At 42.5% G+C, this 72,089-nt stretch overlaps 1 protein-coding gene across 3 annotated transcripts; it reads right to left on the bottom strand.

Moving 5' to 3' along the window:
- Positions 1–51,186: 51,186 nt before the first annotated feature.
- Positions 51,187–63,583, bottom strand: TLR4 (toll like receptor 4). Of its 3 annotated transcripts, none has more exons than XM_032865718.1 (3): positions 63,241–63,583; positions 56,821–56,987; positions 51,187–53,557 (listed from the first exon to the last, which is right to left on the bottom strand). In XM_032865718.1, the coding sequence occupies exons 1-3, from the start codon at positions 63,331–63,333 to the stop codon at positions 51,316–51,318; spliced, it is 2,502 nt and encodes an 833-aa protein (XP_032721609.1). In that variant the 5' UTR covers positions 63,334–63,583; the 3' UTR covers positions 51,187–51,315. The 3 variants fall into 3 exon arrangements, with proteins under 3 accessions (XP_032721609.1, XP_032721610.1, XP_032721611.1); XM_032865719.1 differs by lacking the exon at positions 63,241–63,583 and adding an exon at positions 56,690–56,715 and having other exon boundaries at positions 56,821–56,932; XM_032865720.1 differs by lacking the exon at positions 63,241–63,583 and having other exon boundaries at positions 51,187–53,486; positions 56,821–56,931.
- Positions 63,584–72,089: the final 8,506 nt, after the last annotated feature.

Below are 72,089 nucleotides of genomic sequence, written 5' to 3'. Positions count from 1 at the left end.
TGACTCATTTCCAGCCCCCTAAAATGGCTTCAATCTTCTTTTCTTTGAAGTCTCACAGATTATATCCTCCATCCCCCGCTTTTCTGACAACTTCACTCCAGCAGTGCATTATGTTAAAAACCACACTTATTATGCCAGAGTGGAGCTGGCACAATTAGAGTTCCGTTTTCATCACGGACGTTGATGTGCTATAATGACCTGCTTGGACCCGTGCTCCTGTGGGCCTATGACTCCTGCAGAGGGAACCAGGGGACCCATTGTCCTCTCCACCAAGTAGTCATGCCCCAAGGGGTTGGAAAGAGACTGTTCCTCCTACTGCATTCTTTTCGTTCTGTTTGATTACTGTGTGCCCACCATGAACTAAGTCACCCCAGTCAGAAATCAGGGTACTAATCAGGTTCCTCCCCTAACTTTATCCCTCTTAAACAATCACTCGCCAGGCTTCCTTCTTTGCTTTGCTTTGGCATCCCTCCAATGCCCACTGCCATGCCCCTGGATCACACCACCACCACCTTTTTTAGAGTAAAGACAGTCCCCAACTGACAGTGTTCTCACTTACAATTTTTAGATCTTACGATAGTGCAAAAGCAATCCATAGTCTGTAGAAACCATATTCTGAATTTTGAATCTTGATCTTTTCTCAGGCTAGTGAGAGAGTTACACTCTCTCATGACGCTGGGCAGTGGGATCGAGCTACAGCTCCTAGTCAGTCACGCAATGATAAGGACAAACGGCTGCTATACTCACACCCATTCTGTACCCAGAGAGATGTTCTGTTTTTCATTTTCAGTACAATATTCAATAAATACATGAGATGTTCAATGCTTTTTATGAAATAGGCTCTGTGTTAGATGATTTTGCCCAACTGCAAGCTAATGTAAGTGTTCTGAGCACATGTAAGGTAGGCTAGACTGAGCTAGGACATTTGGAAGGTTAGGTATATTAAAATGCATTGTTGACTTACGGGATTTTCAACTTATGGTGGGTTTATCAGGACATGACCCCATCCTCAATGTCAGCCTCTCTATTTCCAGTCTTGCACCTTCCAAAATGGTCCCCAAAGTAGCTGTTCTAAAATGCAAACTGATTCATCTGTGTTCATTGTCTTGAATCAACCCCTTGCCTGCTTCCCACTGACCTTGGCATAAAGTCTTCAGTTTGGAATTCAAAGATCTCTCCGTCTTTCATACGTCTCTACCCCAGGCCACCTTCACCTGGATCCTAGGTTACCAAGCTCCCCGAGGGTCCCCCATACATCATCCTCTTGGATTCCTTCAAATCTTTGCTCAAGCTTATTCTTACCTGAAATGCCTACTTCTCCTCTCTCTTAGCCTCACTGATTCCTTCTCATCATAGAGGGCTAATTTCACCTCTAAGATATTTTCATGACATGCCATCCCAAAGAGATTAAGGGCCCCTTTCTGAGGTTCTAATGCTCTTTGGCCCCCTCTATCCTGACATTAATCTCATTAACATATTGGTTCTTTTACTTGTCTTTGGTCCTCTTGAAATACGACCTCCATGAGGAGGTGCCCTACGCAACCCTCTATACCCAGACACATATGTAAGAGGTGGTTGACTACAGGCTCATCCTTTAGGCCTGTAGCTCAGCTTTGATAGTGGTCAGTTATCAAAGTTTAGTGTGTGTATCCCGTTCTTCTGTGTATGACACATTTAATCTCTCTCACAACATTTAATCTTTACAACAAACCTATAAGAAAGTCCTTGTAACCAATTTCACACATGAAAAAAAAGGAGCCTCAGGGAAGTTGAGTATCTTGTTTGTTTTCATGCTGTTAATGCAAGGTAGTTTAGTGGCTATGTACCTGCTGTGGGAAATCTACATGGATTTGGGTGCAAAACAGTTACAATTACAGAGCTAGACCATGAAGGATCAGAAGGTATTTGTCAGTTGAAATGAAGTGTCATTATTCCAAGCAAAACCAGGAATGCCTTCTTATACATTAACATCAGTGTGAAGGAGGGAGGTGTTTAAGAAAAAGTCCTAGACTGAATGCATCTCCACCAAACAGTAGCTGTGTGATCTAGGGCAGTTTCCTGACCTCAACTTCTTCATATGCATAATGGGAATAATAAAATCTCAAAACTCATCTGATCATGGTGAAGATACCAAGAAATAATGTACACAAATTCCTAGGAACATTCTCTGACCAGACAGCCACGGCTCAATATATGGCAGCTACTCCTAGCACTGATCCTCTGATTATCTATTGTTGCTTTAGAAACTACTCCCAAACACAGTATTGTCAGCCGGTATATTTTGTGTGTCAGAGTTCCATGAAGAGCTCAGCTGGGTGAGTCTCTGACCCACGTGGCACTGACTGGAACACTCACCTCTAGAATGGCTTCTTCACTTACTCGTCTGGCATCTGGGCTGAGATGCCATCTGCACAGGGAAAGGAGGCTAGCTGTCAGATGGACATTAAGCTTGGGCTACTGACCAGAACGCCTACAAAGACCAGATAGACCAGAGTGGTCTGTCCAGTGGTTTGGGCTTTTCGTAGACTTGCCACTTGTTTCCCAGAGAAGAAAGAGATCTGAGCAGAGATCCTAAGGCTCTTAGGAAACAGACTCAGAGGTTGCAGGAAATCACTTCTGACATATTCTCTTGGTCAGGTAAGTCACTAAGGCCAGCCCAGATTCATAGAGAGGCAGTTAAAATCCACCTTTCAATGGGAGGATGACAAAGAATTTGCAGCCATCTTTAATCTACCAGGCACCTAAAGCTCCTGGTGCTATTTTAACATTAGGCAGCAAGAGCAGGTACTCCACTGTTATGAGAGTATGGAAAGGGATGACAGGGGCATGGAGGGTGGGGGGAGACAGGAGCTGCTGAGAAACTACTGCACCAGTGTGGTCAAGTGGAAGGCAAAGCACTCCTCCAACCACTCCACTACACCCCGCAAAGCCAGTGAGAACTAAGCAAGTGGAATTCCCAGCCCCAGGGGGTGCATGCATAAACCAAGGACTCTCGGGCAGCATGCTCTGAAAGTCAGTGAGAATGCCAGGAGCATCCCTGGGATTTCTTTTCTGAATCACCTGAAATGGAGCAGTGGACTCTCTCCAGCCGCTTTCTATCTCTTACATGAGGGAGGTCACACTGAGCTATTTTTCCAAACTGTCGAGGTAAGAGGATAAAAGGTCTCTGCTATCTTGGCCATCACAAGCTGGAGTTACTCATGGGGAACAAGGCAGGAGGCAAAAAGAGGACGCAGCAAAGCAGATGTTGTACATGAAAGACACTTTCTAGCACAATACAGTTCACATGTCTTGTCCTTACTGACTGTGCTCATTTTTTTTTAACCGTGTGCATTTTTGTCACCACTATGTATGTATGGCCTCTCTTCTCAGTTCATTGATCTGGCTTGAAAAAAAACAAAAAAACAAAAACATATCTCTTTGGGGCTTGCCTCTTCTTACCTGTTAATTCTATCCATGCCTCTGTTATAAGCCTACAACCTCAGAAAGACCTAATAATTTAATAATTTCTACTGTCTTCTTATAAATTCTGGACATCCATATCACACACACAATTAAATACAAACATTCGTTCAGAGACATCATTTCTCACACACAAGAATGTCAGTATATCCTGGATTGCCTGGGCCACTCATGGATTTCCCTTGGTGTCCAGGCATAATTATCAAATACAGACAGACACGCGCACACACACACAATCACATTTAATTCTCAAACATGCCCCATATGGATGATAAATTATATAGTCACCTTAACTTTAAACATACACTCAAAAAACATACCATGGACAGACACACATACAAACGTACATACACCAACATATGGAATTCCCCTTCACCCCACACATATAAAGATCTCCAACTGTTCTAAAATGTACACATTCACCAGAATGTATTGATGCACTAAAATTCTGAATGTGCACTTTCAAATCCTTACCTAACCATCCTTCCCGCACTATGAAAACATCCATTCGCACGGACAGTAACAGACTCTCAGACCCACCATCAGGGAAGACAGAAATCCAGGAAAATGACATGCAAGGAAATATAAAAATGAAATACACATAGACACGCATACTAACACACCCCCTTAGAAATCTCTACACAAATGGCACCTTCCAGGAATCCATACACACCTCACAGACACACATACATGTTTGTGCTTAAATCACCCCCTAACACATGCACATACTCAGACAGAATCATACATATTTGTTTGTTTTTTTTATTATGACAGAATCAAGCATCTACTTTTAAACACAAAACTTCATATAGGATATAACAAAATATACCTGTGCATAGTCACACACACACACACACACACACACACACACACACTTCTGACCCCAGTGCTTTCCTCCTGCGATACTTTCCCACACTTCATCTTGGAGCCTGACTCTACTCAGGTGAACATCACCTCAGAAATCTCCCAACACAAGCAAGTTCTCTCTTGTGTTTAACACAGACCTCCCACTGCAAAAACCCAATAAGCTGAAGCACCCAAGTCCGGATGGATAAAAGTAATGAAATTAGATATCAGTGCCACACAGTGCCACACAACTTCAAGAACCAGTCACGGACTGCTCAGCCCTTCCTGCTATATAGGAAATAGAGACGGGGACAGCTCCCACCTGCCTCATGGCCCAGTTTCACCACCCTGCCCCACCAGCATAGACTGAGGAGCTCTTCTGCAAACCTTTAGCTGGTCCATTCTAGACAGACCGAGAGCTCTGGGAATCTCAGGACAGAGAAATTTGATGTAGGAAGCATGACCATGAATAATGAAAGCGAAGGAGCAGGTGTTGAGGGAAGTCCCCTGAACTCAGAGTCGGGACCTCAGTTCTAGGCCTGCCTCTGCTGCAGATTTGCTGGATGTGGGGCAGGTTCCTGGCACTCTCCAGCCTGGGTCTCTCCCTCTGTGACTTAGAGGCTTAGGACTTGACAGATGATTTTGTACCATCCCGGAAAGCTATGATTCAAAGTATTTGGACGTATCTGAACCAGAAACTGCCAGCAGGTAATCACTTTTATTTTGATTAAATCAGGGCAGTGAATACTTCGGCCTGAGTGGTCTCAGGAAAGGCATGAAGTGATTTGAATGGAAAAGGCTCCCTTCAAAGCCTTGTTCCACCCAGAATCAATGAAACGCATCTGGGATTACTTATCTAGCAGCAACCACATGCTCTGCTGGTTATGGGACAAGAGACGTGGTGAAACAACCTCTGTCCCCACAGCCTAGATGGACAGAATGATATGTCAACAAAGAACCTGGGAATAAATTATTCAAATGTTATGAAAGAGGTATTTATTATCACATATGATTATCTAACCATGGCGTTCCATGCTATCATACCATATTACCGTGTTATCACGTCAACAAGAATCCATACCCATCTTTTGCATATCCTCCTGCTGCTTGTTTTCACACATTTCTACCTCTGAAAATCTCAAGGCGAGCTCCGGATCACTTTCCACCCCATCCATGCTTTGGCACCGGGTCTCTGTTTCTCGTATGGCAGGAAGGGCTGAGCAGCCCGTAACTGCTTCTTGAAGTCGTACGACATTGCATGGCACTGATATCTAATTTCATTACTTTTCTCCATCCAGCCTTGGGTACTTCAGCTCGTTGGGTTCCAGCCGCGATTAATTGGTAGATCTCCCACTGACTCCTGATTAGCTGCTTTTGATTAGGGCCTAATGACTTCATTTGGTCCCAAATTCAGGGGGATGAGTTGCAAAACTGCCAGCAAACTGCTCCTACAGAATTACATTTTCCCAAGCCCTGAAGACATCACTTAAACTCTGTGTACACAATATTCTCCCTCCCTCGTTCTTCTTCCTCATTGCCTCCGGACTGCATCACACAGAAGAGCAGAGGAAGGAAGCTTGTGACCCAGCTCCTGGCTGCTAGAGCAGATGTCACATGAAAAAGGCCTGAAAGCTGACAGCCTGGCACTCAGGAGGAAGTCACCCCCCACAGCGCTAACTCCCACACTGTGCCTGAAGGGAAGGCTCTGTATAGAAGAACTTCCCTGAAGTCTTCGCCCTGCACCCTTAAGGCATGCCTTCTTTGGGGACAAGGTGCTACCGCTTCCCCCAGTTTTTCATGATTTTTGGCTACAGACATCTAAAAGCCCTGATCCATAGCCAATGTCAGAAGACCTAGAAGAAAGTCTCTACCCAGGATCTTAATTGGCCATTACTGCTGCTGGTTCCCAATGCTGGTTCTGACCACCCAGCCTGTGCTCCCCTGACACTGTACACTAAGGAGCAGGATGGTCAGAGATACATAATTATATATAATGTGTATATATGTATATATGTATATACACATTATATACATAATTTTGCCTAAGGATGTCAAACCCCTTGTGATACATGTGTAATATACAGATTCCTAAGCTGTGGAGGCCTACCTCAAAAGATTCTTGTCTAGCCTAACATTTTATTCTGCAGATGGACATACTTGTAAAAGTAATTCGATAAATATCTATTTAACACTTATATGCCAGATCCTGTGTAGGTCTCCAAAGAAATGTCGATGAGCAAGACTCCATCTTTTCTCTCAAGAGCCACTGTTGACTTTGACAAGTCAACATACTATACTAAGTATTTGGAACATAATACATGGGGATTATGATTTGATAAAATCGTATACATATACACACACTATGTACATATAGAGTATGTTATATATACATATATACATACACATGCAAATACATACACAAATACACACATACATACACACACAGGGCGTTAATACACAAATATGAGAAAATGCTAAAATGCAATAACCAGGGAAGGGATTCTCTATTCCCCCAGGTCCTCAAGGTATTTTCCCCAGAGTCAACTGCTGTTAGCAGTCACTTGTGTTCCCTTCAAACATTATATATTCGTATGTACACATTTTAAAATGAGAAAACTGAAATTCAGGGATGAAACAATAGAGTAACTTCCCCAAAGTCACACAGGATGACGGTGATGGAGGCAGTTGTGGTCCCCATACAGTCATGCTTGATTCCACGATAACTTGAATGACCTTGCCCAGCTCAAGAGACCAGTCCAGCCATCTCAATATTGGTAGATACCGGTTCAAGAGCACAGCACTTTGCAAAGGAACAAAGAACTGAAAGACAGGTGTGGGAGGGGAGAAGTTAGGAGACAGATCACAGAACATCAAAGAGCTTCTATGACTATAGGACATTATCCACATAGATTCTTCCAGAACTGCTAAGCACTCTCTCTTATTTGTGTCCATTTCCTCCTTAATAAGGTTTAGCCAGGCATTGGGAAGGTCCACAGAGTCTGGTACCTAGCCCTAGCTGTCTGGCCTGACTTCTGCATTTGACACAGAATCTGACTCCAGGCCATCCATTCCTCATGCTAGGTCTCCTCCCACCACCAGAGGATCATGTTCCATTCATGCCCCCAACATATCCCAAAACTGCAAGGCCCTGTTTGTGAACTCTTTGTGTCAGGGCTCTGAGAGCTCACAAAGATCCTCTAAGTCAAATGATTGCCACAGTAGTAGATTATATATATATATATGTATATATATATACATATATATATATTATATATATCTCATATATTATATATATATATATATATATATATATATATATATATATATATATATAGAGGATAGCTCTGCAGTGAGTAAGGTAACATAGCAAGAAAAGCATGAATCTTAAAAACATATAGACCTGGTCTCTAATTCCAGTTTTGCCATCATCACTGATAAGTGTTGGGCAGATTGCAGAGCTTCTATAAAATTCAGTTTCTTTGTATTAAAAAAAAGAATGTTCATACTTATTTTTTAAATTTTTGTATGTCCAGCATCACATACTTTGCCTGGCACAGAGTGTTTAATAAACATCCACTGAAAGAATCGATGGAAGAATGAAAACAAAAATGCTTGTACCTCATTGTTAGCTTAATTGGAACTAAAATGATAACTTGATGTTGTTCTTGCAGGAGGATGGGAGTCATTTCAAGCTAGGGGGAGGTTACAAACAAGGGCAAGTTAGTGTGGGGAGTCCGGGCATTTTAAGATACTGTAGGAAAATCAGTGCATTCGGATAGAAGATGGATGTACATCGCTTATGAGTGAGCCGTTGTCTGTGATGGCATCACGTACAGATCAGGTCCTCAGTTCATGTTCGATGAATGATACTGAGAATAAACACACAGCAAACTCACAGGGAAGTCTGAGGTGACCACATGAACTTTGTAAGAGTTGACCCAACATCCTTGGTTGGGAAAGCCACAGCATGGGTTGACTTTGTATCATCTCCTGGGACCCCCTAAGAGGCTGACATAACTGCTCCAGGTGGATAAGTGGGAGCCGCATGGGCCAGTCCGCGTGAGGGAGAATAGATGTGCACATGTTGCCACAGAAATCAGCCAACTTGAGTAAGCCTGTGTCTGGCTCCTGCAGAATCTTAAACATTCTATAGCTTGCTTTCCATGCCTTTACCTCTCCTGCTCTGCACAAATTGAGCAAATTGAGGTGGCAATAAATTGATGAAATGCACCAAATTGCATTTTCTTCCGTGCGCTGAATTAAAGTTTCTCTCCCAGCAAGTGAAAGTAGGGGGATTTAAAGCAGGAACTATCCCTGGGGGAATTAGTGATGCACTCTTAGCAAATCAGAGACTAAACACTGGTATTTTTTGCCATGTGCAGAGACAGGTTGGCAGGGGTAGCATCAGATGGGGGAAGATAGAAGAGGCTGCAGCAAATAGGCTGGCCTTTGCCAAACCTCTGCTATGATTTTGCCACAACTCGGGTCTTTCTCAATAGCAGTATTTGTAATTATACTTGTCATTTGTGGAGCACTCACCAAGTGCTAGGAACTGGACTAAGCACTTTACACACATTATTTAATTTAATCTCCAGAAGTACTCTGAGGAATACATTATTGCATCCAGGGAACAGATAAATCAGAGAGGCCAACGAATTTGCCTAGTGTCGTGTGGCAAACTGGTGACAAACTGGGACTCTAACATGGATATCTATGATTCCCAAGCCCAAGTCCCAATCCTTTCACTCTACTCCCTCCCATTGCTAGGCCCAGTGTGAGGTCTTGCTTTAGGGTAGAGCAAAGGTGTTTGCTCAATGATCAAGTAACCAAACTACAATTAGGAATTATGTCTCTCTCTATTTGTAACCCAGCAAATTTGAAGCACCTTCCAAAAATAAGTGCAATGAAATTGAAAATGACACACAGAAGCAAAATAAAAGGACCAGACCAGTGTAAAACAATACTGAAACCTAGATATGCAGTGTCTGGCATATAAAGGTTATTAAATTTAAGCAACAAAATCAGCCTGAGCCTCTTGTCTGTTGAAACAAAAAGAAAACACAATTGTTCACTTGATGTCTAATATTATAAAGGAAAAGCATACCAATTCTTCAGAGGAAATATGCTGATAAAAGTTTATCATCCAGTAAAAGATGATAGTTTATTCAACAGGCATGTTATAAGAGTTTACTATGTGCCAGTCACAGAGCTAGAGTCCAGAGATATGATGGGGGAACTAAACAACCAGGATCCCTACCTCCAAGAACCCTCAGGATAGTGGGAAGATAGCCTTAAAAACAAGTTAGGCAGATACAGGATAAGGACTTGGGGGCACTGGACCAAGAGAATGTGACTTGTAGAGGAACAACATTCACAAATGTCTAGCAGTATGGGAGAGCATATCATGTTTAAGAATCTGAGAAGTTCAGTGGCTTTAACAGAAGTAGGGACAGAACAAAAGATGGCAACAGGACACACATCACAAGAGTGTGCTGGGGCCAGTTCACACTGGCTGGCAAGGATCCATTATGCACATTGGTTCCAATGAGGGTAGTGGTTTGAAATTATCTATCCATAGTGGGAATATTTATACTATGGGTATTGACTCTGCATTTAGGACTCTTCATTTCCTCTGCAAGTATTGACCACTTCACCACCACCTTTAACTGTATTTCAAGAAGGTAGTCCTGCCAAGGAGGTACCTTGGAGAAAGAAGCATCTGAAACTGAAGAGGTCACAGAAGGCTTCTTGGAAGAGACAGCATTTGAGCTAATTGATAAGTGAGCAAAATGCCAATCCAGCAGGTTGCATTCTGAATCCAGAGAGTTAGTAGCCAGCAAGTGATGGGAAAGCATGAATGATGAACCTTAAAGAGAAGTAGTGTGCAGAGTTAGAGTGTCCTGCTTAGCTATGAGAGGGTTCAAAGAGCAGTCAACATTGGAAGACCTAGCAGGCAGTTGTTGCCAACCATTCAGCAGCCTGGTGTTTCAGAAAAAGAGTCTAGTCCCATGAAAAGAGGAGGCAGAACATAAGACACCAAGCAAAAATCAGTCCTGCAGTATTGTCAAGCTGTGCAGGTAATTTAGACAGGGATCCAGAGATGATATCTGGAGCCCAAGGTTGGCCTCTCCCTCCACTTAGGAAAATGTAGGAGCCCCGTACCTAAGCAATAAGGGAACAAGTATATAACCTAGTAAGATGCCTATTGACTTAGTCTCCGTTTTACATCTTTGTACACTGTGATCCATCAAATGGGTTGAGATTGAGGCTATGTGTGGGCCACCAGTAGTCTCAGGTGTTTGGATGCAGGAGGCAAAAGCAGAGCAGACTAGGATTTGGTAATCTGGAGAAAGGAATGACTGGGTGAATAAAGGGATGAAGGAAGAAAAGGGCAGGGGAAATACACGAAGCAGCTTCTCATGAAGAATGGCAATTCTAGGAGATAAAGTTGGAAAGGTTGATTAGGGTCAAGATGTTAAGTGCTTGAAATACTTGGCTAGGATGCTTTGACTTTATCCAGTAGGCATGGGGGCAGGGGGGCAATGAGAGTGTCCAAGCAGGACATTAATGCTTGCCCAGAGCATACTTTGAGACTAATCTGGTGCTGATGCATAGAGGTGGGACAGGGCAGGAGAAAGGCTAAGGGCCTTGTACTCTTCCAGAACTCAAGCTCCATCACGCTAACAGAATACACTCCTAAAAAGTGTTAAGGACAATGGCAGCCTAGCTTGATGAGCACCATTCCTAACTATCTTACACCCTTGTCCTCTTCTCATGTATCCTGCCTCCATTCCCATCCCACCCATTAATACACCAAAATCCTTCCCTTAATCAGAAGATTGTTAAATAAGAAACTAGTGCCCCAGAGAATTTTGCGCTCTTCTAGCGTCCCTGAGAATTTTAAGTTTTGCTCTGTGTAAATGTGGCCATGGTCTTTTCCAAAACATGTATCATTTTTCTGTGTTTTTCTTTATTAAACTGACACCAAACACTGGAAATAGGTTGTTAATTTGAAAAGGAACACTGTTCTATTCTTTCCAAAAAGCTTCAGGAGTGTCAGGTTACAATTTCACTGAAATAACACGTAAGCAACTTAACCTCAAAACTCCATCTCTGGCACACTCAGTAGCATCAATGTGGAGATAAATACTCTTAAAAACTAAGCCTTGATGAGTATAGTAATATTCCTGCGTTCAAGCCAGAAGAATTGGAGGCAAATGTTGGCTCCACCATTTTGCTTTTAGGCAAGTCTTGTGGCCATTTTGAGCCTCAGTTTGCCCCTCTGTAAAATGGAGTGATTATCTCCTGTCCTGCCTGAGAGGATCATGGTGAGGATGAAATGAGATAATGCCCAAGGAAGATTTTCTTTCTTCCTCTTTTTAGACAGCAAAGAGCTGCTCAAATGACAAGGGGCAATTCCGTCATCAGTGGCTCCTTCTCTTTGGGGTGTCCATGTACTTCCAAACCCAAATATGAAGCCCCATTCCACACTGTGTATGTTTACACACACAGGGAGGGACCAACTGACCTTGTTGACCGTGGGGAAATCATAATTGTCCTCGAATCTTAGTACAGCCTCTTTTCGCACTTGAAAGGCAAGTTTCAAAGTAGAGAGAAGGAAATTGGCCTCAGATCTTGAGTCTCCCTCCGTCCCCCACTCACCTGACTCTGAGTCCGGCTGAGGTGGCCAGGAAGGTGCTGTTCCTGACTCTGGAAGCTCTTCCCTCAGCCACTATTGGCTTTGCCTACTTTAGCCTGACACTTGAAGGCTGAGGGAGGGGGAGGGTGAAGCCTCTGGATCCTCCCTTTACTGGCATCTAGGAGGGATATTGTAAGCTTTTCTCCCAAGAGAAGACATCTCTGTCAGGAGATCTGAGGGGACATTTATCTTCCTGAAACACACACAGATCTGTCAGCCACTGAAGAAGATAAAGGGATAATGAACAGAAAGGGAAAGGAAAGTGGCCATTTGGATGGGCATGAAGTACATTCTTGGGGGCATGCATCCTTCCCCACACTTGATGCAAAAGGGGCAGCTGATACCACACTCGAGGTGGGGGAAGAGGTGTGGGAAGCCCTGCAGTACATATGGGAAAGGGAATCAGGAGACCTGAATTCAAATCTCAGCCTGGCCACTTCTCAGCAAGTGACTTCTCTGAGCTTCAGCTTCCTAGTACACAAAATGGGTGCATTGCTGGTGGTGAGGTTACTTAGTTAACATCCCAGGCTGGTCTGATAACACCATGATATAAGAACTGTGAACACATCCTGCGCCATGCCTTCCCTCTGCCACCACCATCCCATATCCCTGCACTGTATCCCACTCTTTTTATCCAGACTGACCTGTTTGTGTGATTGATAAATGTACCAATCCTGGGTTTGGAGCATGGTGGTGCATCCTTCTGATGAAACAGGGTAGCACATTGTTGCAGCCACGTCTGAGGTCTTGATTCTTCAGTTCCTAAACTAAAGGGGTCCTCCAGAATCCCTGCAAGTCTACCTAGAATGGGAGGACAGGATCAGGGGACACTGAATGGGCAGGGTCCATAAACCTGACCCTGAGTTCAACTGCAAAAGACCCTCTATTCGTTTTACATAGGGGATCTCCTAGCAAGATGTCTTCTGAATAGAGCAAAGCTGCTGCAAGTAAAGAGAAAAAAAAGAAAAAAAAGATAATAGTATGAAAACTACCTTAGAAGTGCAGTGGCAATAAGGGGGCTTCTTAGGGCTGGGGTCTTCAGAAATCTCTCCAGAACTTAGCATATCAAACAAAAATATGTTGCAAATAGAAGAATGAATGGGTGTTTTCACCAAGGGATGCTTTTCTAGATGGAGGCGGGAAAGTTCAGACATTACTGAGCTGACCATGTGTTGCTACCATTGTGGACACTCTTCACCTCTTCCCCTAGCGCTTCCAGATGTCCCTACCGCTGTCCCGCACACATGGCCTTCCAGTCCCCACACAGGAAGTGAAGAAAGGAAAGTCTAAAACATCAGCAGTCTCATTTGATGCTGGCAGCTTCCTCAAGGAAGGCCCATTTTTTCAGCTTATCTTATGAGACCATCAGAATGTCTGTGAGTCCCCAGTGGACACATCAGGAATGCTCTCTGGCTGGTCCAAACCCACCTTTATAAGTGAGCAGTAATACCACGGAACACAACCGTGGTGTGTCAGGATCTGGTAAGTATGTACATGCATTTTCTCTTTTCCCAGGTAGACATCAGTACCCCTCTTTTAAAAATGAAGACAGGGAGGCTCAGAGCAGTTTTAGCATCTAGCCCAGAGTCCTATCACTGCTAAGTGGCAATGCTGATATTTGAACTGGGGAACTGGGGTCTTTCTTTCAGTACCAAAACAAACTACTTTCATATTATGCTAAGCCGACTTGCTCACTAAAGGCTCAGTAGAGCCTTAGACCTTCAAACAACCCTGGAGGAACACTTCTCTGGGAAATGCAGTGTTACCCAGATTTTAAGCCACTGCATGAGCTCCCTCCAGCCATTTTCATGAACTCAAACAGGTATGTGTATGTAGGAGTCCTTATACTCCTACAGTGACTCTAGTCATCTTATAATGCATGTAGCCTTCTTTGGTTCAATCAGCAAAAGATTGGAAATGGGACCAAAATGTAAGTGAATGCCTGAAGAAGTTCACGGATGAGTAAGTGAAGAAGAAATTAAGTGAGTGAATGAATGAATGAATGAATGCACACGGTATCCTACAAAACCCCGAAATCCAGCTGTGAAATCAGTGAGTCACATCATTGAGACTGACAGGACAGATGGGAGAAATTATTCTGGGTTCGGGGAGCTCCAGAAGGGAAGTGCAGAAATGTTCACAGAAATACTTGAAAGCTGAGAACACAGGCCTGTGTTGTGGAGCAGGGAGATGGCCACAGAGAGGCTGCTGCTGATGTAAGTAACTCACACTTACAAACAGGCAGAGCCTTCGTGGTGGTGGAAAGAAGGGAGAGGGAGCCACTGTGACATCCTGCTTGGTGCCTTTGGCTCCAGCCTCACTGCAGGCTTCGCTCCAACCTATGTCATCAGAACAGGACTCAGATAATGGGAGAACCACAGGTCCTGGGAAGATCAAAGACACGCGCTTTTATGCCTCAATTAACGTTCCCCTTGTAAGGCTTTCAAACACAATTTAGCTTTTCTCTGCTGGGCTGGGAGCGACACAAAGACATGCGCTGGGTCTTTTTGGAACACACAGTCTGTGAGCCAGCCTCTATAATTAACAGTTTCCTCCTACTAAAGGGAATAAGGTTTGGGTACACAACATAGGCTGTGTGTGAGAATGTAAAGGACTATTCACAGGGTACTGAGTGGGCTGTCTGCCCAGGACTGCTTGTCACAGCCCGATAAGGCTTCAGGGCACAAAAAGTTTGAGGTAGGTAATTAAGACATGCCATGTTCATCAAGAAGAAAGAGGAAGAGGGCTGAGGACAAGGAGGGTGGCAAGTCACCATGTGTGGACAGAACATCTGCTTAGGGTCAGGAAACCTATCTTTGTTCTTTTCTGGGTTCACTACTCTCTGTGTTGCCTTGGGAATCCACAGGCATCTTTAAATCTTACCTCTTGCCCTCAAGGACTGTTGCCTTGAATCTATATTCCTTTTCTGGGAAAGTCTGTTTCAATATGCCCTTCCGGGCTCATACCGACTCAATGACAAACTCTCCATCAAACGCTGAATAAACAAGTGTCCTTCCAAATAGAGGAGTGACTGTCCTGGAGAAGAGCACTTACATTTTCTATCCCATTATGGTCTGTTTGATGGCTTTGGGCATCCTAGAGGTGGAGCAATGCTCCTAAAACCAAGAACTGCATGCCATATGGACTGGGGCTACTTGCAGTGAGTTGGGGTTCTAAAAGTCTTACAAGGATTTTTAAGGCATTTATACCAAAGGCACCACAATAAGAACTGGTGCAAAGGAAAGCACTGGTGACCTGGGCACCGTTAAAAACTCAGCCTCTGAGCAAGGAACAACTGACATAATTATCCAGGAGTGAGTGGAAGCACAAGTGTAGAGGCAAAGGGCCACCTTCTGGAGTTGGGGGGAAAGGCTGGGCGGCTGCTGTGGGTCAGGCACTTTCTCAGCCTTAAGTGATGCAGAAAATTCAAATCCAATCTGTCCTTCTCATCTCTGCATTTCCTACCCCCTCCACCATCGCCATCTCATGGAAAGAAGGCTCCTTCATCCAGGGACCTAAAGGCCTGGGGTAAAGCAGGAGAAAGGGGGTTGAATGGCAGCAGCCCTTCCTTCTGTCATAGAAATTGGGTTTCCAAACCTCAAACAGGGTTTGAACTCTACATGTATCTGTATGTTCTTTCCTTCTCCGATCGGGTCCCTAGGTAAAACGGTATCACTGAGTTTTGAGAGAGAGAGAGTTATATATATATCCCAAAGAAAAACTTCCAATGCTCTCACTTCAAACAGCCCATTCATCCCCCAATGGCCAGTGAGAACTCCAGGAGCCGGCCGTTTCCTCCGTAAATAAAGGGATGTTAGCGTGCAGAAGAACACCCACCAGACAGTCTTCTTCCTTTTATGCTCGCTCTAAAAGCGCGCGAAGGCCGCAGAGGCAGGCACGTGCGCGCCAGCCCGGCCTCCCTGAAAAGCCAGGCTCCGTTCTCCAGCGCGGAGCCGGGGGAGCCCAGCCTTTCAAAGGCCCGTTTTGAAAGCAGCCGGCGGCTTGAAAGGCGGCTCAGATGTAATTTGCGCGTGGCGCCGTCTGCACAGTGGGCTCGGCGCCAGCGGGTCCCGCGGGCGGCCCCGACCCCGCCGCGCGCAGTCCCCCGGTCCCCGCGCGGCCCCGTGCAGCTCCGCGCAGCCGGCGGAGGCGCACTCCCCAGCGTGGCCCGCCCGCGCGGCGCCGGGGCCCGCAGCCCGGCTCTAATGAGCTCCGCCAAGAGTGGTTACTGCGTCAAGGCGGCCCACGGGACTCCGGGGCATCGCGCTGAGTTTTCAGTTCTTCTTTTAAGTTCACTTACTTCAAAGTTTTCCATTGGAAGCTGTTGAGAAAGCCTGATAGACGCAAGAGAAGAAAGAACAGCGAGAGTTTTAAAAATAATGTTAAAACCCCCAAACACCCTGAAAAATACTTCAAGAAAAGAAATAAAAGGGGGGAGGGTGTGGCAATTAAAAGAAAACAGCTCAAGCAATTGAAAAGAAAACGCTGAAGGCAGTAAGGGCTGACCCGAGCCATCACGCATCCCCTTACCTGACCCACTGCACTCCGCCTGCAGGGGGGGAGACTTAGGAAAGGTGGAAGCTTCTGGCTTACCAGGAACTGAGGTAAACCCCATCAAGGGGAATTAAGAGGGAAAACCACGGAGAGACGGTAGGGCCTTGTGAGAGTAAACCGCACATTTCCTCTTTGGTAGTTTTGCAGATGGGCAAGTCAACGTGAAAATTCTCCATCCCCAAACAGGACTCCCTTGTTAAGCACTTCCCCAATATCACTGATGAATCTTCAAACATGGGTTTTACTTTGCTTCCATCACAGACTGGAAAACAAAGCTTGGAGAGTGGAGGAGGTACTTTACCCAGCTTGATACAGCCTGTGGTGCAAAGGCCTGGATTCAAACACACCGCTGCAGTTTTCAACAGGCTGTTCTATCTGCAAGGAAATAATTAAGGAATAAATGTACTAATGAAATAAAGAAAAAGGAAGGCGCTGACTGAGGTTGGATTCCAATTCAACACGTTAAAGAGACTGGCACCTTGATGCAGACACCCAGTGTATGAATGCATTGCTGTTTCGCAGATGGGGAAACTGAGACACTGAGCGTTTCTGACCCCTGGCCAAGTTCACCTACCAAGTCAACAAAGAACTAAGCTTTAGACCCAGGTCAATGTAAGCCAGATTCATTCTTTTCATAACTGTGTAAGGTTGCCTCCAGGGACTCATACCAGAAGTGCAAGTTTAAATCTGACTCAGTCAAAAGGTTTTCAAACGTGTCTTAAACAGTTTCCCCGTGCTGGCATCTGCTAGGTGTTGGGGATGCAGAGAAAAACATAGTTCTTGGCATAAGCTTTCAAAGAGAACATCATATCCACCATCTTCGTGTGGCAATTGAAGATTAAAAAAAAAAAAAATTCCAACATTAGCCCCCACAGTCCTCTACTGCAAACCAGACTGTGATCTTGGGCTCAGTTCCCCCACCCCCGCCCCCCACCACCATCCCCCCGCCCCCGGCCCCCACACACACACACACACTCATTCCTTCCATATTGTCCGTGATGCTGAAAGCTTGGTTGTAAAACAAAAATATTACATAGTAAGATCCAAAGGAGGTATGGTTACCTATTTAAGATGATTACATAAATTCTCCTATCCAATACAAAGATGGTGTTACAACATCCTTAATGGTTTTTAAAAACGAACAGTACAGGGGCTCCTGGCTGGCTCAGTGGGTTAAATAAAGCCTCTGCCTTCTGCTCAGGTCATGATTTCAGGATCCTGGGATTGAGCCCCACATGGTGGGGGCGGGGGGGGGGTCTCTGCTCAGCAGGGAGCCTGCTTCCTCCTCTCTGCCTGCCTCTCTGCCTACTTGTGAACTCTGTCTGTCAAATAAATAAATAAATAAATATTTTTAAAAAAAGAGAGAGAAAAAGAGACCTACAGTACAGAGACAAGAGCCTGAGTACATTTGGGGACCAGCTCTTTCCAGAAGCACACAGTTCCAAGTCCCAAGGATTTCTTCTTACATGAAACTGTAAATGTCGCCCACAATTCTAGTCTATATACTAGTCTGTATAATAGAATACTAGAATATACAAATTCAGTTTGATCTCTTTTCTTGGCTATTTTTTTAAGTTACACCCCTCCCTTACCCCTATCTTAATTTTTTTCTTCTCTGAACTCAATATCTCTGACACACTAGATCCTTCCTCAGAGAATATGATTTTCAAGCATGGCAGTATCCCCAATCACTCTCTTCAATAAGATCTAGAGCTTGTCTATCCATCTTCAAGTAAAGATGCCAGAGAGACGCAAAACTTTGGTCCCACCAGAGCCTTATAGCTAAACTTCTATTGGGACATTCCACTTTTATGAATGCTGTCTGAGTTTGCATTAGCTTTCCTCCACCTTGGGAAGGGAGGGTTTGGTGCCAGCAGCAATATTGTTAGTTCATCTGCATCTCTGTTGGGGACAGGAGGAGCAGGTAATTAATTGTTTCTCTTCTGCACTAGGCAGCCCGCTTTCTCTGGAAAAGTTGAGCATACCTCATCCAGCAGTGGTTTCTGCAATTAAAGCTATCCACAGCCAGGAGTTTGATTAATAGCTGGGAGGTTTCTCCTTTGCTGACAAATGAGAAAAAAAGAAATCAGATAGGGAGAAGCTGAATGCATTTGCTTAGCACAGGGCCTGGCTAATGTTCTTTTCAAAGAAAGAGCTGCAGTAATTTCCTAGGGACTGACAGGGAAGGAAGAATATCCCTTACAAGTTTGCAAAGTAATGGATCCAAAAAACAGATGTGCCTGTTCCTTGGGAGCAGGGCAGAAAGGGCTATAATCGGTGGTCTGTTGCTGGACAGGATTGCTACTCACATGTCCCAGACGGGAAGATAAGGAACGCCCAGAGAATGCGACCTGGTTTTCCCAAGGTCACACAACCTGCCAAAAGAATCTGGGCCAGTTGTTGTTGAACTTTACATTCCCCACTGGCAGAAAGCCCCTTTGTTCCAGCTGGGAGAGGGGGATCAGACTATCACAACTAAAGAGTTTAAACCCTGAATCCAGAACCCTAAACCTCTCCAGCTCAGCTCTCTTTCTCTCTACCATATCACAGCTGCCTATGTATTTAGGTGTATTTAGCAGCCTAGAATAACATCTGTAAGAGAGAAATTGGCCACTTTATAAATTCCACTCGCTGTTCCTAGTTTTTCCCTCCAGGATTGTCTTGAATAATTAAAGTCGCCCAGCTCCTGGGAGATTAGAAGCCAGTGACTCTCTCCTAGGAGCACTGAAGTATTCTCCTCTCCCTCCTGAGCATCTCATGTTCCCGGAACCCCTGCTCAGAGGACCAGAAGGGGATGAAGTTGGGGAGTTGAGAATAGCTGGCCAATGAAGGAAGTCTGTGGGCTATGGAGCTAATCTGTCAGCACCAACATGGGCCAGCAAAGGAAGCAGAGGCTATAAAGGTAGATGGAGTCTGCTCAGAATGCTGGGGGATCTTCCTGTGGTTCAGCCAGGGCCTGGAGACAGTAAATGTGTATACCTCATTTTATGTCTAGGCAGAAGGCAAACCAGAGATTAGGACCATCAGGAGACATCAGGAGGCTAGGGAGCTGGGGTGTGTAAGACCAATCCCAATGAATTTTGGTGAATTTTGGATCACTGCAATGAGATGGCTCCCATTGCAACAAAAGGTCCCAGCCCATGTTCTTTCAGGTGTGTTTCTGTTTGATTTGTATTTTTAAAGGGGGGGGGGGGATCAAATGAATAATAGTATTTCATGACCTGTGAAAAGTATTTGAAATTCAGATTTCAGTGTCCACAAATAAATTTATGTGTTTATTCATATTTTGTCAGTAGCTACTTTGGTCTGTCAAGGCAGAGTTCAATAGTTGTAACCAAGGCAGTATGACCCACAGAGCCTGAAATGCTTATTGTCTGGCCCTTTATAGAGAAAGTTTGCTGGCCCCTGGGTTAAATCTTTCTTGGATTTTGCTAGCCATCTCTTCCAAGCTCCGTGCTGGGCCCCTGGCTCTACAGGCCACGCACAAGGGAGTTTCGTGTGGTCTGGATGTGCACTGTAACCCATAGGTTTGGTGCCTGCGTCCTCTGACACAGGCATGGTGATGATTCTTCATGTAAATGCAGACTGATAGACAACAGTGTCCAACTCCCTACAGAGAGTCGAAAGAACTATTTTCCCTAGAGTGCGTCGCCCCCCTCCTCTTGTGCAAACGCACGTGCTCTTGGCAAGACCCTAACAATTCAAGTTATAATGGAAGGGAATCTCACCCATTTTATTGCCATAGTTACCAAGATTGCAAGTTTCGATGCTGTATTAGCAGTAAGTGCACGGTAATAATAGAAGTCAGGGAGGAGGGGACGAGAAGGATTCTGGCTCCTGTTTCTCCCTGCAGCATCCTTCAGGGCAAATATACCAGACACAGTTTGCATTAAATTGCAAAGTTGGCGGTTTTCTTTAAAAAAAAAAAAAATTCAAATAATTGCTTTAAAATCTCCTCTCTTCCCCTGACTGGTTAACCCTCACGCAGCTCGCCTCATCCTGAAACAAAGAAAAGGAGGTTAAAAGAAATATAAGTGGCCAGGGTTACCATGGAAACCAAAGTGGAAGGCAAGTGAAAGTCAATTTAAGGTTTAAATGCATATGAAGCAGATGTATATGTGCGGGCATATTTGCATATAGATATCCATCTCCCCTCCTCTCAGCTATCCATAATGTGCTGTTCCTTCTGGGCCCACCTCAGGACCCTTCACCTCCAGGGAGATTGTCCTGACAATTTCAAGCCCCAGTAATCTCTCTTTTCTGGAACTCCATTTGAACTGCAGTCTGAACAGGGGAATCAACTTCTTAATATACACTACCCTGTTAAGGAATCGCAAGACCCTTCAAGGTCACTGAATACTCCATGCCCTCTTATCTCTGTGCCTTTGCCTTTGCTGTTCACACCACCTGGAAATGTCCTTGCTCACTCCTTCCATTTGACTGTACGACCTATTACCTCCCTTGTCTCAGTAGGGACAACAATTTCTCTGTAGTGCTTTTCTCAGTCCCTTTGCCTCCCTCAGTATCCCCATACTGGGTTAAGGGTCCCTCTTCAATGCTAGCATAACCCACACCATAGGTATAGTTACCCTGAATGTAAGTGCTGCTTACACAGTTCTCAGCCTCTTCCCTTACCCTAGTCTAGTCCATGAAATGCTGCGAGACAGGGACTGTGTTTTCCTTTGTGGGCCTTCATTACTCAATAGAAATAAATAGAGAGAGAATGAATGAATGAATGAATGAATACTAGAATAAATAATTGAAATTGCACAACTTAAGTCAATATATCCATTCCCATATGCCAAGGACAGTTGCTAATTATTATTATTGCTACTAATTGTTACTATTATCTTTAAATACACCACGTACAACTTCCCTCTTTTTGATTCTAAGAGCAATCCTGGATGTATAAGGAAGGTGCAGAAAGGTGACAATGAAGGGAGTTGGGATGGTTCGAACCTTAGTTTGTGAAAAATGGGCAAAGGACTGTGGCACTGTGGCACAGATAGGAAGCTCAAAAGATAAGTTTCACTGAGTATCACTTCTCAGAAAGGAGTTCTGAGGCAGAACATATTCTCTGGGACTCCAGAAAGTAGGCACAGGGACAACAACTGAAAGTTGTAGAGCACAGTTTGTGATTCATAGGAAAAGGCTTACAGAGTTTTAAAGCTGTTCAGTATTAGAAATGGCTATTGTGATGTAGTGAGTCTCCTAGCACAGGGAGCATTCAAGGGCACATGGAATAATCATATACTTCGGGACATTAAGGAATGGAAAGTGTGGTGTATATTCAATAAATTACAATGAGGAAACTACATTTTGGGGCGTTGGAGGCTGTGGTGGCAGGAAGTGAGAAGAAATAGGCAGGACTGAGGAGAAGAAGCTAAAAATGTTGCTCGTAGACCAAGTGTGGAGAACTGTTTGTGTTCACAGTTTTCTTTCTGCAGGAATGGGGAGCCTGGGAAAGGTTTGATGTGGAAAGTTACATGATCACTGATGTGCTTTTTGAAGATCATTCAAAATTGGCTGTGAACCAGAGATGGAGGGGATATGTTCTGAGTAATTAATATTACGCAACTGTTCAAACAGCCCAGGTGATACGGGCTGAGATTAAGGCAGGAGCAAACAAGGATGATGAAGAGCAGGTATATCGGGGACATAAATCACAGCAGAAGGGACAGGCTGTAACAACCAGTCCTTCTAGGTTGGTTCCACTCCCTGTCAGCCACCCCTGTGTTTGTCCTCCTGGAAAACAAACCAGGCTCACTTGTTTGTCAGAGCAGGCTTGGACTGTAGGCCGGGCTGCGAAGGTTGCAATCACCTTGAACGGATTCCCCACGCAGCTCAGTGAGAAGCAGAGCCTTCCCTCTGCTGCTCTGTCAGCTCCACTTTGCATCAAAACTGCTTTGTATGTCACCAAGTTATTAAAGTTGTGGATTGCAGTGCTGTGTCAGGCGGTGTTGTTCTGAAACTGGGTCAGCGAGGGCTGTCTCTCCGGCACGACGTCGGCTCCTGACGGCCCCACGTGACGGCCCTGGTGGCAGTGACTTCTTGGCTGTCTCTCCCCAGCCAGCTTTGAGAGGAGGCCATAATAACCCCATGGCTTGGCCCTTCTATTCAGCACCTCCAGTGGTGAATAATTCCTGACCCAAGATTGAAAGGGGTTTCTCTATTCTCTTGGTCATTGTTTGTGCGCACAGGGACGGCAAGGTCTTATTTTTTTCAAGGTCTCTTTTGAATCATTCCTTTTTGTGGGTAGACCAGCTATAAGAAGTGAAGAATTAGCTGTTTCAAAACCCTGAGCAGGCAAGTTTCCCCTCTGCTGCTGCTTTGGGAGTCCCAGAGACTAAAGGGGAACCGATGGGCACAAAGGCATGGAGACATGGCTGGGGAGCGTGGGAGCGCTTCAGGAAGAGGCGGAGAACTCCCCTGGAGAAGGAGTCCTCACACAGCAGGGGAGACACAGAGATGTGGATCTGGTGTCCAAAGAAGGAAGGGGGATTCCTAGTAGCTCTCTTCGAAGATGGAGAGGTCTACTTCATTTTTTTTTTCAATGCAATCCAATGTGAATTTAGTAAAGACCTACTGTGTAGCACTTGTAGCATAAACAAAATAGACAAAACAAAGATTTCTGTTCCTGTAGATTTTATATTCCAGTACAGAGAAAAAGACAATAAATGATAAATGTAGTTAAAAAATAACATAAATTCTATGCAGTTGATTCTTGAACAACATGGGTTTGGGCTTTTTTTTTTTTTTCAATAAATACAGTACAGTACTACAAATGTATTTTCTCTTTTTTATCATTTTTTTAAAATTATTTTTAAAGATTTTTATTTATTTACTTGACAGACCAAGATCGCAAGTAGGCAGAGAGGCAGGCAGAGAGAGAGAGGAGGAAGCAGGCTCCCCACTGAGCAGAGAGCCTGATACGGGGCTCAATCCCAGGACCCTGGGATCATCACCCAAGCCGAAGGCAGAGGCTTTAACCCACTGAGCCACCCAGTCGCCCCTTTTTTATCATTTTCTTAATAATACTTTCTATTCTTTTGTGAGAATTTACTTTATTGCAAGAATACAGTCTATAATACATATAACATGCAAAATATGTGCTAATTGACCATTTATAGTATTGATAAAACTTCTGGTCAGCAGTAGACAATTAGTAGTTAAGTTTTGAGGGAGTAAAAAATTATACACGGATTTTCAACGGTGCAGGGGCTTCCTGCCCCTGATGTCTGTGTTGTTCCAGACTGAATTGCAGTATGTTAGAAGGTGATAAGCTATGGGGGGGGGGGATGTGCATATATAGAGGCAGAGAGAGAGATAGAGAAAAGGGGAAGAGAAATGACAAGGAATAGGGTTGGAATTTATAAATGGTGGCTCGGATAGGCCTCATTGAGAAGGTAATATTTAAACAAAGAAGTGAAGAAGTTAATATAGAGTTTACTAAGTGGATAATCTGGGAGAAGCATGTTCCACACAGAGGGTAGAACCATTTCAAAGGTCCTAGGGTGGTGTGTCTGGCAGATCCAGGACACAGCAATGAGGACAGTGAGGCAGGAATCACGTGGAAGAAAAGAATAGCAGTAGGAATGTCAGAAAGGTATGGGGGGCAAGATCGGAGAGAGTCTTACAGATCCCTGTAAGGACTCTCTCTTTCACCAAGAGTGATATGGGAAACCATTTCCCAAGACGATCATGAGCTATCGGCAGAAGGTAGAACATCATCTAGAGAGAATGTTCTACAATAGTGCTTCTCAGCTAGGGATGATTTTACCTCTAAGGGACACCTGGCAATGTCAGGGGACATTTTTGGTTGTTACAGCTGTGGCAGGTGTGCTGTTAGCATCTAATGGGTAGAGGCCAGGTTACTCTTAAACATCCTACAGGGATGCCTGGTGGCTCAGTCAGTTAAGTGTCTTCTGCTCAGGTCATGATTCCAGGATCCCCGTATCTGGCTTCCTGCTCAAAGAGCCTGCTTCTCCCTCTACAGCTCCCCATGCTTGTGCTCTCTCCCTCTCTCCCTCCCTCCCTCTTTCCCCCCCTCTCTCAAATATTAAAAAAAAAAAAAAATCCTACAATGTACAGGTGCCTACATCAGACTTTGCATTCAATAAATGCTTGTTAAGCAAATAGTTGAACTGTCCTCTTCCATAGATTAAACCATGCTTGCAGAAACATAATTCTCTGCAGAGAAGAATTATCCAGTACAAATGTCAAAAGTGCCAAAGTTGAAAATCCCTACTCTAGAAGGAAATCAATCTTTATGTGGCTGGCAGTCTACATGTTCTTTGAGTAAAATGTACCACCATTTTTAAGAGAACCTAACAAGGCCCACATAGCCATTAAACACAGTGGGAATAGTGCCTAGGATCCATGACAATTCTTTGGGACTATTAAAACTTTTACTCTTTTTGTACCAAAAGAAAGCATATATAATTGATCCTGAGATATATTCATCTTTATACTAATACAGTCATAAAATATACTACTTATTTATTTATTTTTAATTTTTTAATTTATAATTCAGGAAGGGACCCATGAAGGCATATGTGTCTGTGGCCCCAGAAGTCATGCTGGCCTCCTCTGACATTAGACTTGGGACAACTCTGCCTTCTTGAATCTTCCACCCACCTCTGTGTTCCTAGACCTAAAGAATTCAGCCGTGTTCGCTCATCTTTCCTGTCCAGGTGAGTACAATTATAAACACAACTTACCACCAAGTTCAAGCAGATGGCAGCAGTTTTCATGGAAACAAGAAAACTGTCAGGGTTAGAAGGGTCCTTAGAGCTCATCTGGTCTGGCCCCCTCATTTTACAAGCTATGGTCATCAAGGCCCAGCCAAGGGTGGTGAACAGACCATATCACACAGCTAATTTGCACCAGAGTCAGAACTTGGGGCATTGTCTTAGGGTTCATTTTACCAGCTTTCATTTTACAGTCTCACATTTGGTTTATACCAAGTTCCTCAGAATGAAGCTGATGTTACTTGATGGGGAGGAAAACAGAACAAAACAAAACACTGCTGAATGTCATTCTTTGTTATTTCTTATGACTTCTCAGTTTTCAAAGCTCTTTAATATACTAGTTCGCTTGATCTTTACTCTGTGAGAAGGGGTTGGAGAGAAGGCAGCCCATATCTTGCCTACTTCTGAGATGCAGAAACTGAGATTTGGGGAGTCCTTCTGATTTACCTTGCATTACAGAGCTAATGAGGGGTGGAGTCACCGACTTGAATTCCAAGCTCTTGACTTTTCTTTCAGGACTGTCTTCCAAGCCATCACTTTTTATTATTCTTGGTTTGTCACATGGTGCCTACATCAGACTTTGTGTTCAATAAATGCTTGTTAAGCGAATAGTTGAACCGTCCTCTTCCATAGATTAAACCGTGCTTGCAGAAACGTAATGAATCCGTGGTCAATGCCTGACACATTATAGTCAAAAGATGTTGATCTTATTCACAGAAGTGTCAGCAAAGAATAGGGGATTAGGAGGCATGGTAATTTTAGTTCACTTTTGTTTTTAAAAAAATCCCATTATACTTTAGTGTTTTTTTTCTCCTGTGCCATTTTCATAAGTATACGAAAATAACTACAAGTTTAAAGAAATGAAGATCATAAGGCATCAAAACTCCAAGTCGTTTGAGAATTACTATTTGAGAGATCCAAGTAAATCAGATTATTCTAGTGACTTGCTTGTCTTCTTGCCCTATCTTACTCTTATCTTCTGGGTTGGAGCCATTTAACCCTATACCCATGCTCCAACCTACTCCACACTTAGGAACAAGTCTATGTCTGGCCTGTAGACATGGGAAAGGTTCAAGATCAGTAGCCCAGGGCCTCAGCAGCAAATCAGTCAGCCTGTTGGGCAAAGTCTAATTTGGTTCTACACATCAGGGCCAGGATGCCTGCATGGTTCATGTATATGCCCCAGCCTTATGGCATTATTCTAGAAACTGGGAAACTGGGTCCTTGTCTTAATTTTTTCATTCATCACAAACTTACAATGAATGTCTACCATTTGTCTGTGTCTCTTCTTCCAATTATTAACACATATGTATTGAGTACCTATTATTTGTTAGACATTGTATCTGGTGCTGGGAAACAATAAAGATAAGACACAGTCTAGTTCTCTAGAAGCTCATCATCTGGGATAATTTGTAGGAAGTAAACCTGTGAGTAAGCTGTAAGCTACAAAGTAACATGATTGGAGCTACAAACAGAGCATGGACAAACTGCTCTGAGAGCAGACCGTTCGGAGAGCAGAACGTTCGGAATGACTGGTTCTGTTTAGAGCAGTGGGGTAACTGGAGAACGCTTTGCAAAAGATGTTAAAAAAAAAAAAAAAAAACGAACAGGGGCACCTGGGTGGCTCAGTGGGTTAAAGCCTCTGCCTTCAGCTCAGGTCGTGATCTCAGGGTCCTGGGATTGAGCCCCACATCTAAATAAAATCTTAAAAACAAAACAAACAAACAAAAAAAAAACAGAGTGTCATAGAGGACACTTCAGGGATGAAGTTAAAGGACATTCCATGTTGCTGGAAGAGCAAGAGTAAAGCCAAACACGCATGAGGATCCAGGTCACTTTTAAGAGATGTAGAAGTATCCCAGTAGTAATAAATCCCAGTGATGAGTGCTTCCGTGGCCTAGACAATGGGTTAAGTATTTTGCTCATAGAATGATATTAAATCCTCCATTCATTTCTGAGATTCACCTGTTTCACAGATATATACCTTTCACTTTCAAAGAATTGCTTGCTGTCATGAAGAAGTGGATAATCTAGGGAGGGCATAGCTAGTGAGATGGACCAGTAATTGGGCAATGATCTGTCAATCTACAAAGCCTTATTCTCAGACCCTATACTGTGTTGCTTCCCTATGTTACCGATGGGGAGAGGGGAGACTAAGGAGATGAAGTCTTTGCTCGGGATTACACAGTTGTGACAAGTTGAATCTGAAAGTAGGCCTGGGTCCGTGTTTCTTTCCACTACATAAACTGTCATTCTGTGCAGGGATTTGTTTAAGAGATTTCAGTGTTGAGACAGGAACCATACCCCCCCTCTCAAGTTAGTGACAAGAATCCAGCTACTCAACCCACAAAAGGAGTGTTACCTTTATGATGCAAAACAGATATATCAATGCAAATTGGCCCTGTATCCTTTGCATCATGAAAGGGAAGACTACCCAGCTAGAGGAGTTTCAGGGGAAAACGAAAAGGAAAGACAAATAATGGGCTGATGGAAGAGGGATTTGGAGGTCCTTTGGGAAGGAAAAGGAAAAATAAAGAAAATGGATTTCAGGTTGAGGCAGTGGAAGCCCTTGGGAGTTGGTGAGGAGAGGTAGGAGCAGGGAACATACAAGATGCAAGAAATAAAGAAGACAGCGAAAGCCGCTCTTGTCTAGAGAAGCAAACAGAACACACATCACTAAAGACAGCTTTGTCTGAAATCCACAGAGGCGAAATGGGGAAGGGTATCGTGAGAAATTAATGGAGGAAGAAGCAAAGAGTTGAGACTAAGAGTCCCACTGGTGATGAAGCACACATCCCAGTAGAAGGAGAAAGGCATGGCCAAGGAAGTTACAGCCTAAGGAAAAAAGGGGTAACACAAAAAGGAAGAAAAAAAGCTAAGAGGTTTCGAAAGGAAGTCTTGGAGGATGAAAACAAAATCACACAAATACAGAGAATGCACAACTCAGAGTGGGAGACTTATGCTACAAACAGAAAACAGAGCATGCGGGCTCTGAGTGAACAAGTGGAGATCATCTGAGCAAGAAGGCAATGAGAAAGAAGGTGATGTGGATTCAGAAAATATAAATGATTCATGAAAGGAGCGACGGTCGGTAGCTAACATTTATTGATCATCTGTAATGTACCTGGTGTTTTACATTTGGTCTATCATTTAGTTCTCTTACATTGTCAGCACATTTAGCCATGTATGCCAGATCCCGTAGAGATTACGTGTCTTGTCTAAGGCCAAACCTTAAGCCATGCTAGACCCAGGACAGAATCGAGAATTTGCCTATGTCCCCAGACACTGCTTTCCCCATATTTCAACCTGTGCCCCTGAGGACTGGTGGATTATACAGTGGTCACTAGAGAAGAGTAACTTAAGTTTGGAAATTCTATTTAACATACTCTTTGATGTCAAAATACAACCAATGGTAATTATCTTAACTGATTTGCATAGTCCTTGGAATAGAGAGATCACTCTGTAAATGTTGGTTTCCATGATTTTAGTTAGCCAGAAATCACACCTGGACAATTGATGCGATTTATGTGTGAGCAAGAATAGATACTTTAAAGGCTAGAGGGCGAAATGCTACAATTTCTGATAACTTGGTTATTGAGAGTGATTGTAAGCATCTCTTCCTTTCATGGAAGAGCACCTCCACCTCTTGCATGTTTAGTGACATCATGTTGGTGTCTTGAAATTAGCCATGGCAGAAATATTTACACCCCAGAAATCAGCAAACAGTATCAAGGCTTTCGATTCCCCTCTCCTGCCCCTGGAGAGCTGGTTGTTAAAGATTCACCAGCACACCAATAAATATTCACTATGTGGGTGGGAAGATATATGATCTCAGTTATATAATAGGAAAGGACAAACATAATGTTTTTTAATGAGTTTGCCTTTCCCTAAAACACACACACACACACACAAATATATTTGGATAACCAAAATGATTTTTGAAACAGTAAAGCAGATTTATTTGGAAGAAGATTTTAACTGTCTTAGAGAAGAACAAGGCATTGGGAAATGGAAAAATGTGACCTACGAAGAAGCTACATGTTTAAAATTAGAATCGAATAACAGATATTCAGACACATATGTTAAAATTCTGAAGTATAGTAGTGATATTTATGAGAGTAACTTCTGGAATAAAAGCCTCCAGAATTTAAATTTTGGCTCTACCACTTACTAGTCATGGGATCTTATAGGCCATAATTAACTTCTCCGTTGAAGTTTCATTTGTAAAGTGAAGGTAGTAACAGTGCATCTGAGAGGGAGTGAGAGGGAGTCAGCAGAGCTCCACAAAGAAATGCAAGTCAAGCTATTCACATAGTGCCTGAGACACAATGATCCTCTCACTAAATGCTGGCTCTAGGACTATACTGAACCAGAAACTGGGCCTGGAAAGTGGGTACAATGTATATGCAAACAATAATAGACGTGATAAAAGGTACAACTGGGTGGCTTAGTAGGTTAAGTGTCTGACTATGGATTTCAGTTTAGGTCATGATCTTGGGGTCATGAGATCAAGCCCTGCACTGAGCATGAGGTCTGCTTAAGATTTTCTCTCTCTCTCTGCCAGCACTACCTTGATCCCAAAACCAAAATAGACTCTGCCAAAAGAGAGAATTACAGACCAATATGCCTGATGAACATGGGCACAAAAATTCTCACCAACGTGAGATCCAATAGTACATTAAAAGGATTATTCACCATGACCAAGTGGTATTTATTCCTGGGCTGCAAGGTTGTTTCAACATCCACAAACCAATTAATGTGATGCACTACGTTAATAAAAGAAAGGACAAGAACCATATGATCCTCTCAATAGATGCAGAAAAAGCATTTGACAAAATACAGCATTCTTTCTTGATAAAAACTCTTTGCAGTATAGAGATAGAAGGGATCCACCTCAATATCATAAAAGCAATTTACAGAAAACCCACAGTGAATATCATTCTCCTCAATGGAAAAACAGAGCTTTTTCCCCTAAGGTCAGGACCACAACAGGGATGTCCACTCTCTCCACTGTTACTCAGTATAGTACTAGGAGTCTTAGCCTCAGCAATCAGACAACAAAAAGACATAAAATGTATCCAAATTAGCTGAGGAGAAGTCAGACTCTCACTCTTCACAGATGACATGATTCTCTATATAGAAAACCCAAAAGACTCCATCAAAAATTGCTAGAACTGATACAGGAATCAACAAAGTCACAGGATATAAAATCAATACACAGAAGTCAGTTGCATGTCTATATACTAACGATGAGGCAGAAGAAAGAGAAATCAAAGATTGGATCCCCACATTTGTACCAAAAACCATAAGATACCTAAGAATAACTGTAACCGAAGAAGTAAAGGATCTGAACTCTGAAAACTAGAACATTCATGAAAGAAATTGGAAAAGACGCAAAGAAATACAGAAACATTCCATGTTCATGGATTGGAGGAACAAATATTGTTAAAATGTCTATGCTAACCAAAGCAATCTACATTAATTGTAATCCCTATCAAAATAACATCAACATTTTTCACAGAGCTTGAACAAATAATCCTAAAAATGTTCTTAAGGATTTTATTTATTCATCAGAGAGAGCAAGAGCACATGAGCAGGGGGACTGCAGGCAAAGGCAGAAGCAGACTCCCTGCTGAATGAAGATCCAGATGCGGGGCTCAGTCTCAGTTACCTGGGATCATGACCTGAGTCGGAGGCAGACACTTAATCAACTAAGCCATCTGGTCATCCCAAATAATCCTAAAATTTATATGGAACCAGAAAAGACCCTGAATAGCCAAAGAAATGTTGAAAAATAACACCAGAACTGGAGGCATCACAGTTTTGGACTTCAAGCTCTATTACAAAGCTCTAATCATGAAGATGGTATGGTCCTGGCACAAAAACAGGCACATGGATGGAACAGAATAGAGAACCCAGAAATGGACCTTCAACTCTATAGTCAACTAATCTTGAACAAAGCAAGAAGGAACGTCCAATGGAAAAAAAAGATAGTCTCTTCAACAAATGGTGTTGGGAAAAATTGGACAGCTATATACAGAAGAATGAAACTGGACCGTTTTCTTAAACCACACACTAAAATAAACTCAAAATGAATAAAAGACCTAAATGTGAGATAAGAATCCATCAAAATCCTAGAGAACAGAGGGAGAAACCACTTTGACCTCAGCTGCAGCAACTTCTTGCTAGACATATCTTCAAAGACAAGGGAAACCAAAGTAAAAGTGAACTATTGGAACTTCATGAAGATAAAAAGCTTTTGCACAGCAAACCGTCAATAAAACTAAAAAGCAACCTACAGAATTGGAAAAGATATTTACAGATGCCTTATCAGATAAAAGGATGGTATCCAAAATCTATAAAAAACTGATTAAATTTAACACCTAAAAAAATAAATAAATAAATAATCCAGTCAAGAAATGGGCAGAAGACATGAACAGACCTTTCTCCAAAAAAGACATATAAATGGCCGTGAAAAATGCTCAACATCACTAGACATCAGTGAAATACAAATCAAAACCACAAAGAGATATGACCTCACACTGGTCAGAACGGCTTAAATTAACAAGTCAGGAAACAACAGATGTTGGTGAGTGTGTGGAGAAAGGGAAACCCTCTTACACTGTTGGTGGGAATGCTAACTATGGAAAACAGTATGGAGGCTTCTCAAAAAGTTAAAAATAGTGCTACCCCACTACTCAGCAATTACTTTATTAGGTTTTTATCCAAAGGATACAAACATAGTGATTTGAAGGGGCACATGCACCCCAATGTTTATAGCAGCAATGTCCACAATAGCCAAACTATAAAGAGCCCAGATGTCTACCAACAGAAGAATGGATGAAGAAGATGTGGTATATATACACAATGGAATGTTACTCAGCCATCCAAAAGAATGAAATCTTGTCATTTGCAACATCATGGGTGGAACTAGAGGGTATTATGCTAAGCAAAATAAGTCAGTCAGAGAAAGACAAATACCATATGATTTCACTCATATGTGGAATTTAAGAAACAAAACAGATGAAATTGTGTAAGGGAAGGGAAAATAAAATAATATGAAAAAGAGAGGGAGGAAACTATAAGAGACTCTTAACTCTAGGAAACAAACTGAGGGTTGCTAGAGGGGAGGTAGGTGGAGGGATTGGGGTCACTGGGTGACGGGCATTAAGAAGGGCACTTGATGGAATGAGCTCTGCGTGTGATATGCAGATAAATGACTAGTTCTACCTCTGAAGCTAATAATATACTATATGTTAATTAAATTGTTAAATTAAATTAAATTAAATTGAATTTAAAATAAGGGAAGGAAGGGAGGAAGGAAGCAAGCAAGGAAGGAAGGAAGAAAGGAAGGAAGGAGATTCTCTCTCCTCCCTCCTCTCACTGCCCTTTATTTGTGCACGTGCATGCACTCTCTCTCTCTCTCTCTCTCTCTCAAAAAGAGAAAGAAGAGACATGATAAGAGTTAGAGGAAACAGTGCTCCTTCTTCTTCCGATCATTCTAGGGCAATAGCTGAAATTAATCTTTCAAATGCTGGACTATTTGACCACAGCATATGGGAAATGCTTAAACTCCTCTTAGAGCTGGAGAGGAATAGACATGCATTAGGAAGTTCTTAACTTCCTTCCTGTGGGGTCAAGTGGATGGCTTCTATCAGTTCTTCTCAAGCCTGCCAATTATCAGAGTCACCTCGGTAGCTTAAAAAATACATACTTCCTATTCCTAACTCAGAAAAGTCTTGTTAAGTCCTTAGGAGTTGGGGTCCATGAATCCCTCTGTTTTCTGAAGTACCCTCTCCCCAGGAGATGTTGGTGATCAGCCAGGTTTGGTGACCACTGAACTACATGTCAGCTCTATATCTATAAATACAAAGCTAAGGGTTCATATCCAGCTGCCACCCCAGCTCCACCCTGGATGTCTCTCTTGCACCAGCCCCTGCAGCAGCATATGGGGCCACTGGCAATCATGGGGAGCACTGTCAGGGAAATCACTGCTTACAGCAAAGCTCATTCCAATTCTGGTTAGGTCTGTTTCCCCCGAGAGCTCTGGCTTGTGTTGAATCCACATCCTCTGTCCCACCCGCTTTGATGTCCTTTTGTCACCTCAACTTTATCTCTCAGGGTCAGGTATAGTCTGTGTAGAGTGTGTCAGCACACAGGCTGGCATCTTGGAAGAGCCTAGGGAGCACCCATGGGAGCCTGTAGGCCCAAAATCCCAATAGAGTTCAGTGGGATGACAAACACTGGGAACTATTCTGCTCAGAGATGGCTTGCCAAGAGATATGGGGTTTTATGGACCATGAAGGATAGAAGGTTTTAAAGAGTTGGAAATTGGATATTGGGAAGTGACGAGCCTCCATATTGTAGGAAGGGACATGAAAAGAAATAAGCTTTAGACCTGTCACTCATGGAATAGTGTGGTGGTAGATCAAAGGGCAGAATGCTGGAGACAAGTAGCCTCCCACATGTGGGCTCTGCACAGACGGGGAAGCTCCTGGCACAGCATGGGAAGATTTTAAGACCACAAGAGCAAGGGGTCCATGTAGTCATTGAGCAGGGCTCCAGTATTTATATATTCACTATGATATGCCCCATTCTACCTCTACTATCTAACTCCATTCCCACTGTAAAATGAGAATGTAAGCATCTTTATCCTCATCTTACATGGGAACAAACTGAGAGTAAGGGAGGCCATTGTGACTGTCTCAAGGACACCCATACAGGGAGTGCTAAAAATCAGGATTCAGACCCAGCTGGCCTATTTCCAAATCCTAGGAGCCTGGAGGCATTGGATGAAACCACAGATCAATAAAAGAACAGGTGACAGCAGTCACATGCAGAGGATAAAAGAATATGTAGATAGAAGAAAGGGGGGGACCCTTTCAGATCCACACACCCACATACACACGTACACACATACACACACACAAATGTGCACCAGGACTGATTTCAGTCTGAGCTGACCTCTCCACTGTCCTGTAGCTAATATATTCTGGGCCAGATTTAAAGGATCTAGGAGAGAATGACTTGTCAGCTCATAGGGAGTGAATGCTAGTGTGGGAATTACCAATAATCCTACTCTCCTCTTTCCAACCCTCCAAGGGAATAAGAGGCCTATTTTATTTTGTTTTTGTTTTGTTTTGTTTTTTTTCTTTTTTCAGAAAGGTTTCTTTCTTTGTGTAATCACAGGCCTAGATTGTGTCTGTCTTCCCTGTGGTGTTTGGCCAAATGCGACTGCAGACATAACAAGATTGAGCCTTTGCTAGGGTATACAAAAATAATAAAAACAAAGCTATGCATGCTAGGCATTTACATTCAGAAGGGTCTCCTCTCTCTTCCACTTGGGGCTTTTGTTCAAATTAAATTACCTTCTACCCGTTGTCACCATGGTTCTATATATATCCAGTGCTTGAGCTATTGAGATGAATGAGCAGAGCCCACGTTGTTGGGTCAGACCACGGGAGACACTGCTGCTACTTTCTCCCAAAAAGAACAGATTGTTTTGTGGCCCTGGAAGTTTCACTCCATGCTTTACAGGATGGAGATAAAAGGGACCAGGGTTTCCAGGTCTCATGATCCTTTAGTTTCTTATATCACAAGATCAGGTATCTCTTTGACATTCAGCAAAGCAGTCGACAGTATGGCCTCCATGCTCTACTCATGGGACTTTGGCTCTGGTCTCCCTCCCTTCGATCCATCTACCACATCATTCCCTGAGTGACAGAGCTAAAGATCTGATCTTATCCCTTCCTGGAGTAAAGAGCTTTGCCATTTCCTAATACCTTAAGAAGTTTCAAGGTCCTTCCAGCTCTGGTGCCCTGCTGCCTTTCCAGCCCTTTCTCTTCTATCCTTTTATTATTGAACAGAAGTACAATAGTAGGTCTCACTTATTGAGGGCATATTATGTGATGGTGTGCCAATCACTTTCTATACATTGTATCTTTTTATTGTATCCCACTGTAATTTTCTGAGGCAAGTACCCTCATGTTAGCAGGCAGGATGATTCAACTTAGGAACAGAGGAATTAAATAACCTGCCCTGGTCACACAGCTTATGTGTAGTCCATCTGGCATTTAGGCTCCATACTCTTAATCACTAGTCTTTGCCTCCCTCATATCATGCTAAAATGGAACCATAAGTTCGTAGGTCTGCCTCTCTCTCAACTCAATCAGTAACCCCAAGATGAAGAATAATACTTTTTCTCACCCCTAGCTGGAACAAAGCCATGGCAGACGTTCCAGAAAATGTTTTCCAAATTCTAATCTAATCTGTTTCCTAGTGGTAAGATAGAGGCATGGCATGGAGTCTGATCTAGCTCCAGACTAGTTCAAATCACACTTCTATGACCTCTGGATTTGTAACTATCTAGGACTCCGTTCCTCACTGCTCTGCACCTGAGGTTCCTATCTGTAGAATGGGAAGTCAGTAAATGAGTTCCTTCATATCAGGCACTTTGAAGAATGCTGGGTATGGAGAAGGTGCCCCACATCAGTAAGCCCTAATGACCAGTTAGCTTCCTGGTCACCCACGGCACTTGGCGTACACTTTTAGGAATGTGCCAATCCCACTGCTCCTCCCCACATCCACTGCTTGATTTTGACCCTCCTGGGCATGGACAGCATGCTTTGTTTTGTTTTGCTTTGAATGTCACTCCGCTTCCGAGCCTGGCAGATAGCAGCAGCTCCGTCAAGACTTTTAAATGAGTGGGCACAGGATTCTGGAATTGTCTATTTAGCCTTCCAGGCTGTGGGGGACAGGATAACTACCAGATAGGGATTCTCGATTGCCTCCTCCAGTTTCCATGCCTATAGGAACTAGTCTGTTGCTTCCTGATGCCCCATTCAACATTTGCTCAGCAGCTAGTCATGGAAGGCGACCCCCTGTGAACTGCACAGGAAACATGAGCCAGGCGCTATGCTGCCTGTCTCACATGCATCCCCCCATTTCATGTAGTACATAACGCTCAGTACCCCAATACACTGGAGAGAAACTCGTGGGCAATCTAGACAAACTGTATTCCTCATGGAGGTCACAGAGGAAGGAATGTCTGTGTGGATTCACTGAGCATGTACTACATCCCAAACAGCTCAGTGAGTGACTCAAAGAGGGTCAAACAGCCAAGTTGGGGGCAGGAAAAAAAGAGAATGGTGTCCCTACCCCAGGACAAAAGGTTTTTTTCCAGCTGACTAGGAGATTCCTGATGAGCAAAGGACAGAGGCAGGCTCCAACTCCACTTCTGATAAGCCTTTATTTCTCCTCCCAATACCTATAAAGCAACAAGTATCAGCCCTTCTGCCACATCACAGATGAAAATATTAGTCCAGCACTGATGCAGAGGGAGGCTGATTTGGGCTCCGTTTAAATCTTTCTATCCACATATCTGTCAACAGAACTGTCAAACAATGAAATGAGACACTCGGAGGAATAATCAGTCCATCACTGGAGTTTCAGACATCATCCAAACAGTCATGTAGGAGAGATGTTTGAGGGCAGGATTTGGAATCAGGCATACGTGGATTCTGGTCTTCCATCTCACCAGCTAGGATATCCTGCCTAAGTGATTTAGAAGAAGCAGTTCACCCTCCCTGATGGTCAGTCTCCTCCTCTGCTAAATGGCGGTGATGAGGACACCCACTCCGGGACTTCTGGGGACATTAAATGGGATGATGCATGTAAAAACGCTCAGCAATGCTGGCTGGCAGATGGAAAGTGCCCAAAGCCTGCCTCATTTAGTATAAACGACATTCATAGTTATTGATGTTTTTCATTAGTATGATTTAAATGCTTATTGTTTTGTGGTAGCAGAAGGAATTCCTGCATCAGACAGAATGTTGAATAAAAGCTTCTAAGTGACCACACACACACACACACACATGCGCGTGCACACGCACGTGCACACACCACAACAGTAAGCAGAACTACTGCAGGTCGTCCCTCATGGTTCCCTACCCCCTCCCCTCCACCTCTGTCCAGGTCTCTTACTGTCAGGAGGAAGAGCATTCATATCACTTCACCCCTGCGACTACCACCACCACTGCAGCAGGTGTCTGCTTCATCCCCAGTCAGCATCCTTCAGAGAACAGGCCGATCAGGTTCAAATCCAGGCTGGGCCTCTCTCTGTCCCTGTGACATTACACAGAACAGGAGATGACCAGAGAAAGACCGGGAATCCCAGGCCCGAGCCTGACAAAAACATTCCCCATCGCACAGGGATCTTTGGAAGATTTCTTTCTGTGGCCGTTCCACATTCTATCTCTGTGGCTCAGCTGGCATCTCCTAGAGGGCGGGAGGCAGCTATCTCTTCTCTCTGTACCTTTTCACCATCTGGTAAAAAACTGTCCACTCAATGAATAGTCTCTGGTTGCTGGCTGTGTCACTGCTAGTATCTAAGTGATTGATTTCGTTCAACTGCAGGGTCTCCTCCAGGAAGGTAGAACTGCCATGTCACGAATCTGTGACTCTAGGGCAGAAAAAAAGGGAAGAAGAAATTCTGTGACCCTGTTATGCAACAGACAATTACAGCCAATGACATATTCCCCTTAGGACAGTGATTCTCCACCCCTGATGTTGCAACATTCCAGAATGTCCTCTCTTTCCTTGAAATGAAGGGTGCGGTGACCCCCAAGGTTCAGCTTTTTTTAAAGCAAAACAAGTCACAAGTCACATTATGTCAAGTGGAGTTACAACTTCCCCATTATCACACAGCAGGGTCGCAGCAGCACCAGGATGAAAACCTGAGTCTTTTAAGCCCCAGGCACTGCAATCTGGGGGCCTGATGCTAGGGAATTACCTGGTCTTTTGTTGTGATAGGATCTTCTCCATCTCTTAACTAAAGTACACAAAAAGAATTCATATTTTTGAGTAATTGCTATGTAGCCTGCCCTTTGCTTGTACTAATTTGTTTAGTACAATATCCTTAATTGAAAGGTGAACAAACTGAGAAAGAGTTCTGACAGATAACTTTTCCAAGGTCAACTGATGTCAATTAACTCTTGGCACTACACAGTGAACTATTTCTACTATATTCTTTTCACCCCTCTGTGCTAGCACCATGCTCTTCTACTAATATTTCACAGATTTAATCCTTTACCATTCCTTTTAAGAATTCCCTTTCCTTGGCCTCCTCCACGGTCCACCTGGAGAGCTAGTCTTTTAAAATTTCTAGCTCAAATAACACCTCCTCTGTAAAGCCTTCCTTGATTGCTTCTAAGCAGAACAATCCACCGCATGTTGGCTTAACAATCTGTGTATGTGTGTGTGTGAACTGTTTCTTGAGACATGTCCCTTACCAATTTGAATCTGAACCCCATGACTTTGGGAAAATGTCTTTGTTCTTCATCTCTGCCACCTTACATGCCCTGCAATGTGCTAACAATGGAGTAACTTCTCCATACATGTAGATAGAAGAATGAGTAAAATGAAGAAAACGTTCAAGGAGATAAAGGGAAGTGAGAGCTTTACTCTCGCTAATTAAACTGCCAACAAATCTGAGAGGTTGGTGTAGGTATCCTCACTTTATAGCTGAGGCGAGCAAGACAGATATGTAAGACATGGCATCAGAATACAGATCTGTCTGATTCCTGAGATTGTGTTCTTCCCAATACATCAGAAGAAGAAAAGGCACATTCTTTGGGGAATGCAGTAGGCATTGTCACATGCAGAAGGGGTAATGGAGTTCACAGATAAGAAGGGAAGGAAAAGAGTGAAGGAAGAAAAAAATTCAGAAAATGAGAAAAGTGGGATCCTGACAGTTCAAGGTGGAGTGGGAGAGAGGACTTCTTCTGTAAGGACCAACTTCGTGCCCAGTAAAAAGTGCAAAAGAAGGAAGATCAAAGTGACATTTAGACAGATGAGAATGGCATCAGAATTGAACCCCAGATAATTGGACAAGGTTCTTTCAAAATTGTTGTGGGAGCCAGGAACGGGCAAAGATAGGGCCTGTGGCAGGCAAAGGAGGAAGAATGACTTACAGAAAGGTGCCACAGCTCAGGAAGTAGAAGGCTTGACCTCGAGGCTTGAGAACGGAGGCGCTTGGGAGGTCTGGCAGTGTGTCCACTGAGTATATCTTTGGTGGCTGTTTGCGGTGCCATATGGCTGAGGGATGATAGCAGCCCCACAGTGATAGAAGGGATAATCGTGGCTGGCATTTTAAGATGAACAGGAAGGAACAAGTAACCAGAGGTCTGTGCTGTTACCAATCGCCAATTGTGAAATATACGTAGAGTATTTACTCTTAACTGGCAAGAATACACAGATGGTGGAAGACACCGGGGTCAGACTGTGCCTTCCTCACTAACTGTTTAGGAGCCTGTGAGATATCACTTTAAATGTCAAGTGTGGGAAAGGGAAAGGATAATTGCAAGCACTAGAGTGTAAGAAAGTGCTTGGATTTAGACAAACTAGTTTAAAGAGAACTTTAATTTGAACTAGACAAGTAACACATTGACAAACTATAGAAGAATCTTAAAAAAGTGACACCTGGGTGAATTTTACTGCTTTTTAAATGAATGGGCAAGAAGGGAAGTCTTCCTGGGATTATACAATTGGATCATACCACTAAGAAGAGGAACCCTTCCTTCAAGGAGTTTTCAATCCCGTGTGATACTAACTTTTCCTATCTATATAGCCCTTTCTCAATTTTCTTGAATCCTCTCTTCCATTTGATTCTTGTAGCTGTCAGAGAAGTGACTCCATAAACCATTCACCCCATGGACAAAGAGAGAGTCACCAAGGGACAAAGAGATCAAGGGTCTGTTTGGTCAACACATAGTGGTGGGGTCAATGCTCTATTGAACGGTCCTAATTCTTTCTTCCCTAGTCTTTCACTTGCCACTCAATTCATTTGATAGCTAAACCTTTTCCAGAAATGAGGGAGAATGGGAAAAAAATAAAATGCATGAATAAACTACTACTTTCTTTTTTTTTTTCCTTAAAGACTTTATTTATTTATTTGGCAGATAGAGATCACAGGTAGACAGAGAGGCAGGCAGAGAGAGAGGAAGGGAAGCAGGCTCCCTGCTGAGCAGAGACCCCCCCCTCCCCCATGTGGGGCTCCATCCCAGGACCCTGAGATCATGAGCTGAGCTGAAGGCAGAGGCTTTAACCCACTGAGCCACCCAGGAGCCCCTAAACTACTACTTTCTTATTGAGTGTCCCATTTTCATACTGTATCACAAGTTTTAAAATGCTAGAACCACATGTTAAGGATGCTGGAACATCTGCATGTTGGAGTCACGCCTCTAATCATAGAACAGAATTGCTGGAAATGACATTTACTCCAGCCCTTGCATTTTATAGATAAGGAAATTCTTCTGTGGAGATGAACATACTAGAATGTCAGAGAGCTGGCTTGACCTTCAGGAGCCACTTGGTCCATTGTTTTCCCATAAGCAAAATTTCTCATGGCAATATCAAATTTATTTCCCACATACCTATTGTATTATTCATTTTGTTCTCTGTTTTTGTTTTTTTAGTTTTTTCTTTAAAAAATGTCCACATTGTAAACTTAAATATGCATTGTTAAGGGATCATATTCCTTACTCTTCACAAAACCTATCACAAACAGAAAATATCCATGAGAATATATACATAATCATTAACAGTAATATACTCTCATCTGTTAACCACATAAAATCACAGGCCACTTTGGAAAATCCTGACCCAACCCCAGTGTCCCATTTTATAGGCAAGAGGCTTGAGTCCAGGGCAAGGCTCTGAACCACACTGCCACTGCCTCTGCTCACTCACCTGATCTCAGCAGCCAATGTTCTAGTAACTGACAAAGGTGTTCCCTGCTCTTTGTGGTTCTCAGCTCTCAGACCTGGACAAGACATTGCAACTACAGACAATCCAACCAAAGATGATGTATGGAAAGGATTCACAGTTCTAGCCAGAGACTCATGCTCTGCCATGAATTTTTTTTTCTTTCTTTTTTTAAAAGATTTTATTTATCTGACAGGGAGAGATCAGGTATTTTATTTGACAGTGAGAGATCAGATTATTTAACAGCAGAGAGGCAGGCCTGAGAGAGAGAGGGGGAAGCAGGCTCCCTACTGAGCAGAGAGCCCAATGCGGGGCTCAATCCCAGGACCCTGGGATCATGACCTGAGCCAAAGGCAGAGGCTTTAACCCACTGAGCCACCCAGGCACCCCTCTGCCATGAATGTCAAAAGTGCTCTTTGAATGTAGAAAGTTTCTACAGTAGCTGTTTTCCCACTGGGGAGCAGTACACTCCTTCTGAGGATTCAGGACCTCAAACTTATGGCCAAAGCTTCTAACTATCAGCCTTCACCTGTCCCCCGACAATACTGAAAAAGAGGTTCCTGGGAAGACTCACAATGGTTCAGGCGGTCTTTGCACAGGAGATCTCAGCATTTCCCAGAGAAAACCATTTTTGGAATCTTGATAGTCAATGGCAAGTTGAGTAGTCAGTTTGCAAAAGTAGAACTGACAGGTTTTATTTTTATTTATTTTGGAATGAAAAATCAGAAAACTAAAATTGGCAGCAGATGCCTCAGCAAGTTCAGAGCAGACCATGACATTTTTTTGGTGTAAGTTTATGCGAGATGAAGAAGAGAAATTGGCACCACACTAGGAGAAGCAAATAAGAACCTAGGTCACAATGTCTAAATGGATATTGTAAGCTCAGAAACAAAGAGGCCAGCACTAGCATCACAGTGGGTCTGACCTGGGAGGATAAAGGGGGAATAACCACACAGAGTGAAAGAGAAAAATGATCTGACCAAGAGGGGGTGCCTCATTTCCCTTTGTAAGAAGGATCACATATTCCATCCTGTTGACCTTGCCTTGGCTGTAATGAATTGTAGCAATATTCTCAAGGACAAAACCAGTAACCATATTAAATGTGGTGTATTGTCCTCCATTTTCTGTTATAACTCTCATTCTCAGATCTGTCTGTGCATTAAAATCACCTGGGCAACATTTCAAAATACAGATTCCTTAGGCCCAATCTCTGATACTAAATCAGAATTTCTAGCAATAAGGATCATAAACATATCTAGAAAATGGATGGAAATAGATAATTAAAGTCCTCAAGTGATTCTTAAGCCAAGCATTTTTTAAAAACCCAGAGGTGGTAAACTTTATCATCTTGATACACTGGTTCCATTTTTAATAGTTCTATTAAAACTGTCTCCACTGTAAGCTACCTAAAGTCCTTAGTACAAATAAAGGGTGGGAGAAGATGCTAGAAGAACATAGAACAAATGAGAAAGACAGAATGACCTAGAGACCCAAGAAAACATGGTAGATTTACTAGCTTAATCTAACTTCAGAATCCTGGAACAGAGAAAACTTTCTAACCTTCAGAGAGAGACTTCTGTTACCCTTAGAAGAAGTTAAGTCAGAGACAGCTTCTCTGGGGATTTTGTGAGAAGTTCAGAGCTCTAAAACTTCATCACATCTTTTTTTTTTTTTTTAACTCCTTATTTCCATATAGGGCCTCCTAGAAAATCCCTTCAACAATAAGTGTTCATTCTTTATTGTGGAGGTGGGAAGACCTCCAAGAATCTTAAGGGAAAGATAAGACAGGGTCCCCGGAAGGAAGATGGACCTTGGAACCACACTTCACAGACAGACCATGGGAAGATGGACGGCCAAGGTTCTGGGGTGGGGGTGTGGGGACAGGCAGGGGATAAGAACCAGGCTGGGTCATTTTAGGTCAGTCCTGCCACTTGGCTCATAGGAAATGGAGCATCATTCCTGTGAGAAAAGAACTCAAATTGGCAACTGACTGGTTTTGACTTAATTACATAGCAAGATCGTTTCTTAAGAGCATACAACACAATCCTTTCTCCTAAACGTGGGTTTAATTTTCAACAGAACACTTCTCGCATAAACAGCATGTTGTTTCTAAGCCCTTACTGCCGTTCCCAGAACTGCTTGCAGCCTTTCAGAAACCCATTATTTTATAATTATAATCAAGACTATTAGGACAGGACAATTTGTGCCAAAAAGCATATTTACACTCAGAATTGTCACTTAGCACTGTCACAGAGAGGTATCATCTCTATTTCTGTAGAGATCAAGGCGAAGAGCAGACGCTGCCTTTTAAACTTTCAATTTCTAGATGGCATGGGAGTTACTGACCTTGTCTACATTATTCTCCAGTCACTCCTCTGGCTACCCCCGGTAGAGTAGCCAGGACACCAGGGCGTTTGTCACATGGTGGGAGGAATGTAGCCCTGGAAAATCAGGCCAGCTTGGGTTCATACCCTGTTCCTTCACCTTCCGGCTGAACATTTCACATTTGCCCCTCGGTTTCTTTATCTGAGAAATGGCAAATCTTGGTAGCTTTAGCACCAAGTACTTGTCCAATAGGATCATTTTAACAATTAAATGAATTACTTTACAGATTAGAACAGCCCCCAGCATGTACTGGGGGAAAAAAAAAAAAGCAAATGTTAGTTATTATTAATGCATATAAACTCTGTGACCTTGGATGTGTGAGTCATCCATTTCCTCATTGCTAAACTGAGGAAAGTCATGCCTCACTCACAGGGAAAGTTGCAGCAAGTGGATGAGCACACGTGGTGCTCCGTGTACTTAGGTCCTTTTTTTTTTTTTTAAGATTTATTTATTTATTTGACAGCGAGAGATCACAAGTAGGCAGAGAGGCAGGTAGAGCGTGGCTGGGGTGGGGGGAGCAGCCAGGTAGAGTAGCCAGGACACCAGGGCGTTTGTCACATGGTGGGAGCACCCCTATTTAGTTCCTTTTATTCAACTACTTCTTCCACAGGTTTCACTTTGAGCTGAACATCTTGGTGATCTCCATAACACAACCCAGAGTGTGTGATCTTATTCCAACCATCTGGAAAGTCCTTAGCTTTTGGAACTTCCCCCATAACCTCTGTTAAATCACCAGTCAGTGATTCCCATGAGGAGGTCAGACTGACTGAAAAATGATACAGCTACTTCAGCAGGCTGTTTACAGGAAGACCATCATCTCGTGCTCCTGATTTGTCCATTGTTAAAAATCTTTAATCATGGGTATCTTTGATTAACTTTTTCCCAGCCCCTCATATGGCTGTGATATTAATGTCAATAAGTAACAACAGGGGCTCCTGGGTGATTCAGTGGGTTAAGACTCTGCCTTCGGCTCAAGTCATGATCTCAGGGTCCTGGGATCAAGCCCTGCATCGGGCTCTCTATTCCGCAGGGAATCTGCTTCCCTGCCTGCCTCTCTGCCTACTTGTGATCTCTCTCTGTCAAATAAATAAATAAAAATTTTAAAAAGTAATTAAAAAAAAGTAACAACAGTAAAAATTCCCTTTGGTTAATATCAGTCAAAAGTACTACGGTGAGATAAGAGGTTTTATGCATTTTTTTTGAGAGGGCAGTGCTCTGGTTAAAGAACAGTGTTAAATAGTCCTTCCAATGAAGTGAAAGTTGTCTTACATCCTAACCTCAGAGCTCCCATTTATTAGCAGGTGACCTTGGCCACATTGTAAAATGTCTCCAAGTGTCAGTCTCCTCAACTGTAACTTGGAAATAATTAGTATCTTCCTAATTCATTGATGTGATAAGGCAAATGAGTTAGTACATACAAAGCCTTTGCACAAAATGATTGGTCAGTTAAAGGCAATGGTTGTTATTATTGTCAGCATTATCATGATAGCCAAGTGAGGTCTGCCAAGAAGGTACTATTACTCCTATTTTACATATTGAAATCTGAGCCACAAGGCACTTGAATGACTTTCACACAATTATACAACATGTAAATGGAGAACCTAGACCAGATCTCACTTTCTACCCTCCCAGCAAGGCAGTTTATTGTCCACTCCACCAGGATTCTGCTCCATTAAAAATAGAGTATGGTGGTGCATGGATGGCTCAGGCAGTTAAGCTTCCAACTTCATTTCAACACAGGTCATGATCTCAGGATCATGAGTTGGAGCCCCACATAGGGCTGCGTACTGGGCATGGAGACTGCTTGGGATGCTGTCTCCTTCTCTCTCTGTAGCCCTCTCCCACTCCCTCTTTCTCTCTAAACAAGGGAGGAAGGAAGGAAGGAAGGAAGGAAGGAAGGAAGGAAGGAAGGAAAGAAGGAAGGGAGGGAGGGAGGAAGGAAGGACAACAGCAGACTATGGCTTTTGCCCCTTTGTAAATTCTAGCAGCAATGTCTGGTAATCTGGTGTGTTTCAGAGCTGGGGCCCTGCCTCCTCTTTTCAATCTCCCACCCCACGTGTCGAATGCTTTAATTTTACTATGGGTATAAGACCTCCTGCCTTAGAGACCTTTAGAATTCCAGTTTTCTATTTCAACTTCATATCAGGCTTGGGATATTTCCTATTGTTAAGATAGATTCTTCAAGCAGGTAAATTTAGAGTTATTCTGTGTCTCCTTTTCACTCTTTATTGTACTTTCATAGTAGCCCTGTGGCATAGGAAATAGTTACCCTTGCTACTCAAGAAAAACTAGAATTAGCTTAAGAAACTTGTTCAAAATTATATTGTGAAGGTGTGGCAGAACCAGGACCCAAACCCAAATCCATCATACACATCTGCTGGACTGGCACTTCCATATATAAGTCCACATAAATTTTTTTTTTTAATCTGCACCCCATTTATTTATTTATTTGAGGGCAGCGGAGGGGCAGAAGGAGAGGGAAAGAAAGAATCTCAAACAGACTCCATGCCCAGCATGGAGGCCCATAAACGGGGCTCGATCTCATGACCCTGAGATCGTGACCTGACCCAAAATCAAGAGTCAGATACTTAACCAACAGAGCCACCCAGGCAACCCTTACACCTGCTATGTTTAATAACAAATGCTAGGATATTACATGGGAAGAAATTAAAAGTCAGACTTTCCAGCCATTTCTGATTTTCAAAGCATCAGTATTAATCTTCAATTAGCAAAATAGATTATTAGCATCCTAAGTGGTAGGCTGAAATTCGCACTCTTGTACTCTGAGTGATTGGGTCCTCTCATTTACCCAAGCTAAAGGAAGGGAAAGTGATTGTGCCAGTAGGAAACCCTGTGTAAGTTTCATGCTAGGTTGCTCCTCCTCCAGACAGTCCACTTTAAATCCTGTGTTAAGGTACATTGCTAAAGCTGATGAGTTCAGAGGATGAATATCAGGTCCATATCAAGTTGCTTTCCAGTGCCATTTAATGAAGACATGGAAAGGAATAGCTTTAGTTAGTTAGTTCGTTAGTTACTTAGTTCAGTTAGTCAAAATATAGTACATCATTAGTTTTTGATGTGATGTTCAGTGATTCATTGCTTGCATATAACACCCAGTGCTCATCACAACATGTGCCTTCCTTAAGACCTATCACCTGGTTATCCCAGGCTCCCACCGCCCTCCCTTCTGTAACCCTCAGTTTGTTTCCCCAGAGTCCAGAGTCTCTCATGGTTTGCCTCATTCTCTAATTTCTTCCTATTTGGTTTTCCCTCCTTTCCCCTGTGGTCCTCCACACTATTCCTTATGTTCCACATATGAGTGAAACCATATGATAACTGTGTTTCTCTGCTTAACTTATTTCACTCAGCATAATCTCCTCCAGTTCCATCCATGTCAGTGCAAATGGTGGGTATTCATCCTTTCTGATGGCTGAGGAATATTCCACCATATGTATGAACCACATCTTCTTTATCCATTCATCTGCTGAAGGATATCTTGTCTCCTTCCTCAGTTTGGCTGTTGTGGACACTGCTATGAACATTGGGATGCATGTGTCCCTTCTTTTCATTATATCTGTATCTTTGGAATAGCCTTTTTTAAAATCATGTAGCAGAAAGGATCACTGAGTATAGGGTGTTGGGTACTTGGTATAAATAAGAATCAGCTTGGTCCACCTGGAAGGACATTTGGATGGACCTGTTTGCATGAAAATCCTGGGAACATCTTGGAAAAGAATGCACTCTGTTGGAAAAGAGAGTTGAAGTGGGAAGGGCTTAGTCCTCCATTGTGAGAAAATGGTTGTTCATGGACTGCTTGATATCTCTTATAAAGTTCAGCCTTCAAACCAACACCCATCTTTTGGTTTCAGCTTCATATCTGGGTTCAGGCATTGAGCTCTGGCCATACGAAGAGAAAATAAAAATAAAGAACAGTATACTAAAATCTCTATAATAAATGGAGGGAAGGCAGGGAAACCACCTAGCCACATTGCCTGCTGATAGAAGAGAGACTAGGTTTAAATTCAAGCTGTGTATTTACCAGCTGTGTGACTTTGGATAGGTTACTTATAGCCTCAGAGTCTTTGTTTCCTAATGGGTAATAATAATGTGGTATGTGAATTTAAATCAGATATCATACATAAAACGGTAGAGTAGGACCTAAATATAGCGACTAAGGATAACTATTAGAAGTCCTCTTCCCTTCGTCTGCAAAGTAACTTTTGGAATACTTGGGAGTTAAGGAACTGAGTGGAGGAAGAGGTTGAGAACATCCATGGAGACAGCAGAGACAAGAAATAGCTGTAGAAGTCTAGAGCCCCAGATACTGCATGTGCAGCAAAGAGCTGTGGTCTGGATCCTAGGGGCCTTGAGATACAGAGGACAGCCTCCCAGTAGAGGTGGGTCTTCACTCACTCATGAATTCTTTAAGTAAACAGATGGCTGCTCTGTGCAGGCCATCAAGCTCAGGGCTGGTGCAGCAAAGGATGAACAGACATTCTCCTTACCCTCACAGAGGGAGATCATTCTTGTGGAGGACTGTGTTTGTGTAAGACCCTCCAGGAACCTGCTGGTGATTTCTAGAGAGGTAACGAAGTCCAAAAGGCGGCTGGGGTTCTGACAATCCTGTGGGTGGGAGCTGAGTCAGAAAGAAACTGACTAATTAGTTGGTCCCACAGGTTGGGAAAACAGCAATTGCTAAAATGTTTTTTGTTTTTTGGTTTTTTTGTTTTGAGAAGACCACTCAATATTTCGTTCTGTTCACTGTTTATGAAATCCCAGAGGATTAGTCCTCCCTAAAAATAGTATCCCTTATACACGTAATCATGCTTAATACTGACAGCCGCTCAGAGAGTAATAGCCCACCCCCATTTTATACTGGAGTTAGCCAGGCGCTCATAAACGTGAAGCCCGGAACAGACATGGTAAATGGTTAAGTCTGAGTTGTGACTTTCTCTAGAAGCCACACTCTCCGACTATCCAAAACACTACGGTGGGTGGGGGAAGCTCTCTGGAGTCTGAATGGGGAAGCATGATACTAAAGTTTACCCCTAGTGTCTTCCTTTCCTCTTTTTCATCCTTTGTCCAGCTTTTCTAGCTCTTGTCGAGTCCCCTTATTGTCCAGGAATACTTTGAATCTCCCTCACATCCTTTTATGAAAAGGAAAGTGTTATGAATAAATCACTCAGTATATATATATATAATATATATATTATATATATATATTATATATATATAATATGTATATATAATATATATATGCATATGTATTTGCCTAATGATTCACGGTTTCAGTGAAAAACTCTTGACCAGTGTTGACTACCCAGAGAACTACAGCAGTTTCACTTCTTGTTTTACTGACTTAAAGCGTGAAGCACTGGGGTGCGGTGGAAAGTGAGCTGCCCCAAGGAGGCTGTGGGCCCAAGTTCAGGCCCCGCCGTTCACTTATACTGCAGCCTATTGATAATAAACTTACTTCCTTCAACTTCAGTTTTCATGACTGTAAAATAGGGAAATTAATTCTTAACTTGCTACCTCCCCCAGATAATAAGAAATTCAGATGTGGTCATAATTGTATGACTGTGCTCTAAGTTGCAGTGTATTCCACAAATTGAAGGCATTCTAATTAGTATTAATTTCTCTCTACTCCACTTCTGGTCTCCTTCAAAGAAGGAGACTTCAAAGAACCTGCTCCTGGTCTGACTTTCCTCTTTCCTCCCCTTATGTTTCCATCCTATTGTTTCTTTCCCTCCTTATCTGCTTCACCTGCAATTTTCAGAATCCCCATTTGGGAGAGGGGACTGACGGGAAGGAGGCCAGCATCAACCTTGTATACAAGAAACATTCCAGCTTCATTTTGATTTTCCTCCTTGGGGTCTTGTATATTTGCTTTAACTAACACACATCTGCAGAACCCGCACTCAGATATGAACATAAGCACACTCATGATAGCCTGGGTACACACAAAAACACACGGCTTCGGGCATACTCAAATCTAACACAGGTGTCGTATATAAGCAATCACATACAAACACAGGAGTAGAGAAACTATCTCAAACAGCTGTGGACATCCACATCAAATGCACATATTCCCCTTGCAAGAGAATCACACTGTTCCATGCAGACATGATCACACAGGCACACACACTCTTGCATACACACAGACACAGACAGCAACACAAAGAGGCATGCACACAAAGACACAGATCTACTTTCACTGCCATGTAAGACCTATAAGCACACCCAGGCATGTTCAACAACTCCAGTTATGCTCCAACCAAAATATACTCTGAAACAGTCACAAACACACTCCTGGGTTGTGGCTATGTTTTCAGTTTTGACAACCATATTTTCCAGATTACTTTATTGTTCTTCCAGAAGAAGAAGGGTGTGTGTTCTTCTAAGAATTCCCCTTAACATGACCACATTAACCTCAGTGAGACTATTTTCTCAGTGATAATATCTACTCTTTCCTGAATGTGGTCATGGGGAGTAGTACTCAACAGGAAGCAGCAGTGTGCACTTCCCACCTTGAACTATTTCATAATCCCCTGAACAAGCCAATGTTCCATCAGCAAATACTCATTTCCTGCAGAAGCGACTACTGTGGTTCGTGTTGCATGGTCATCCCAGCTGTATCAGCCCTATGTTTCTGGGACCATTAAGAACTGCCCTCCAGGCCAACCTATTTCTTGGCATACCCTTAGCACCGAATTGCTCATTACAGAACTGGGAATTTCGACTTGTCCCTCTCTATTAAAATAAGTGCCACTTTCAACCAAATTATTTTAATGCTTCCTTCATGACAGTCATAACCTAGTAGGTAATAACTTTTAGAGTGACATCAAGTGACAAAGTGATACATATTTGCTTGAATGATGGTGCTTAAATATGGAAATTTCCAGCATGTCTCTAACAGTCTTATTTATGATAAGAGTTTATAGAGTAAACATGAAAAATGAGAAATTTTGTAAAAATTTTGTAAAAACAAAAATGCACCAGGCACGATTCGTTAATAAATAGAACATACTAAAGAATGGCCAGGATGTTTGTGGATATGTGTTAATCAGATTTCCTTGGGAATCAGTAACTAGACTTTAACCTTTGTAAAGAAACTGGCTTCAAGTGGAGGCAAAGGGGTCTGAATCAGAAGGCTTCTGAGTTGAGTGGAATTTAAGTTGCATTCAGTAGAAGAGGGAAAGGTGAGCAAAGACCTTGTTCAGTTAAAACTGCCCAAACATCTTTTTTTTTTTTAAAGATTTTATTTATTTATTTGACAGAGAGAGAGCTCACAAGTAGACAGAGGCAGGCAGAGAGAGAGGAGGGGAAGCAGGCTCCCTGCTGAGCAGAGAGCCCGATGCGGGGCTCGATCCCAGGACCCTGGGATCATGACCTGAGCCGAAGGCAGAGGCTTTAACCCACTGAGCCACCCAGGCGCCCCATAACTGCCCAAACATCTTTAAGACAGCTAGCATGTAAAACATGAGGTAGTTTCCATTCCAAAAACTCAGGTGAAGAATTGTATCTTTTTCTGATCTCTCTGGGGCCCCATCTCTTAGTTCTAATTGAGTTTAACGGGGTAAGAATTGAGTTGACTTTCCATGCCATGGACTCCTAAGCTGATTTGGTGGAAGCATGCACCTGGAGGTATGTGATTTAGCACACTATTATTCCCTGTGCACTAAACTCCATGAGGTCAGCAGTCCTGTAAACCTCCTGCACCACTGAACTATCAGCCCCTAGCATAATGCCAGGGACATCGCAGCATTTAGTACTCGTTAACTGAACAAGTCCTGGGTCCAGCTGGGCACAGAGCCCCGTGGGAGCTTTTCCTTCCCAGGCAGAGGTTACCATTTCATGCTAGTTGTTTTCTGCATCCGCCATTTCTTCTGGACTCCATGGTTTACCATCCAGCAAGGCTTTTCGGAGTCGTCTCCAGAAGATGTGCCGGCCCAGCACACTGTCTTCCCACTCCAGGTAAGTATTCCTGCTGAGAAGGCGATACAGCTCCACCTGCTGCCGCAGCAGGGACTTCTCCACCTTCTGCAGGACGATGAAGATGATGCCGGCACGACTGCTAAGAAACTGCCAGGTCTGGGCAATCTCGTACTCAAAGATGCACCACCGGCTCTGGATGAAGTGTCGGGACACCACAACAATAACCTTCCGGCTTTTGTGGAACCCTTCCTGGATGATATTGGCGGCGATGGCCACACCAGGGATAAAGTCTCTGTAGTGAAGGCAGAGCTGAAAGGGAGGCACCCCCTCCTCCAAGTTCTTTACCAGTTCATTCCTCACCCAGTCTTCATCCTGGCTTGAGTAGATAACGAAGGCATCATAGGTGCTTTCACCTCTGCTGTACTTTTTGCAACCAGCAAGAAGCATCAGGTGGAAATAGAACTTATACACCAAAACTGCTACCAAAGAAACCATGAGTACAGTGAACACTGACACAGTAATGATAGTCTTGCTCCTCTGACAGGTGGCATTCCTAAAACTCAGCAGGGGCATGTCCTGCATGTCTAAAGGTTTGGTACACACCATTTCTTCCACTTCCACCAAGAGATGCCTGTGGTCCTTGACCCACTGCAGGAAACTCTGGTGTTCACAAACACAAGCAAAGTCATTCCGAGTAAGATTTAAGGAAACTAGATTACTTGGAAAATGCTGTTGTACTTGCTCCTTGGAGGCCACTATTCGATTAAAACTGCAATCCAGAATTTGGAGAGAGAGGAGAGGCTCATAAGGGACTGTATCCAATGACAAGAGGTTGTTATGACTCATATTTATCAACTGAAGTTTAGGAAGTGAGCCAAATGCTGTCTGGGACACCCCTTCCAGCTGACACTTAGAGAGGTCTAGAATGGTCAAGTTAGTCAGGTCTTTGAAAATATTTGGAAGAAAGTTGTCCCGAAAAGAATTGCCAGCCATTTTCAAGACTTGGAGGCTGACCAAGCCATCAAAAATGCCTTTGAAGACAACTTGGGTGTGAGTATAAGAAATATCAAGGTAACGGAGGTTTCTGAGGGATAGGAATACTGAAAAGTCACTGCTCTGTTTCAAGGTGGAATGCTGGAAATCTAGATATTCTAGCTGTTCTAAGCCCAAGAAGTTAGAACTCATGGTAATAATATCATTGAAGCTCAGATCTAAATGCTTCAGTCTGGTTGTCCCCAAGTCAGTGTAAGAACAGCAACCCTTGAAACTCAGGTCATTTCTACTGAGATCTAGAAATTCAAGGCTTTCCAGCTTCATCTCAGTAAAAGTGCTCACGCCTTTGTTGGCAGTGAAAACAAACTCCTTGAGAGAGTCCAGTTCCCATTTGGGAAATTCTTCAAATTCACAGTTAACCATTTCCAGCCGTTGCCATCTGAGATTTTTAGGAAAGTATCGTGGTCTCTTTAAAAACAGATGCACCAGAGAAATTGTAGAAACATTCGCCAAACAATTAAATAAGTCAGTGATATCCTCTGAGAACTCATCAAAGAATGCTATCCGGAATTTTTCAATGGTCAAATTGCACAGTCCCTCCAGGAGATATTTGTCAAAGCTTTCCAAGTTCCTTTCATTTTTAAATTCTCCCAGAACCAAGTGATGGATCTTTAAACCAGCCAGACCTTGAATACAAGTTTTCATTACATCTATACTATCAAAATTACTTCTCAAAGTCAGTTCATGGAGTTTAATTTCTTTAAAGGCACCTGGTTGGATAAAGGATAAAGGGTTCAGGGACAAGTCTAAAGAAAGGTTGAGTAGAGGCATTTGATGTAGAACCTGCAAGTCACTATGATAAATATTTTTGATCTTGTTATTGGAAATATCCAAGTACTCCAGGTTGGTCATGTTAGAAAAATATTCAGGTAACTTGAAGGAGCGGATAAGATTGTGAGCCACATTAAGCTCCTTCAAGTTTTTGAGATATCCAATGGGGAGGTCCTCTAGAGAATGTAGGTTTGTCTCCACGGCCACCAGAGTCTGTAAACTTGAGAGTCCAGAAAAGGCTTCTGTGGAAAACTTCTGGATAGGGTTTCCTGTCAATATCAAGATGGAGAGGTGGTTTAGGCCCTGATATGTATCATTTTCGATGGTCTCAATTTCACACCTACAGGGAAAAGAGATACAGATTATATAATATTTCTGCTGAATTAAAAGTCAAAAAGGAATAACCATGCCAATCTTCTAGCTCTTCACAGAGATGTGACATGACATATGAATATTCATTGACAGAGACATGAAGCAGGACAGATGATGACATGAGCAAATAAGAAGCCTCACAGATTCAGTATTACCTTACTGGACACAATGACAGACTCTTTTTGTCATACAAGGCACACATGCTAAGAAGAGGCAGGACATCCCTCAGAAGGAAATCAGTTAAAGATCAATAATTGGGGCACATGAAGACTGTATGGCTCGTAGAGTATGTAACTGCCTTGGGTTAACTTCAGCCATTTCCTGCCACATGTAATTGTGATTATCCCTCAGATTGGTACAGATGGTGAAGATAGCCATTAGCTCTTAGGCATGATAAATGACTGATAAATGTCCATTTCAAGGATATAAAAAAATTACACACAAGGTCACAAATACCCTCAAGGTTTATGCAAAGCTCTCCATATATGTTAGCTATATATTTGTAGTTGTAGTTATCATAGGTAAATGTTAGCAACGGTCGGTAGAAGTGAGTTCAGTGGAAGAAAAGGAACGTGTACTCCGAAACCTTAGGTTAAAGAAATGGACCTAGACAAGGGAGATCAAAGTAGACCTCTCTGAGAGCCTATCAGTTGAAATCTGAAGGATGAGTAGGAATTACCAAGAAAAGAAAGTGAGCTGAAGAGCAGATACAAGAGCCCCGAGGTAGGTGACAGCCATGATGCATGGAGGAACCATGAGAAACCATGAGAAACTTCTGTGTCTGGTGTACAGAGTGGGGTGGAGGGTGTGTGAGATGAGGTTGTGGAGAAAGAAGGATACAAAGCAGAGGCTTACCGACTGGAAAAGCATTTTGAATTTTGCCCCAAGAGAAATGGCAGCTATACTCTATACAATATTCACGGAAGTGTCGTAGAGACAAGGCTCTTACCCAGCCAACAAATGGCAAGCCTCTTGCTAGCACTATAGATACATGCCAGTTAGCATTTGCAAATGAGTTATTTCCTAGTCTAACCTGATTTACATTTACAATTTCTCTACTTGTCCTATCCCCTCCATGAGGGTCAGGGGTAATAAAAGCATTTTGGCCCAAGCTTTTATTGACTGGCAGCTTGACAGAGGGTGGTGGGTGTCACAGGTAGAACACTAGAAAAGAAGGGCAAGACATCTCAGTTCTGGTGTCTCTGCGATCTTCTCATATCTCTGTGGATCTCAGTTATCCCCTTTCTAAATGAGGGAGCTAAACTTGATTATTTCTCACGTTGCTTTCCAGTCTAGGATTGTATAACCTGTAATCTTATGTATTAGGCAAGACTGGAGGAATCTTGCTGTGTCTCTGTCTCATCAAAGGGAGCTTATCACTTTGGAGGAGCAGAGCATAAAGATGAAGAGAACCTTTAGCTTTGGAAGCAGGAGATGCAAATATGGATCTCTGCTGCCAACAAACTCCAAAAAATGTAGAGCGTGAATGTAGATAAATTACCAAAACTCTCTGAGCCTCAGTTTCTTCATCTAAAAAAGAAAACAAATATGTCAATAGGTTTCCATAGGAATGAAAGGCTGTCTAGGGGACTAGCTGAGTTACTATATGTGAACATTGTGAAGGAATACAAAAAGGTAAGGGATATCTTTGGTACTATGTTTGTTCCTGTCTGAAGCCAGGATATCCTCCTCCTGGCTAACCTGAGGGGGACCTGTCCTCTCTCCAGGCACATTGTTAAGGCCTCTGAGGGAAGTTCCTTGTGTAGGTGTGGATCAAAGATGAATTATAAGGGATATTGTTTGATGAGAAGCTACTTCTTGTTTTAAAAAGGGTGAAGGATGATTTGTCTATCTTAACTATAGTCCTTGGCAAAGTTCTTACTCAGAAAACTGAAATTTAGAAACTAATGAAGTGCTATAATAATATTTTTATTCTTATAAACTCTGTAAGGTTCTTAATACATATACATGCTAATATTCACTATCACATTTATCCCTGTGGGTTAAGTTTCACCCTTTCTGCTTCACAGATATGAGAACTGACACTCAGAGAGATGAAGTCACATGCCTCAGTCCACATAGATGTAAATGGTAGATGAGGGCCCAGCTTGGGTCTTCTGACCCCCACAGAGCTCTATGCTCTATCCCACTGGATTTAAAATGCTCCATTCCTCCTTTGTTACATACTCTGTCAGTTTCCAAGTTAGAGTATAAGACATCAAATGCCCACTCTTCTTTCTACAGAAATACCCACTATAAAGAGGATTTTCATGCTATGATCTTAGAATTTAATACATGTTTCTATAATAAAAAGTCATATATAAAATGCTTCTGCATTTTCCACAAACTCTTACAGAGAATATGATTCATTATCTAGTACATTTTATTAAAATATGGGCCTAATGATGATAATAGTTTTGGGATTCAGTTACCCCCCAAAATAATGATAATACTTTCACCTGCCCTAATAAATGATAAATTTCCCTGCATCAGAAAAGAAAATCTTAGTCACTATTCTTTCTCACAATAGATATTTTCCTTTGATCTTGTCATCATCCTCCTTGGATTACTTATATCTTCTTCTTTCCCTATCCTCTATCCCACTTTCAATATTCTAGACATATTTGAATCCCACTCAGTTCACAACATCTGTCTTCACTACCCACTGCAGAGAAGCCCCCTTTTCTGAACAACACAATATGTTGCCTCTAGTTTGTGCACAGCTTATCACTTAACTGGTCTATATTGCCATCCTATCTCAGGTTCAAAATCCAGAATCAGAATTAAGTAACATTTATTGCATGCCCACTATGTGATTAGCACCATGCTAAGGATTGTAACAGGTTACTTCTTTCAGGTGTGTATGCCCACCTTAATAGCTTAATAGCTAAAGTGTATATATCAATATACTCTTGTTTCCTAGCAGACTGTATAATATATAGGAAGTAGTTAGTAATCATCTGCTAGTGAAAGAGTTTGAGTCAATTTTCTCCCTTGACTTAAGCTATATCAAAAAGTAGAACTGTCCTTAAAAACTTTTTCAACCAGCTGCTCATTTCACAGATAAGGCAATGAGATCAGGAGAAGGGAGGTGGCTCACATGAAGTTATACAGCAAGTAAGATATCTGTTGAATGAATAAGTGAATAAAGATGAGACTCCTGACATAAGAATGAAGTGATAGAACAGTGAGCATTTTACCTTGGGCAGTGTGTAAAATCTCATTCATTACCTGGATAAATCCAACACCTGTAGTTCCGGGAAGTTGGAGAAGCTATGGTTGCCTAAATGCCTCAGGGGATTAAAGCTCAGGTCCAGTTTCTTGGTTGATGTAGGAATGTTGTTGGGAATTTTGTTGAGATTCAGCTCCATGCATTTGTAAGTAATGTTAGGAACCACCTGCAATGATCACATATTAGATACAGTGTCTGAATTCATGCAACCTAATTGCCTTTTCCACTCTCTTCTCCTAGGCCAGAACCTTGGAGACCTCCAGTATAAGCACAGGGGCCATCCATCCATCCATCCATCCATCCTCTGATCATCCATCCATCCACCCATCTGTCATCCAATCATCCAGCCATCATCCAGCCATCCATCCGTATATCCATCCAACCACCCATCCATTCATTCATCCATTCACTCACTTTATAATTCTAAAATCTCTTACACCAGATTTGGAACGGGGAGCACCTACTATGTCCCTGGTTTTCCAACCTCTGCTATCACGAAGACAGCATTTAGAGGGAGTCAATGGAATGAAGTAGTAAAGAGCTGAGGCTTTGGAGTCAAAAGCCCTGCATTTCACCCAGTTCTTCTATGTGATTTGGGGCAAAGTGTTTTTCCCTAAGGACCCCACAACTGTATACAGCCCTGGGGAGACTACCAGTTAAGGTGTCCACATCTCACAATCATAGCTCAATTTTTGCCATTGGCATTCTCTCCCTTGACTCATTGATCTTTGAGAAGGTGATACAGAAATGGGGAAAAATCTTTAGGATGTGTGGATTCCAATGGTGAAACCTAGTAAACAAAGTCGAGTGGTTTATGCTCCTTTGGTTCATGTGCTCGTTTCCATCATACTTTCCCAAATTCTTTGTAAGCGCTTATTCTCTAACCTCACATTTAATTTATGAATTCTCTGATTTCTTCAACAAAATTTCTTCCTTAAGCTAGCTAACTTTGGTTTAGTGTTTAAAACCAAGGAGCACCTGGGTGGCTCAGTGGGTTAAAGCCTCTGTCTTCAGCTCAGGTCACGATCCCAGGTCCTGGGATCGAGCCTCACATTGGGCTCTCTGCTCAGTGGGGAGCCTGCTTCTCCCTCTCTCTCTGCCTGCCTCTCTGCCTACTTGTGATCTCTGTCTGTCAAATAAATAAATAAAATCTTTAAAAAATTAAAAAAAAACATAGAATCTGTTAAAAGGATTAAATGAAATAAGGTATTTAAAGAGATTATCTCAATGCCTATTAAAGTGAAAATGATCAATAAATGTTAACATTTATTATTAGCAGTTATTATTAATCTCCTGTCACATGTGGGCATATTTATTTCTTATATGTTATATACTTTAATCGTCAAATAAACCTTTTTTTTTTTATATCTTTTCAGCGTAACAGTATTCATTGATTTTGCACCACACCCAGTGCTCCATGCAATATGTGCCCTCCTTAATACCCACCACCTGGCTCCCCCAACCTCCCACCCCTTGCCCCTTCAAAACTCTCAGGTTGTTTTTCAGAGTCCATAGTCTCTCATGGTTCACCTCCCCTTCCAATTTCCCTCAACTCCCTTCTCCTCTCCATCTCCCCATGTCCTCCATGTTATTTGTTATACTCCACAAATAAGTGAAACCATATGATAATTGACTCTCTCTGCTTGACTTATTTCACTCAGCATAATCTCTTCCAGTCCCGTCCATGTTGCTACAAAAGTTGGGTATTCATCCTTTCTGATGGAGGCATAATACTCCGTAGTGTATATGGACCACATCTTCCTTATCCATTCGTCCGTTGAAAGGCATCTTGGTTCTTTCCACAGTTTGGCGACCGTGACCATTGCTGCTATAAACATTGGGGTACAGATGGCCCTTCTTTTCACTACATCTGTATCTTTGGGGTAAATACCCAGTAGTGCAATTGCAGGGTCATAGGGAAGCTCTATTTTTAATTTCTTGAGGAATCTCCACACTGTTTTCCAACGTGGCTGCACCAACTTGGATTCCCACCAACAGTGTAAGAGGGTTCCCCTTTCTCTACATCCCCTCCAACAACACGTTGTTTCTTGTCTTGCTAATTTTGGCCATTCTAACTGGTGTAAGGTGGTATCTCAATGTAGTTTTAATTTGAATCTCCCTAATGGCTAGTGATGATGAGCATTTTTTCATGTGTCTGATAGCCATTTGTATGTCTTCTCAAATAAACCTTTTAAAGAAGAACTCAGAGAGAAGTAATATGCATAAAGTATCACAGGTCACATGTGCAGCTCTTGGCTTCATTGGCATGTCTCCTGAAATGTCCCTTATAGGAGCCTCCCAGACCATACTGTGTAATTGCAGATGGTGACAGGCTTCCTTCTGTTCCTTTTTTTTTTTTTTTAGATTTATTTATTTATTTATTTGACAGAGAGAGAAACCACAAGTAGACAGAGAGACAAGCAGAGAGAGGGGGGGAAGCAGACTCTAAGCTGAGCAGAGAACCCGATGTGAGGCTCGATCCCAGGACCCTGAGATCATGACCTGAGCCGAAGGCAGAGGTTTAAACAACTGAGGTACCCAGGTGGCCCCAGGCTTCCTTTCTTTACTCTCTTCCATCTACCTCCACACAGTGCATCACCATCTATCATAAATTATCTGTGTGATTTTTCCATTTGTGTTGTTCATTTCCCTCATTAGGTTGTAAGCTTTGGTTTTCTTGCTCTCTGCATGGCTCCAGCACTCAGAATTGTACCTGGAAAATGGTTAATGCTTACTATTTATTGAATAAATGAATTAATAACTGATTGAATGAAGGTTTGCTTAAATCTTCAAATTGTAGCCATTTTCTCTAAGTGCTGTGGACTGTGCCATGACCCATGTGATTTGGCTCTAGACTTCAGTGATCTCACAATCAGAGGAAGAGTTGAGGTAGGAACAGGACTCACATTACTGAAAAGGACCATAAGCCAGGCCTGGACAATAACTTCCTTCTGCTCATATATGGTAGTGATCAATTCCAGATCCAGGGATTACAGATGGCTTCTGAGAAAGAGAGGATTTCAAGGTGAGTCTTAAAGGATGAGTAAGATTTGGATACATGGAAAGAGGAAGAGGGAGAGAACAGTGTAAGCAAGAAGAGATGGAAACTAACTCAGAGCAGCTGGTACGAAGTAGGAGTGTTAAAACCTAAGTACGTGGGGAAGCCAGAGCCCTGTGGCAATGCTTTTAATCATACAACATGTGAAAGTTGAGCACCTACGATGTGCTAGGCGCTGGGTATAGTGTAAGCCTTGGCAGTTGGCTCTTCTTGTAATGCAACTGTCTGATTTAAGCTTTGACAAGGGAAGCATCCACTTCAAAGAGGGCTATCTCCAAGAAACACAGTGCCAGCCACATGACTAGATAAAGAGCCGGGCCACTTCTCCTCGCTTGGCCTTCTTCCTGCCCCCTCTTTCCACCACCCCTTCCTCAATCCTTGCTCTTATGTTTTAAACTCACCAATAAAGAGGGAGCCAGGGAAAACCTAGTCCCCCCTCCTTAACCCCAATAACAATAGAACTTCACATGCTTGAGAGCTTTTTCTCTTTACCCTCAGTATTGCTGGGTGGTCCTACTTGTGCTGTGTAATTTCCAGGTCTCACAGTAATAAACTTCCAGTTTCTCAAAATTTCCTGATGGTCATCTCTTAAGGGTATCTTACAATCATAAAGAACCAAAGGGGGCTGGTCCAGCCACAACATGGGTTACTGATAGGCTGAGACCAGCACAAAACACTGGGATATAGAGGTAAATAAAAATCAGCAATGGTGTTGTTCACTTATAGATCCCATATCAAAGGGAAGGACAAATGAACAAATACACAAAAAATGTTTAATAATATGCTATAAAAAATAAAGCATCTAGAGATTAGAAGGAAATATGGCGGGGGGGGGGTGCCTGGGTGGCTCAGTGGGTTAAAGCCTCTGCCTTCAGCTCAGGTCATGATTCCAGGGTCCTGGGATCGAGCCCCGCATCGGGCTCTCTGCTTGGCGGGGAGCCTGCTTCCCTCTCTCTCTCTCTCTGCCTGCCTCTCTGCCTACTTGTGATCTCTCTGTCAAATAAATAAATAAAATCTTTAAAAAAAAAAAAAAGAAGGAAATATGGGGGTTGGCAAGTTCTACATGAGGTGATCAAGGAATACTTCCAAAAGGAGGTGACATTTAGGCAGAAATATAAATGAAGTGAGGGATTTATCACTTCTCGGCCTTTTGGCTAAGATCAAGTGTGAAGTGAAGGATTAAGTCATGAAGAAATCTAAGACTGCACTGCCCAACATGGTGGCCTCTAGCCACACATGGCTATTGAGCATGAGACATTTAGTCCAAGCTGAGAGACAGGGAAACTGTAAAATGCATACTAAATCGCAAACACTTAGTACCAAAGAAAGAATGTGAAGTATTTTATTAATAGTTTAGTATATATTACATTTTCAAATAATATTTTGAATATACTGGGTTAAATAAAAATATTATTAAAATTAAATTTACCAATTTTAATTTTTCAATGTGATTACCAGAAAATTTAAAGCTATGTTTAACTGATGAATTATTGAACACTACATCTGAAACTAATGATGTACTATATGTTGGCTAATTGAATTTCAATTAAAAAAAAAACTTATAAAGACATTAGAATGGGGGCATCTGGGTGGCTCATTCAGTTAAGTGACTGGCTCTTAATTTGGCTCGGGTTTTCATCTCAGGGTTGTGAAACAAGCCCCCCGACAGGTTCTACACTCAGCACAGTCTGCTTGGGAGTCTCTCCCTTTCCCTCTGCCCCTCTCCCTTCACTCACACACAGGCATGCTCTCTCTTTCTCTTTCTCTAGGGGAGAAAAAAAGACATTGGAATAGTCAGTAAATACAATAACAATTATTAACTTCCAGAAATAAATCAACAAACAGCTAAAATTTAGGTAAGTAAAAATTTGGCTAAATTTAGTTACATTTATTGTTTAAATTTAAATAAGATCATGTGACCTACATGGTATTACCTTTGGGCAGCACTGATTTAGGAGGAAAGCATTCTGGCCCGAGGAAATAGTCAGTGCAAAGGCCCTTAGGTAGCATACTGTCCTAATAGCATACAGAAGTTATAACAAGCTGTTAAGAGGGCAATTTGTTAGAACTGAACCTTGGGCAAAACAACAACAAATAAAGAACAAACAAAAATGTACAGAATGAATTAGAGTGGAAAGGAGACCAAGAAGTAGGAGACCAGTAACTATCCAAGAATCAAGGCAAGGGACACTGAGGACCTGCCCTAGGATGACACTGAGTGAATGGGCAGGGTTGGACAGGTTTTGGAGACTGAGAATATGGGGCATAGGGGAAGGGAAGGTGTGATTTTATCTGGGGGTGACTGATTAGAGGATCCATTCCCATTAACCTAAGAAGGATGGACACAGAGAAGACAATGAGCAGAGCTCTGGGCAGGGAGTTGGAGGAAGGGAGGACTTTGAGATGACAAATTCATCTTTGTTATATATTAAAGTGTCTTATTTCACCAATGCTCTCATTCTCAGGACTTTGGCCGGTTATGCTTTTCCTGAGTTTCTGACCCGGCCACACACTAAATCTCAGGACATTCCCTCAGTTTTTGGGTTCTACCATGGGCTTTCCAAGCACTTGTGAAGTCCACACAGGGGAAAACAAAAGAGATCCATCATGAATGAGATTACGCAAAAGTTAGTTGGTGTTTCACAAAAGAAAGAAACCATTAGATTAGCTGTCATTTTACATGGTTCTCTCTCTCTCTTTTTCCCCCTTCTCTGTTTGTCTCTCTCTCTCTCCATCTTTTTTCTTTATTTTTCTCTCTCCACTTTTCTTTTCCAATTTCATTTCTTTTCATCCTTTGATGAAAAGGCTAGATCTAAAAGTCTGAACTCCACTTAGAAAGTTCTCACTATTAAGAGACAAAAGGCAAAACAAAACAAAACAAAACAAAACACCTTCCTGAGATTGAGAGGAGCAAAGTAAGTGCCTGAAGCTGAGAGTACAATCCACCAGCAGAAAGAAATGACAAGAAGCAGACCTCTTACAACTCTCTACTGAAGTAGGTGTTATTATAAGACTGCTATAGATGTAAAAACTGGCCTCAGAGAGGTTTAATAACTTCTTCAAGGTCACACAGCCCAGAAGTCAAAGAACAGTGATTTTAAGTAGATCTCTCTGATGTAAAGCCCCTACTAGCCCTAAAAGTCCTAAATGGGCCATGAGCCCACGGGCTGCCTGTTGGTGCGATATAACCATGAACTCTTCGGTCCCTGTGGCTTTTCAAATCCTTCAGGTAATTTGACTCCTTGTTGCAAATGTAACTAGCCAGCTAGGAGGGAGCCACAGTGGGAAGTTCTAGGCAGAGAGCAGTTTTTCAGAAGCAAGGCAAATCTCCCAAGAGAAGAACTGACTCAGAGCCACATACCTGCACACAAGGCTCCCAGCTCTCAGGTCTCAGGCAGGAGAGGAAGGCCATGGCTGGGATCAGCATCCCAGCCAGGCGGGTAGGAGACATCATTCTGGCATTTTCTGTGCCCAGAAGTGGCTCTGTGAAACATGACACGTTGTATCCGCCTGCTGGGGTGGTCACTGGGGCACTGCCGCCTTCTCTCTGCCCCGCTGGGTGCCCCGGGATGATTAAGATATTCAGAGCAGTGCTGCTGCTGGTTCAGGGGCAAGAGGAAGTGAGAGTGGCAACCTTAGCATTCTGGGCTTTTGTTTCTCTAATATTTATGTCCCCAGTCACAGGAGAGGAAGTTACAAGAGAAAGAACAAAACGTCTGCAGATCAGTGGTCCAAGTAAGAGCAAGAGGAAGTTGGCTTTGATCCCGGGAAGTCATCTGACCTCCCAGTTAGTGAACTTGGGAAATCAGTCAGACCGGTCGAACGGCCTGTGCAACAGTCCAGGATGGTGGCTTTCCAGTTTGGCTTTAGTAGTGGAAACTCGCCCTGTGTATTAGTTTCTTAGGGCCACCATGACAAATTACCGCAGGCTGGGTGGCTTCAAGGACAGACATTTATTTGCTTATGAAGTCTTAGAGGCTGGGAGGCTGAGACCAGGGTGTCAGTGGGCTTGATTTAGGCTCTCTCCTTCGCTTACAGGTGGCTATCTTCACTTGGTCTCTCCCCCCTTGTGCATCTGTGCCCAAATTTCCCCTTCTTAGATAGACACCAGCCATTTTGGATTAGGACCTACCTATATGATTTCATTTTACCTTCTAAAATGCAAACTTTTTTAAAGGTCCAGTCCCAAAACACAGTCATGTTCTGAGGTACTGGAAGACTGAATTCAGTAGGGATTTTGAGGAGAATATAATTCAGCCCATAGTAATGGCAGCTCTTGTGAAATCCTGTGAAGAACTCATGTTTCTGAAACTGATTGAAAGTGCAGCTCTAGTGAACCTCCTTTTGAAAAGCACAGGGATATTGGGAAAAGATTGGAATGAAGTATCACATACACTGAAATTCAAATTGAGCTTGGGTAACTTGTGGCCCCATGGCTACTACTGATCCTTACTTTCTAGTCTGCAAAATGGGACAATGGTTTTCATTACAACAGAAACTCACATTTATGAAATTCGTAAAAACCAAGCCATGTGATAGTAGTCAAATGAGGCAAGCCATTAAGCCTTGGTTTCTAGTCTTTGAAATGGAGATGATCACATTTGTCTTACCTGATCAACTTTAATTTATATAAAGTTGTTAGCATAGTGTGTGCTTTGTCAGTGTTTCCATAAATTGGTAGCTATTGTAATCAGTAAACATATGAATAAAATGGGTATAATAATAAATACCTCTAGGTATTGCTATGGGGTTAAATAAGCTGGTATTTGTGAAGTTTTAGAGCAGTAGCTGTGATGTAGCAAGTGCAAGGCACATTTCTGTTAAGTAAGAACAGATGTAAAAGTGGGAATATTCCTGGCATTGTGTCCTAGATACTTCTACCAAGATACTCTGCAGGCATCTCAGACTCAACATACCTAAAATCAAGCTGTGGGGGAGCATGTCCCGCAGTTTGTGGGACTGTGCACAAACTCTTGCAGTCCTTGTCAACACGGCTGTAAAATTAAGCTAAAAATAGTCCCATTGTCAAAGCTTTGCTTTGAGGATTGAGATGATATAAAGGTCATAGTAGGTGCTCAATAAAGTTTAGTTCTCTGGAAAGTTAATAGCATTTCACTTCCACATCGTCATTCCAGTTGGAAATTGCTTTGATTTCCTCATTTTTCTCATCAACTGTGTATTAACTATATTTTCTTATTTCCTGTATTTTTATTGTTTTGGCATCTAGCCTAGCTGACTAGTATCACCGCCCCTCCCAGGGCCAGCCAATCCTTAGAAAGAGCAAGTGATTTGCCCTGTTATTCACTTCTCATGTGCCAATGAACCAATTCAAAACTCATCCTGTAGGAGGCAATATTCTTCTGCCCTAATCATCAAAGGACCAGGTACTAGATAACCTAGAGAAAGTCTCTGGACCCTGCAGCCTCCTGAAATTATTCAAAGTAACCAATTCTAAGCCTGCTTACCCTACATCTCCTTGCCTTTCCCACAGAAACTACAACAAAACCTCCTGCCCATGCCTTCTGCTTGCTCCTTCTGCCTCCTGACTGATGCTGGTGCTTCCCCATATGGTTCTGCATGGGGTGGTGTGCAGCCTCCCTCTTGGGAACTGTAACAAACCTTATTTTCAATGGCAATCATCTCTTGATCCACTGGTCTCACCACACATGAAAAATAAAACCTATATTTAAAAATAAAACATTCTACCATTTCCTAGAGAGTTGGATCTATAAAATAATTCTAAAATGTCACTCTTCGTTTCTATTAGCATTACCACTGAATATATCCCTTGGCCTAGATTAGTGGAATACACTATTAACGCGTCTCTCATTTCTTCCAGTGTCTTAACTCTTCTAATCCATCCCTTATCTTGAAATCAAAGCAATCCTTCTAAAATGCAAAGAAAATTACCTCATGTTAATAATATTCTAATGCTCTGTATTGCCTAGACCTCATGCCTCATACCTCTACCCCCCACTACACGCGCGCATGCACACACACACACACACACACTCCATCTTTTAAGAAACAAACGTGTGTTCATAAGGAGACCCCATTACTAGAACACAACACTTAAGTGAATAGAGTAATATGTGTGTAATAGAGCAGATCCCCTTTCTTCCTATTGCTAAAGAGAAAATCCCATGATGGTCAACATGAAGAGTAAGACAAAGAGTTCATGACAATTTCCCAGACTGTGTTTCATGAGACGTTAATACACATATTTTATAGAAGTCTTCCTGAAAAACGTTCCTAGCTATGACTGGGGAATTAATGATAGTGCCTTATAAAGATGATTTTTTTTCCCTATAGGATTAACACACTATGATCTACTGACCTTAGTCGAAGAGATCTCAGTTCTGTGTGCCCCTGCCAGTAGGCAGGCAGGGTATGTATTATATGTATTACAAAAGAGAAACTACTGGGCCCATAATTTCTACCACAATACAGTAATAATTACATCCTGGCTGTAGTGGTAGAGACTCGGCCAGCAGTGGGATGGGGAGCAACTTGCATTCCTACTCCTGAGCAAGGTCAACTCAGCACCCATAATCATTCCATCAGTTGAGGAATTTCCATCTTCATCAGAGTTTTGGAAGAAGTGTTTGATATTATTTGGCAGGCACTGCCTATTTCATAAGAAATAAAGAAAGGCCAAAACTGACCTGTGTTAGGTTAGGCTAACAATACAACTTGATTTCTGGCTCAGGCCATGCTCAATGAGAATATTCCTGATTGGAGGTACTCCAAGAATGTTTCATGGATCCAAGATTCTCTTATTTCATTATGATACCGTATTCATTATGCAGTCTCTAAGCTTGCTGTGGAACATGAAAAGAGCATAGGAAGACGCACAGATGCCTAGATACCTCTGCTCAGAAGTGAGGTGCATTATCTCTGCTTTCACTCCATTGTCCAGAACTAGTGGCAAGACCACACCCAGTGGGGACTCTAGCTCCTAAGCTTCAAGCATCCTATCCTGCACCCAGAATTCATACACATGCACACATAGTCACTGGTGGGTACCCCTCCAAAGCACCAATTCTATGTTATGGAAAAGAAATGCAAATCATCCTTGATCAGAGAATTATCTGGGCCACAACCTTAGTATCCTGTAATATTCATTTATGGTAATTAAAATAAAATAATAAGAGTGAACAATCACAACACAGCCTGGCTCGGAGAAGAAAAGCCCAATTAGTTTGACGTATCTAAGAACCAAATTTGATTCTATCCAATGGTTCCAAGTTTCACTTTTTTTTCACATGTTAACACCTCTCGAATCAGAATGTGTCTCATAACTGACAATACATTACAATCATAATTTGTTTTATTCTTTCTTCATAGCCAATGAAGTAATGGTACGTCTTACAGTCTGGAATCTGACATTCAGTGAAGAAGAGTTCATCAGGACAAACAACAACAAAACACAAGTTAAAAAAGGAAACACATTGTTAAAAGAATAAAGAGATACATTTTCTAAGGACTCCTTACAACATATCCTGGGCTAATGTGTATACTGCATCTACAAAGGGACACGGAACATTCAAAATTTCCTTTTTGGACTCACAGACTCCCTTTTATCTTTGGATACCCATTACCAGTCTTGTATCCTTTAACATGCCCTGGACCAGCATTCCTGTGATCTCAAGCATACCCCCAAAAGTGCTGCTTTTAAGCAGAAGCATGAAGTGTACTCTCCTGGCTGCAGGTGACCCAGTCCCTGTCTCTGGGGCTGGGTCCTGACATTGAATACTATTCCATAAGTCTCAATATTTTCTCCCAAATACCTCTAGTACGAAGGGTGGGTGAGGGTTACTCCCTAAGAGTTATCAAGGCAAACTGTGTAAGTTTATGACCTTTCCTGTATTATTTTTAAAAAAAATTACTTTGAATTTCCCATCTCTATGTAATCTGTCTCTCCAGTAGAATATAAACTCCATGAGGCTTTATGGGCTGTTCACATATGTTGTGCCCAAGTAGTTGATACTAGGTAAGCAGCTGGTGAAGGAATCAAGGAACAACATATCTGAATTTATTTTTATTTTTTAATTCTTTTTAAAGATTATTTATTTATTTATTTGACAGACAAAGATCGTAAGTAGGCAGAGAAGCAGGCAGGGGAGACAAGATAGAGCCCAATGCAGGGCTCTATCCCAGGACTCTGGGACCATGACCTGAGCTGAAGGCAGAGGCTTTAACTCACTAAACCACCCAGATGCCCCCTGAATTTGTTTCTAACACGTAGCTGGAATTTTAGAGTACTCCTCACCTTTCCATACTGAGTACTGTGACTCTTATAATCAGTGATTATTCTGGACTTTTTTTTTTTTTTTCTTTTCTACCTTTCCTGGGGATACATATGTCCCAGGTTAAGCAACACAAAGGTACATAGAGTGATACCAAGTGGATTAGGATTAAATACCATCCCTTTGTCCTGGGGGTAGAAAAACCCTTTGTCTCTTTTACTCATGAACCTGACAGAGAGATTGGTTCATTAGAGCCGAGAGACTCTCCCCTCTTTGTTCTAGCTCACTACACACCAAATTTCCCAGGTCATTCAGACTCTGGAAAAGCATCGTGTACTGTAAGAGGGCTATATTTTAAAATATTTAATTATCTGATTTACTTCCTGGCATCATCATTTCTTGGTGTGAGACTTATCTTTAACATCATGAGTTTCCTTAACTATATAAAGGAAATAACACTGTGGCCTAAGTAATAGCATTACTTGAGAGTTTAGAGAGGATGTATCTATAAACATTACCTCTTCACACAATTGTTGATTATCATTCATATATTCATGAATCAAATATGTGCTGAATGCTTAAACTCTATGAGGCACTATTCTAGGCACAAAGGACACAGCCATGAGCAAAACAACACCTCCTCACATGGAACTCAAGTTCTAACAAGAAGAGAACCAATAGCTACTATAAATTACAGGGGTGCCTGGGTGGCTCAGTGGGTTATACTCTGCCTTTAGCTCAGGTCATGATCCCAGGGTCCTGGGATCGAGCCCCACATCAGGCTTTCTGCCCCATGGAGAGTCTACCTGTAATCTCTGTCTGTCAAATAAATAAATAAAATCTTTAAAATAAATAAAATAAATTACATAGCACATTAAATTATGTTAATGTATGTGGGTGAAAATTTTTAAAAGAGGGTCAGGGAGGATGAAGAATGGTAAGTGGGACTGAAAGTTTTGTTTGATTTTGTTTTTTAAGTTAGCTCCTTGCCCAACAAGGGGCTTAAGCTCATGAGGAGTCCTTGGTACAGAAGTTTTAAGTAGGGCAGTCTGAGTATGAAAAAGTAACATTTTGAGGAAATTCTTGAAGGCTTTGCTAACTATGCAGATATCTGGGAGAATACTCCAGTTAGAAGAGTGGTTTTCAACTGACAGTAGTTTTGCCCTACGGGTCTTTTGACAGTTAATGCCCCTGGAGACACTTTTGGTTGTTATGACTTGGGAGCAAGGATGACTTGCTACTGGCATCCCGTAAATCATGTTCAGGGGTGCTGCTACCCATCCTGCAATGCACAGGATGTGCCAAGGGTAAGAAACCCTGAGTGAGAGGGACAAGCTAGTGCAAAAGTCTAAACACAGGAAATTGCTAGAACCAACAAGGAAGCCAGTGTGGAGAGATGGCCATCCAGGTCACTTAGGGCATTGTAGACCACTGTAAAGATTTTGAATCTCTTGATACCTGCCCAAGCCTCCCCAAGGCAGGCATTGTCATGCTCTCCTCAGGTTCCTCCAGCAACCATCTGTTATGCTCAAGAGGGATGAATTGTCTGCCTCTTGCTACACTTTCAGCTCCTTGATGACAGCAGCCAAACCTGGCCCATGTCCACACCCCATGCCTAGCACAGTGCTAATACCCAGTTCAACACATTGTTAGTCTCATCAATGATTATACTAATAACTTTGGATGACAATAATCATTGATTTCATATGCATGCTAATAAGGTCTGAGAGAGGACAAATTGTAAATACTCCTATCTGTAGCTTCTCTCCCTCATCAGTACCAGGTACATAGTAAGTGTTCAATAAAAATTGATTGAATAAAAGAATGAGTAGATTATGTATAGTTAGCTCATCACTTAATGCTAGTCAGTCTAATTTCTCCACATCTTAGCAACTTTCTTGCAATAGAGGAAGGAAAAATTGAAAAGGGTTGCCTGCATGGGGCACCTGGGCACTTCTGTTGGTTAAGCGACTGACTCATGATTTTGGCTCAGGTCATGATCTCAGGGTCCTGAGAGGAAGCCCTGTGCTGGCCTCCGCACTCAGTGGGGAGTCTCCACTTAAGATTCTGGCTCTCCCTCTCCCCCTACCCCCCACCCAAAATAAATAAATACATTTTTTTAAAGGAAAAAAAAATGAAAGGGGTATTTACCCTTCTTCTGGAAAACAGCCTATGACAACATATTTCAAGCTGCTGTCTGATGCAGTCCTGTGCTAGACTTGTAGTTCCCATTATAACACAGCACTGTGGACAACACATGTTTGCATAACCCAGGGCACATATCTTTGAGAGAAAAAGGATAAGAACATAAGTAAATAAATATTATTTTTCAACTACCTGGTTGAGTCCACAAGTAGCTTTCATCTCTTTTAGTCTCCCACACTAGAGGAATCCAGGTACCTAGAGATGATCAGGTAGAAAAATGATGGGAAAATATGCAAACTGGGTAGACACATAGAGCACTGAAAAGTACCTCATGAATGCCCTCCTTGCAGTTCAAGAAATGTAATTCAATCCATACAGAGTCCCAAGTGTGGTACAGAATGCAGAACAACATTCCTAGGGGGATTAACTCACCTCATGGACACTCCTCAGAGCCCCACTTTTATTCCTGGCCTTTTTGAGGACTGTGCCTAAGAGCCTTCCTTTCCATGCCAGACGGGATTACCCCTAAACCCTGCTCCTAGCATGATCTCCGCCACCCCTACAGACCCTTGATCCTTCTTTTCTTCTCAAAGGCAGACATTCTGTTAGCTACAGACTTCAATATGAGTTGTTAGTTTTCCTCTGCTCGGCTTGGAGTCCCTGAACGGCAGGAAGGGAAATCTAGATCTAAGCATGGGACAAAGAGACCCTTGTGAAATGACCACCAAAGGTGGGAAATATTAAAATAAAAATAAACCAAAAAGATGGACACTTACAGAAAGAAGATGAAACCCTTTCCACCCAATTATTTTATATTTTTATGCTTCTGTAAGTACTTGTCTCCTTTCCTGCTTTGAGTCAAAATAGGAAAAGGGAAAAAAAAGTAGAAAAAGGAAAAAAAAAACAAAAAACCTTCTTAGTGCCTTGGTCTTAGAAGGTTGAGGCTCCAGGGAGCAGGAGGATGAGAGAGAAAAGAAAAGAAAAGGTCTGATGTGACATTGTGGAAAGGGATTGTGCTTGGAGTAACTAAAAAAATGTGTTTAGAATGCTAAACATAACTGTGTTTCTATTTTGACTCTGCCCTTTTGATCTGTGCCAAAGGGACCAAGCTTTCTTCATCTTCAGCTCCTTTAGAGCTCAGCACAGGGAACTGCTCAGAGTAAATAGCCATCAACTGTCTCCTGAATGGCTCAATAAAGGAATAATCTCAATGACTTGGCATGAAATAATAACTGAAATGCATGGGCTGTGCATTCTATTGGGAGTCTTTTCTTCTAATACTTCATCACTTCCCAGCTGTGTGACTTCACCCAAGTCACTTAAATTCACTAAGTCTTAGTTTCCTTCCCTGTACAATGGTTCTCATAAGGAAAAAATGCGATAATGTAGGCTAAGACCATGGCGACTTTAAGATGTATTATTTTGATTTATGTTAATAATTGATAGAAATTTCTCATTTCTTGTGGAAGAGTAACATTCATTGCACCTTTCTGATAACAGACAGCCCATTCTTGGTTGATTTCTTAATATCTTTCATCTTTGAGTCACAGTTTCCCATCACTGAAGAAGATACAAAGTAAATGGCCGATGGAGCTCCTATTAACTTTGTATGTTGGGGTTTGACTCCCTCAGTCTGTTCCCTTCAAGAAAAGAGCATATATCACTATAACTGGGGCTACTAGAATTGAATGTGAAAAGGAGGTAGTGACGTAAGCTGTGTAGGGAGAGAAGCTGTCTTCCAATGCTTCCCGCTGAGCTCAAGGCTGACCCCCACATGCTGAACTTTCCCTCTCTGGGATCCCTTTAGCCCCACATA

This window comes from Lontra canadensis, unplaced genomic scaffold (assembly GCF_010015895.1).
Source record: "Lontra canadensis isolate GAN:19392208 unplaced genomic scaffold, GSC_riverotter_1.0 scaffold30, whole genome shotgun sequence".
NCBI classification, from domain to species: domain Eukaryota; kingdom Metazoa; phylum Chordata; class Mammalia; order Carnivora; family Mustelidae; genus Lontra; species Lontra canadensis.
This window is presented reverse-complemented; position numbering and strand designations above follow the sequence as displayed.

Coding starts and splice junctions, on each gene's coding strand:
- TLR4 (XM_032865718.1), bottom strand. CDS start 63,333: ATGATGTCTCCTACCCGCCTGGCTGGGATGCTGATCCCAGCCATGGCC. Junction 56,988..63,240: donor GCTGGGAGCCTTGTGTGCAG/GTATGTGGCTCT, acceptor TGATCATTGCAG/GTGGTTCCTAACATTACTTA. Junction 53,558..56,820: donor CAGGTGTTGGATTTATCCAG/GTAATGAATGAG, acceptor TTTTCCCTGTAG/GTGTGAAATTGAGACCATCG.